The sequence below is a fragment of the Helianthus annuus genome, chromosome 2 (assembly GCF_002127325.2).
Source record: "Helianthus annuus cultivar XRQ/B chromosome 2, HanXRQr2.0-SUNRISE, whole genome shotgun sequence".
Taxonomy (NCBI): Eukaryota; Viridiplantae; Streptophyta; class Magnoliopsida; order Asterales; family Asteraceae; genus Helianthus; species Helianthus annuus.
The window spans coordinates 26,418,989-26,491,077 of NC_035434.2; the positions used below are offsets into that span (position 1 = coordinate 26,418,989).

General features: G+C 37.7%; 1 protein-coding gene, 3 long non-coding RNA genes and 1 pseudogene across 6 annotated transcripts; 1 reads left to right on the forward strand and 4 right to left on the reverse strand.

Moving 5' to 3' along the window:
• Window positions 1-17,316: 17,316 nt before the first annotated feature.
• LOC110912659 (CASP-like protein 4A4) lies at window positions 17,317-18,062 on the forward strand. The gene is made up of 3 exons (XM_035980477.1): window positions 17,317-17,348; window positions 17,510-17,639; window positions 17,672-18,062. The coding sequence occupies exons 1-3, from the start codon at window positions 17,317-17,319 to the stop codon at window positions 17,924-17,926; spliced, it is 417 nt and encodes a 138-aa protein (XP_035836370.1). The 3' UTR covers window positions 17,927-18,062.
• A 444-nt stretch (window positions 18,063-18,506) lies between these two features.
• LOC118484035 lies at window positions 18,507-19,691 on the reverse strand. The gene is made up of 3 exons (XR_004872595.1): window positions 19,290-19,691; window positions 18,939-19,041; window positions 18,507-18,785 (listed from the first exon to the last, which is right to left on the reverse strand). It is a non-coding gene; the product is annotated as an uncharacterized LOC118484035 (long non-coding RNA).
• A 282-nt stretch (window positions 19,692-19,973) lies between these two features.
• On the reverse strand, window positions 19,974-25,683 carry LOC110912631. The gene is made up of 4 exons (XR_002578077.2): window positions 25,288-25,683; window positions 24,995-25,090; window positions 24,808-24,843; window positions 19,974-21,668 (listed from the first exon to the last, which is right to left on the reverse strand). It is a non-coding gene; the product is annotated as an uncharacterized LOC110912631 (long non-coding RNA).
• A 1,901-nt stretch (window positions 25,684-27,584) lies between these two features.
• Window positions 27,585-30,837, reverse strand: LOC110912621 (annotated as a pseudogene).
• A 1,797-nt stretch (window positions 30,838-32,634) lies between these two features.
• Window positions 32,635-37,227, reverse strand: LOC110912607. 3 transcript variants are annotated; one of them, XR_002578075.2, is made up of 9 exons: window positions 37,030-37,227; window positions 36,523-36,825; window positions 36,363-36,446; window positions 36,174-36,274; window positions 36,047-36,101; window positions 35,881-35,968; window positions 35,544-35,658; window positions 35,077-35,475; window positions 32,635-33,827 (listed from the first exon to the last, which is right to left on the reverse strand). It is a non-coding gene; the product is annotated as an uncharacterized LOC110912607 (long non-coding RNA). The 3 variants fall into 3 exon arrangements; XR_004872597.1 differs by having other exon boundaries at window positions 32,635-32,809; window positions 33,530-35,475; XR_004872596.1 differs by having other exon boundaries at window positions 32,635-35,475.
• Window positions 37,228-72,089: the final 34,862 nt, after the last annotated feature.

Genomic DNA, 72,089 nt, shown 5'->3' on the forward strand with positions numbered 1-72,089 from the left:
CCCACAAGGATCCAGAAACATGTAAGGGGCATGCAAGCATGCAATGGCTGAGCAAGAAGGGCCCACAACTGAAAAAAATGGCATAGCATTCGGACTTGTAAAGTTGCATGGTCAAGATTTGGAAGTTTGTAAAATTTTTGGCTTCTGGCCATCGGTTACGGACCGTATGGCTTTAAGCTTACGGTCCGTAAGGTGCACACCTGGGCGATTTCAGCAAAGGTCGGTTACGGACCGCAACCAATTCAGCATACGGTCCGCAAGAGGAGCATACGGACCGCAAGAGCTTAGGGTTACAGTCCGTAAGCCTGTCGCTGGCAGCAGAAAATGGACAGCTGCTTGTTCAGCCTGTTGCACCGCCTTATTGAGATGGTTTTCGAAACAAGGGACTTGCTAGGCAGTATTTAGCCACATAGGGACATCTGGGATGATCTTGTAACTATCCTAGACTTCCTTGGCATGATCTTGAGCTCCTTTGTTCACTATAAAAGGACTTGAGTTGTGACCATTTTTCCTTGCTTATTCACATTACACTTAAGGCACTCTCTGGAGCTTCTCTGGACAGCAAACAAGTTCCTCTTAAGTCTCTAATCCTATTTAGGATCTTTGTAAGTAATCCTAACCATTCATAATTAAGTTTAGCTTAGTTAATTAGCTAAAAGTCAAACCGTCGTAATTAAGGTTTGACTTCGAGATTAGTCCATAATTACTCAGTCAAATCTCGAATTAAAAATACCTATAAGTAGGTAATTATGTGGGTAATAAACCCTTAAAAGGGTGTTTCCGGATTCCCACTCTAACCATGTTAATTGCCGAGTCAACGTATATTTTAAAAAGTCAACAGAATGGTTAAATGCAAATTAACTCATAATTAGCAATGTAGGATACATGCAACCTGTTTGATCATTAAATAGGATGAACATGTCCCAACATGTTCAACTCGACAATTTTCTGTTTAGACCCGGTTTGGAACTGAAAGTCGCATAGTTTGACTTTCGCTTTGACTTTCAGTTCTGACCCATTTTAGTCAAGTTTAGGATTGCCTTAGAGCTTCTTTTGAACCTAGTAAAATGTTAGTATAACCCTTTGTGATTATACGGCTTGGTTCACTAGTTGTCTAATTATTATGCAAGTTTCCGTTAAATGCCCTTATGTTGACCATTATGCCAAATGTCCATAAAATATGATTTTTGAAAATATAAAAGGGTAGACATCTTAGTTACTGAATTGTAAACTTGTACCTAAAATTTGACATCAGTTTGAGGTCTAGATTAAGAGATATGCTCATTAGCGTAATTAGAAGTTTTCTTAGTAATTAATAAGCATATTTTGCATATAGCCTATCTAAACCCAAATTTTTATACAAAACTTTATACCCACTGATATATAATAATATTGTGAGATTTTTAGAGATTTTTATTTATTTTTAGGCTAAGCATAACTTAGAGTTTTAAGCTTAATTCGGTTATTGCCGGTTATGCCCTTTTAGGCTATAAAATGAGTTTTATAAATCCTTTTAACCTCAAACCTTTTTCTACTGATTTATTATGTTAAATAAGTTATTTTGAGCCTTCTGGAATTATAAAAACATCAGCTTTTCTTTCAAAACCCGAAAATGGCTCCAAATCGCCTTTTTAGGCATTTTTATGACATTGTATGTATCAAAACTAGTTTATATATATAAGAATTGATACCTACTTAAATATTAGTAAAATTTTATATTATAACAGTAAACTAAGGTTTCAAACTCAGGTTTCCAGTTTTGACCTTTTAGGCTTATGTGAAATTACCAAAATGCCCTTTCGGTGCATAAGATGGTTATAATTAATAAAATTCACATATATTTGATACTATACTGTTATAAAATAGTTAACTAAGTATATTTACTGAGTTATTCAGCTATATAACTTAGATTGCTAGTTTAACTCTTTTATACCCTTTTAAATGACTAGAATGCCCTTATAAGGCGTAGTTTGAGTTTAAAATTTATTTTGGGCATAATAGGACATATCTTACTGATATCACAACATATTTGGTGCATATAATCTCAGGAAACTTGTATACGATTTATATGGTTACCCGTTACGCACTTCCGCGTTCGGATCGGTTTATGTAACTAGTTTACACATATTAGCCGAAACGGGTCAAACCGTATCATCTTTGTCTCAAAATCCAGAATGTGTTTAATTTACCCATATTATACAAGTCTCCAAACTTGTTGGGTCCAAATCACATTCCTTTCCGGTTTTCGCCTTCCATGCGATTAAACCGTATTTATTCCTTGAAACTAACCGGTCTAAGCTTAGGCTATATTAAAGACCCGTTAGAATTCTAATAGGTTATTATAAACCTTCATTCCAGAATAGGAGACCAGTAAAAGACACTTGCATTGCTTATTGTGGTTTATTCTTGCTCAGGTAAATACTTTTAACTTATTTTCCATTATACGGGCTTTGGGTACGGTATATAAAATACCGATTGGTCGGGCAATTGACCCTAACTCATTAGTAGTTGGGTATTATCAATGTGACCCGTTTAAAAATTGGTTTTGTTTGTTTTACGCCTTTGGGAGTTTAGTGACCATGTCCCGGATATCCTTGGCATCATTCATGAAATGGCCACCACCTTGACACGCGGGTGTAGGCGTACACCCGACAATGTGTCCATATTTATTAAGGTATAACCGTTGGCTTCCCGCCGCGGATTTATACTATGTGGTGTGTCTATTAACCTTAAACCCGACACGAATCGGGCGACTAAACGCATAATGAACATGTAATTCTTTTACAAGTTTAAATTTGATTAATTATCCCAAGTTATAAAAAGTTTTGTGCCATGTGCATTCAAATCAATTTTTAAAAGATTTTCAAAAATGAGTCAGTTAAATTGTATTTACCAGTGTAAACTGACGTATTTTCCCCAAAAAGATTAAGTGCAGGTTCTACACGTAATAGGCTGGCCACTCCTTAGCATCGTTAGAGTCTCGCAAGCTTGGATGCCATTATCTGTTGAACAGTTTCTCCTTTTTATTTTGATCCGCCTGTGGATCTATTTCAGCTACATTGTGATACTTGGATATTACAGTTTGTTTGGTTGAAATAAATCTATCTTTATGCTTCCGCTGTGCATTTATAATTTGTGTTGTTTGACTATGATGATATCAACTACGTCACGATACTCCCCACCGGGCCCACCGGTGACACGTGGAAATTAGGGGTGTGACAGGTTGGTATCAGAGCCAACGCTGAGTGAATTAAACACTAACCTTTTGTGTTTAATCTCAGTGCATGAATTGCACATTCTTCGAGTTCCGAGTCTAGACAACGAACATAGGACAAACTCTGTTTTGTTTTTGATTTATTCGGCCTTTTATTTTATATATATTGGTCGTTATCTTAACCATGTTTGCAGGTCAAAATGCCACCAAAATTTTTGAGAGGACAAGGCAAGGGCCCAGTTACGGGCCATAATCATGAGGCCGGACCATCGCACTGGCGAACGCCTTCAATCACCATGAGTACTAGCCCGCAGGAGCCATGGAGGCTCTACGTTGAACGCCTTCTCTCTCAGTTCCTCACCTTCGTATTTGCATTCTTTTGGGCCCCACTCGGAGAACGAGCCTAACAACCAACCACCTTCTTTTATACCTTTGCAAAGATCGAACTCACACCATTCCTTTGACGACCCTACCCCTGTCTTCCAGAGCCGGTTCAACCCGGCTAATATCTTTCAAGAACCCGTGGGTTTTAACCCACTAGGTCCTGAGGACCACTTCTCAGGGGATCATGCGGACGACATGGATGAAGACACGGATCCTGTGGAACCTGCGTCCGGAACACCGAACCACCCCATCGAAATCTCCGATGGGTCATCTTTCCATGGATCACCTTACCATGGTCCTGACAGCTACGAGGCGAGGTTCAGGCAGATTGACTGGTATTTCACGCCCTCTGAACACTCGTCCCCATACCAGCAGCAGCAGTAGGATCATTCCGAGGATTCTCGGTTTGTGGCAGTCACTCCACCATCACCACCACCAGTGGAATAGCAACCGCCTCCGGAGGTACCAAGGCGGAGAAGGTCAAACGCACGGATGTCCGTGCGAGGAGGGATTCGCATTAGCACCCCTCAGCCCTCGATTGGCAGTCACTATCCGCCACTCCAGGAAGAAGAAGAACCACAGATGGGGGGTCCATCAAACCCCATCCCAGAGATCAACTCTGCGCCTATGGCACCAGCAGTGGGTTTTGACAACCCAATCCCTGCCTACGCCGGTTCAGCGGCGTATAACCCTTTTGAGCAGCCGGCGCATACCCATTACAACTATGCTGATGTAGAACCATACCAGGAGGCATGGGACTACAATGCTAGTCACCCAGAGGGACCCTATGGTGGTCTTTAGACCACTGGTTACCCAACTTATGGGTATCAGCGTCCGCCACCTCCTCAACCTCTGTACCAGCCGCCGCAGCCGCAGTTGATCCCGCCTGAGCGCCAGCAAGAGGTCCTTGAGAGATTGGACCGATGTGAACGGGAAATCCGAACAGAGCGTAGTAACACACAAGGCTTCTTCAAGGGATTATCAGACTTGATCAAACGGAAGTCCAAAAGAAGAGGTCATTGAAGACCTTTTGTTTTATTTATTTTAGTTGTAATCAAGTCCCTGCGTGGACTTTTTGCTTCAGTACTCAGCCCCTGCGTGGGCTTGTCTTTTGTATTCTGCCCCTGCGTGGGCATGTCTTTTAGTTGACCCCTGCGTGGGTTTGTTTTGGTTTTTCCGCCCCTGCGTGGGCATTTATTTTCGTAGAAGTCCCGTTTAGGGCAAAAGATGCATTTGTTAAAACAATTTATGAGATGTTCTAGTTTAAATTTTCATTTTATTTATTTATTATTAATTATGTGCATAAAACATGAAATAAATGAAAATAATTAAAAGATCTGCCATCATATTAAAATGGTAAAATCTAAAAAGGGACAAAGACCTAGCCAAATGTTATCATAAAACAAGGCCAAGATGGTAGTTCCATAATTAGATTAAGATCCATATTAACATCTCAAATTAGGACTATTCTGCGTTAATTATTAAAGGAATCTTAGAGGTAAAACCTAGCCTTATGTTGTTGCAGACATGGCTAAGATGGTAGAACCCACATAATAGATTCCAATTATTGTTAACATCTGTTAGTATGCTAACATTCTTGGCAAACTGTGAATCGGTAAAGTCACACAGGCCATCCTTTAAAAAGGGTTAATTTAAATTCCCTTAATTATATAACCGCTTCTTAAGGGCGAAGTGCCTATGGGCAATAATTAAATGTCCTCTGGGACTAAGAACAGTGGTAGCTTATGACTCCCTGTAAATAACAGGTAACGAACTATGGTTCAAACCTGAATACCAGGACTCTGTAAATTTCTGGTTCATAATTAAATTTAATTGTCCTTGTGACTAGGCCTTATGTGCTATTATTTCATAATTTAGGGTAATAATAAAGATCCTAAAATTTTAACAAATTAACCTAAAATGGCAATTTAAAACCATGGTTAATAGAATAAGAAATACTGTAAAAACCTTTATATAAAACCTTGCCCATTATTTTATATGTAGCAATTAAAGCTACATGGCTGGGTCGGATAAAGTAAATAGCCATCCGGTGGAGAACCACGATAACGCCAGAATACAGTTGACCGGTGCGGAGCTGCAAGCACTAGTGGACAACGCTGTTACAAAAGCTTTGGAGAGGCAGAACAGTGAGTCCTCTGGGACCCAAAGTAGAACTCTGTCTACACCTCATTCCAAGCCAAAGGCCCATTCCGAGGCTCATAGCAAACCACCCTCGTCCAGCCTAAGTCCAAGAAGGATGTGTCTAAGAAAGATGATGATCGACACTCATCAAATGAGAACAGTGTTCACCCTAAGAAGATAGTGTTCGATGATGCACCCCGCGCCAAGGGTTGCACGTACAAGTACTTTGTTTCATGCAAGCCCCGAGATTTTACTGGGGAGAAGGGCGCTGTGGATTGCATGACCTGGTTGGATGAAATGGACACTGTTGTGGAAATTAGTGGTTGTGCTGAAAGGAACATGGTAAAGTTTGCATCCCAATCATTTAAGGGTGAAGCCCTAGCATGGTGGAGGTCATTGATCCAAGCCTCTGGAAAAGTTGCTTTGTACAACATGTCTTGGGAGCAATTTGTTGCTCTTATCAAAGAAAACTACTGCCCTCAGCATGAGGTTGAAAAGATAGAATCTGATTTCCTATCGCTGGTCATGAAGAACCTGGATTGCCAGGCTTATCTCACAAGTTTCAACACCCTGTCAAGATTGGTTCCGTACCTTGTGACTCTGGAACCCAAAAGGATCACACGTTTCATTGGGGGTTTGGCCCCAGAAATCAAAGCTAGCGTGAAGGCCTCTCGGCCCGCTACTTTCAGATCCGTAGCTGATATATCTCTGTCTCTCACTCTGGATGCAGTGAGACAGAGATCATTGAGAAATGCTGACACAGAGAAGAGAAAGCGTGAAGATGATGGTTCATGACGCTCAGATAAGAAGCGTAAAGGAAACAACGATCACAAGCAAGGGTCGGGATCTAAGAAGGGTGATAATCAATCGGGTGATAGGCCCAAGTGCAAGACTTGCAAGAAGCACCATTTCGGGAGGTGCAGGTTTGAGCAGAAATCCCAATCCCAGCCGAAGGCATGTGGGATTTGCAAGTCCTCTGAGCACAGGACCCTTGAATGCAAGAAGCTAAAGGATGCAACTTGTTATAGTTGCAACGAAAAAGGGCATATTAAAACCAACTGCCCAAAACTAGCGAAGAAAGTTGAGGAAGGGAAGAAGACCAACGCTAGGGTCTTTCAGATGAGTGTTCAGGAGGCCATCCAGAACGACAACGTCATAACCGGTACGTTCCTCATTAATGATGTTTTCGCAAGAGTATTGTTTGATTCTGGGGCAGATAAATCCTTTGTAGATAATAAGTTTTGTGAGTTATTAAGATTGCCTGTTAAAGCCTTAAGTGTGAAATATGAGGTGGAATTAGCTGATGGAACCATGGAAACAGTTTCGACTGTGTTAGATGGATGTGTCATATCCATTAGGAACCACTCTTTTCCTTTATCCCTGTTACCCTTTAAGCTAGCCGGATTCGACATAGTAATAGGCATGGATTCATTATCGCGTAACCAAGCTCAGATAGTGTGCAATAAGAAACAAGTGGTGATCAAGACTCCGTCTGGTGAACCACTTACCATTCAGGGAGATACTCATCATGGATTGCCTGAGCATGTGGCTATGCTAAAGGCATCCAGATGTTTGAAGAAAGGCTGTGTCATTTATATGGCACAGGTGACCATTGATGAGCAGAAGCCCAAGATTGAAGACATCCCTGTTATTTCTGAGTACCCTGAGGTTTTCCCTGAAGAACTACCTGGTTTACCACCAGATAGACAAGTGGAGTTCAGAATCGACATCATTCCAGGAGCAGCTCCTATTGCAAGAGCACCATATAGATTGGCACCAACAGAAATGAAGGAATTGAGGACACAGCTAGATGATCTGCTAGCCAAAGGTTTTATTAGACCTAGTTCATCTCCATGGGGAGCGCCAATTTTGTTCATCAAGAAGAAAGATGGTTCGATGCGTTTGTGCATCGATTACCGTGAGCTTAATAAGGTCACTATAAAGAATAGGTATCCTCTGCCCAGGATCGACGACCTGTTCGATCAGCTTCAAGGAGCAAGCTACTTTTCCAAGATTGATCTAAGGTCAGGCTATCATCAATTAAAGGTTAAGGGTGAAGATGTTCACAAGACTGCATTTAGGACTCGTTATGGTTACTACGAGTTCCTAGTAATGCCTTTTGGGCTCACTAATGCACCTGCCGCATTCATGGATCTCATGAATCGCGTCTACAAGCCCTATTTGGACAAATTTGTCATTGTCTTCATCGATGACATTCTTATCTACTAAAAAACTCAAGCTGACCACGAGAAGCATCTTCGATGTATCCTTAAGTTACTTCATCAAGAAAAACTCTATGCAAAATTTTCTAAATGTGAATTTTGGCTACGAGAAGTCCAATTCCTTGGACATGTGGTCAGTGAGCATGGTATCCAAGTAGATCCCGCTAAGGTTGAAGTTGTCATGAATTGGCAGGAGCCAAAGACGCCTACGGAGATTCGCAGTTTCCTAGGATTGGCAGGATACTACAGACGCTTTATCGAGAACTTTTCAAGAATTGCAGCACCCCTGACTCTTCTAACTCGCAAGAATAGCAAGTTTAATTGGGGGCCTAAGCAGCAAGAATCCTTCGATATTTTGAAGCAGAAGTTGAGCAACGCTCCAGTGCTGACGTTACCTGAAGGAATTGAAGAGTTTGTAGTTTACTATGATGCATCACACACCAGGATGGGTTGTGTGTTAATGCAAAAAGGCAAGGTCATTGCCCACGCTTCGAGACAGTTAAAGTGCACAAAAAGAATTACACCACTCATGATTTGGAGTTGGGTGCCGTTGTATTTGCACTAAAACTATGGAGGCACTACTTGTATGGAACTAAGTGTGTGATCTATTCTGATCACAAGAGCCTTCAGCATCTGTTCAATCAGAAGGATTTGAACATGAGGCAGCGATGCTGGATGGAAATTCTAAACGACTATGATTGTCAAATAAGATACCATCCAGGCAAGGCCAACGTAGTCGCAGATGCCTTGAGCAGAAAAGAAAGGGTGAAACCAATAAGAATCAATGCCAAGAGCATTGAGATCAAGAACGGTTTGAATGAAAGGTTGTTAGCTGCACAGAAGGAGGCTGTGTTGGAAGCTAACTATCCTAATGAAAAGCTGAGAGTAACTGAAGAGCAGTTATCCTATGGCAAAGACGGAATCCTGTATTAAATGGAAGAATATGGGTTCCTGTTTATGGAGGACTTCGAGACATTATCCTTTAGGAAGCCCACAGTTCCAAATATTCCGTCCATCCTGGAGCGGATAAGATGTACCAGGATGTGAAGGCAAATTATTGGTCGATAGGCTTGAAGAAGTCTATAGCTACCCATGTGGCTAAATGTCTGACATGTGCTCAAGTCAAGGCTGAGCATCAGAAGCCGTCAAGTTTGCTACAACAGCCTGAAATTCCAACTTGGAAATGGGAAATGGTGACGATGGATTTCATCACCAAGTTGCCTAAGACACAGAAGGGAAATGACACTATTTGGGTGATAGTTGATAGGCTGACTAAGTCAGCACATTTCCTACCCATTAAGGAAACTTACAGTTTGGACATGTTGGCCCAACTGTATGTTGATAAAATCGTATCCCTACATGGGGTACCAGTGTCTATCATCTCTGATAGGGATACTAGATACACTTTGCATTTCCGGAAAATTTTCCAACAGTCTCTAGGCACGCAATTGAATTTTAGTACAGCTTACCATCCTCAGACGGATGGGCAAAGTGAGCGTACCATCCAGACCTTGGAAGACATGCTGTGTGCATGTGTGATTGATTTAGGAGGTAGCTGGGATAGGCACCTACCTTTGGTCGAGTTCTCCTACACAAAAGCTAACATACCAGCATTCAGGTTGCGCCTTTTGAGGCACTATATGGTAGAAAATGCAAAACACCCATTTGTTGGGCAGAAATAGGAGACACTTAATTGTCCAGTCCCGATCTAGTCTTTGAAATGACGGACAAGATTGTCCAAATTCGTGACCGCCTGAAAGCTACCCGGGATAGGCAGAAGAGCTATGCTGATAAAAGGCGAAAACCCCTCAAGTTTGAGGTTGGTGATAAAGTTTTGCTCAAGGTATCACCCTGGAAGTGGGTGATGCGATTTGGTAAGAAAGGTAAGTTAAGCCCGAGGTATATAGGACCATTCGAGATCATCGAATGTGTTGGGTCAGTGGCTTATAAGTTGAACTTACCTAAAGAGCTCAGTGGTATTCACAATGTGTTCCACATCTGCAATCTGAAGAAATGTCTAGCTGATGAATCACTTGTCATACCACATGCAGATGTGCATATTGATGAGAGCGTGAAGTTTGTGGAAAAACCTGTGTCGATTGAGGATCGACAGGTAAAGAAGCTTCGAAGGAAGCACGTGCCTATTGTCAAGGTCAAGTGGGATGCCCGCAGAGGTCCCGATTATACATGGGAGTTAGAGTCCACAATGAAAGAAAAATACCCTCAATTATTTCAGTAAATCTCGAGGTCGAGATTTCTTTTAAGGGGGTGAGGATGTAGCACCTCGAAAAATTCATGCCCAATAAAATAAAGACACGTGTCATGAGAGACAAACGTGTCAGGAACCCAGATCAAATAAAAAGATGTATGGTAGGATTTTAAAGAGGGCGTCATGTTATTAAAAATACCTCTGAACGACCCAAGGGCGACATATTATTAAAACACCTCTGAGCGACCCGAATTTATAAATCCGAAGATCCTTAAATCATTTGATAAACATCTGATATATTAACCGGTTGCTTTCTAAATAAATAAAATTCCATCTTTATATGGAAATTGGGTTATTAGGAATGTTACTACAAGAAAATTCTGATTTAAATCCTAGTACAATGGGAGTTGGAGATAGTTAAAGCAAGCATGATTAACCATTGTGGAATCCAAGACTTGTTCTTGAAATTTCCGTCACTTTAACCTCCCACAAGGATCCAGAAACATGTAAGGGGCATGCAAGCATGCAATGGCTGAGCAACAAGGGCCCACAACTAAAAAAGATGGATAGCATTCGGACTTGTAAAGTTGCATGGTCAAGATTTGGAAGTTTGTAAAATTTTTGGCTTCTGGCCATCGGTTACGGACCGTATGGCTTTAAGCTTACGGTCCGTAAGGTGCACACCTGGGAGATTTCAGCAAAGGTCGGTTACGGACCGCAACCAATTCAGCATACGGTCCGCAAGAGGAGCATACGGACCGCAAGAGCTTAGGCTTACGGTCCGTAAACCTGTCGCTGGCAGCAGAAAATGGACAGCTGCCTGTTCAGCCTGTTGCACCGCCTTATTGAGATGGTTTTCGAAACAAGGGACTTGCTAGGCAGTATTTAGCCATATAGGGACATCTGGGCTGATCTTGTAACTATCCTAGACTTCCTTGGCATGATCTTGAGCTCCTTTGTTCACTATAAAAGGACTTGAGTTGTGACCATTTATCCTTGCTTATTCACATTACACTTAAGGCACTCTCTGGAGCTTCTCTGGACAGCAAACAAGTTCCTCTTAAGTCCCTAATCCTATTTAGGATCTTTGTAAGTAATCCTAACCATTCATAATTAAGTTTAGCTTAGTTAATTAGCTAAAAGTCAAACCGTCGTAATTAAGGTTTGACTTCGAGATTAGTCCACAATTACTCAGTCAAATCTCGAATTAAAAATACCTATAAGTAGGTAATTATGTGGGTAACAAACCCTTAAAAGGGTGTTTCCAGATTCCGACTCTAACCATGTTAATTGCCGAGTCAAAGTATATTTTAAAAAGTCAACAGAATGCTTAAATCCAAATTAACTCATAATTAGCAATGTAGGATACATGCAACCTGTTTGATCATTAATATAACTTGGTAACTAACGTAAGAACATGTCCCAACATGTTCAACTCGACAATTTTCTGTTTAGACCCGGTTTGGAACCGAAAGTCGCATAGTTTGACTTTCGCTTTGACTTTCAGTTCTGACCCATTTTAGTCAAGTTTAGGATTGCCTTAGAGCTTCTTTTGAACCTAGTAACATGTTAGTATAACCCTCTGTGATTATACGGCTTGGTTCACTAGTTGTCTAATTATTATGCAAGTTTCCGTTAAATGCCCTTATGTTGACCATTATGCCAAATGTCCATAAAATATGATTTTTGAAAATATAAAAGGGTAGACATCTTAGTTACTGAATTATAAACTTGTACCTAAAATTTGACATCAGTTTGAGGTCTAAATTAAGAGATATGCTCATTAGCGTAATTAGAAGCTTTCTTAGTAATTAATTAGCATATTTTGCTTTTAGCCTATCTAAACCTAAATTTTTATACAAAACTTTATACCCACTGATATATAATAATATTGTGGGATTTTTAGAGATTTTTATTTATTTTTAGGCTAAGCATAACTTAGAGTTTTAAGCTTAATTCGGTTATTGTCGGTTATGCCCTTTTAGGCTATAAAATGAGTTTTATAAATCCTTTTAACCTCAAACCTTTTTCTACTGATTTATTATGTTAAATAAGTTATTTTGAGCCTTCTGGAATTATAAAAACATCAGCTTTTCTTTCAAAACCCAAAAATGGCTCCAAATCGCCTTTTTAGGCATTTTTATGACATAGTATGTATCAAAACTAGTTTATATATATAAGAATTGATACCTACTGAAATATTAGTAAAATTTTATATTATAACAGTAAACTAAGGTTTCAAACTCAGGTTTCCAGTTTTGACCTTTTAGGCTTATGTGAAATTACCAAAATGCCCTTTCGGTGCATAAGATGGTTATAATTAATAAAATTCACATATATTTGATAATATACTGGTATAACATAGTTAAATAAGTATATTTACTGATTTATTCAGATATATAACTCAGATTGCTTGTTTAACTCTTTTATACCCTTTTAGATGACCAAAATGCCCTTATGAGGCGTAGTTTGAGTTTAAAATTTATTTTGGGCATAATAGGACATATTTTACTGATATCACAACATATTTGGTGCATATAATCTCAGGAAACTTGTATAGGATTTATATGGTTACCCGTTACGCACTTCCGCGTTAGATCGGTTTATGTAACTAGTTTACACATATTAGCCGAAACGGGTCAAACCGTATCATCTTTGTCTCAAAATCCAGAATGTGTTTAATTTACCCATATTATACAAGTCTCCAAACTTGTTGGGTCTAAATCACATTCCTTTCTAGTTTTCGCCTTCCATGCGATTAAACCGTATTTATTCCTTGAAACTAACCGGTCTAAGCTTAGGCTATATTAAAGACCCGTTAGGATTCTAATAGGTTATTATAAACCTTCATTCCAGAATAGGAGACCAGTAAAAGACACTTGCATTGCTTATTGTGGTTTATACTTGCTCAAGTAAATACTTTTAACTTATTTTCCCTTATACGGGCTTGGGGTACGGTATATAAAATACCGCTTGATCGGGTAATTGACCCTAACTCATTAGTAGTTGGGTATTATCAATGTGACCGGTTTAAAAATTGGTTTTGTTTGTTTTACGCCTTTGGGAGTTTAATGACCATGTCCCGGATATCCTTGGCATCATTCATGAAATGGCCACGACCTTGACACGCGGGTGTAGGCGTACACCCGACAATGTGTCCATATTTATTAAGGTATAACCGTTGGCTTCCCGTCGTGGATTTATACTATATGGTGTGTCTATTAACCTTAAACCCGGCACGAACCGGGCGACTAAACGCATAACGAACATGTAATTCTTTTACAAGTTTAAATTTGATTAATTATCCCAAGTTATAAAAAGTTTTGTGCCATGTGCATTCAAATCAATTTTTAAAAGATTTTCAAAAATGAGTCAGTTAAATTGTATTTACCAGTGTAAACTAACGTATTTTCTCCAAAAAGATTAAGTGCAGGTTCTACACGTAATAGGCTGGCCACTCCTTAGCATCGTTAGAGTCTCGCAAGCTTGGATGCCATTATCTGTTGAACAGCTTCTTCTTTTTATTTTGATCCGCCTGTGGATCTATTTCAGCTACATTGTGATACTTGGATATTACAGTTTGTTTGGTTGAAATAAATCTATCTTTATGCTTCCGCTGTGCATTTATAATTTGTGTTGTTTGACTATGATGATATCAACTACGTCACGATACTCCCCACCGGGCCCACCGGTGACACGTGGAAATTAGGGGTGTGACATCTCTTTTGTTGATCTGGCTCAATGTCTGTTACTTCTGAAGTGTTTGGTGATGCAGGTTTGGTTAATACCTTTTTGAAAAGGTTTTGAAGTTTTACTGAGCTCTCTTCTTTTAGACCCATTTTCTTGATGGTTTCTGTGAAGTACTCAACTTCTTTTTTCTTTACTTCTTCACTAGACAACTGTTTTCCTTCTTCTTGGTTTGACACAAGAATAGGATTATCAGCTGATGTGAGCAGTGTTTTGAGATTTTCAATCTGTTGTTCAAGCTTTTTGTAGTCAGGCGCTTTTTGAAGTGTCTGAGACAGTTATCCTTCTTTTCTTAAGCCTTTCATAAGCTTCATCAGTATGCTGCTTTGACCATTTTGCTATGGCAGTAGAAGTGTCCACCTTTGCATCCACCAGCTCCTGTTTCTTTCTCTTGTACTCAGATGTTAGGTCAGCTATGAGCTTTTTGTATTTGCTCCAATTTGGAGCAGTCTTCTTCTTTCTAGGATCGTTTTTGATTCTATCAATCATATCCGCCTCATGCTTTAAAGAAACTATTGGCCATTCTTCAAGCTGTTTTTCTTCAGCAGGATAGAATTTTTCTTTCATAATATAAGCAAGATATTCTTTTCTTAATTTATTTCATTGATCAACTTTTTCTTTGCTTAATTCATGTGCAAAATCTTCCATTTGCTTAACTTTTGTGAGCAAGAATTCCAGTTTTTCTGAGATGGCTTCATCACTTTGACCTTCACATTCAATCTTGGCTCTTATCTTAGCCTGCCTTGCTTTGAGCTCAAGATATTCATCTATATCTTCTGGGACTATGAAGCCTATGGGTGAGGGGAATCTTCTGTTTGAAGGATCATCTTCAGTGTAAAATTGTCTCATCTCACTTTTCACAGCTTCCAGTTCCATCGGATATTTTGCAGCATTTGGATCATATTTGTCCTCAGTTGCCTGAGTAACTTTTCTCTTTCTGGTGTAAAGCTTTGTGGATGAAAGGGATTTTGGTTGTGATGTAGGGATAGTGAGAGCAGTGGTGGATGGTTGACTAACAGTGCTTGAAACAACTGGTGTTCCAACCGCTGTTGTCATTACAACTACTGATATGTCAGCAGATGTCTTCTGCTTTTGAGCAGGGGTTGTAATGGCAGTGGTTTGAGTGGTGATGAGTGATTGACTAACAGCAGTTGAAACAACTGGTGTTTCAACCACTGTTGTTATTACAGCAGATGTTGTAACATCTGCTGTCTTCTGCTTTTTGGCAGGAGGTGATGGTGGGGTGGCTGTTTTTGATGGTGAATTTGGTTTTGGTGCTGTAATCACAGATGATGATGATGATGATGGTGTAGCAGTGGTTGTGGTGGTGTGTGGTGGTGTAGTGTGTGTTAATACTGCAGCTTTAGTTTGGCTATTCTTTTCTGGCTCAATGTAAATGCCATCATTAATTCCTTTCTTCTTCCACTTGATCTTCTTCCCCTTTTTGGCATTATCTGGGAAGGGTTCATTCATGAAGAGGACAGTGGGAGGAATTTTTCCAGAGGCACTTTGGATATGAGCTTTGATAGCTTTGATGTCTGCCTGAGTACCTTTGAACCTTGATTCCACCATGTTTGTCAGCTTTTGTACATGTATATCATGCTGCTGATCAGCCATCTGTTTTTGTCTTTCCAGCAGTGGTTGTAACATGTTCCATAGCTCATTTGCAGCAGGTGCAGGTTGTGCAGGTGCTTGAGCTGGAGCAGCAGTGGATTGTGCTTTTTGAGCTTTTAATAGCTGCTGCACCATATCCTTTATCTCAGCAACTGAGTTTTCCAGATTTTCAACTCTTCTCGTCAATTCCTGATATTTTGAATCATCACCCGAGTTACTGGGATCATCTGAATCCCCACCAGCAGTGGTTGTACCAATGCATGATTTAGGAACTGAATCCCAAAATTCATTCATTGATGCCCCTTGTTCTTGGTACTGGGGACTTCTTTCTTCAACACTTGATAACCTTTTGAGGGTACCAGTGGGCAGAACAACCTCACTAGTGGTTCTCATAGGTGCTATTGAAGAAATTTCCTTCAACGGAGTCTTATGAATGAAACCACTATCCAAATGTAAACCAGTGGGTTCAACATTTGTAGTGGCTGCTCCACTTGAACTACTGATAGGAATTACTTGTAATTCCTGCAGTGTAACCTCCTCAGTTGTTGCTGGGATAGCAGAGATATCAGCATCAGACCCAGTCACTTGTAGGAGTATACTCTCAGTGATAGGTGATTGAGAGGAACTGGTTTGTGTCTGAGTAACATCAACTGCATGCAACAAGGGTATTATGGATGGTAGTAATGTGGGGGTGAAGGTAAGGGAGTTGAAAGAGACATGTCCTTGGGATCAGGACTGTGGAAGATGGATCCGAGTGGGTCCAGAGCTTCATATTATGGGGTCCCTGTGCTTACAACCTGATCCTTTTGTGAGGATGCAGGAGGAGTTTGAGGCAAGGGTGGAGATCTTTCATCCAACTGCTGTGAGGAAGTAGCAGCAGTGGTTATTGGTGACATTTATGTTGTCACAGGCATTTGCTCTGGGATCTCATCTTCCAGAGGTGCCTTTGTTTTGGGTTTGGGGGGCTTTCTGGATGTTTTCTTTTTGGTCTTTTTGGTGGTAGCAGGTGTGGGTTTCAGAACAGTTGGTGTGCTGCTCTGATCACCTGGAGCAGTGCGCTCAGCAGCCGATACCTGAGGAGCAGTTGTAACTGCTAAATTCTGCTCAGGCACCTCTGCTTTTTTTTCGAAGGGGTTAACATCCTTGAGAAAGTCTCAGGTGTCAAACCATTTATTTGAAAATAGTTTCCTTGTTTAAGCAAATTTTTATGTTTTTCTTCAAATTTTTGTTCTAAAACTTAGCTTAAAAACCTTGAAAAAAGCAAAAATGATTTGCTATCAACATGTTTCACCATGTCATTAAAAATCTCCTGGGAATAATTATAATTTTCATTGTTTAAAATAGCATATCCCAGACGTTGGATTTTTAATGGTATTTCATTGAAAGATGTTTTATTTGAGGCACACATCAAAAGAGTGTGAAATAAAAACCTAGGTGCAGAAGGGAAATAGCCTTTTTGTAAGGTATCTCTTTTTGGTTGTTCTGCATACCCCCTATTCAAGAAATCATTTTTCAACTCGGTTTTAGAAAAAGAAGTTTTACCTTTCTGATCATCGAGTTTAAAGACTTCTGAGATGGATTAAGGTGTGATTTGAATGGCTTTACCCTGTATAGAGGAGTTAATGGCTTTGACAACGTCTCTTTGTTTTTCAAGGATAGCATTTTTCCAGAACTCTCTCTGAGTTTCTTGGTAAATGGGAGCATCTGCTGTTATCAAAGTTTTGTACTTTTACTCATTTTTGATAGTAAAAGTTTTCTCTGGTAGGAAAACTTTGAAATACCCCATGACAGCCTTTATTAACGCACCCTTGGCATTGTATGCAATGGATCCATATTATATCGGATCCTGTATCCACTTGCACATGGTATTCCTTTGGCGGTGTTCCTATTCCGATTTGATATAGTAAATCCTGTGACCACAAAAGTCAAAATGGTACATCTAGTGATACAATTACGACTCTTTGTCTACTGTTACAGCTACAACGTGATAATTACTACTGACGTTTTCATCTACTCTTTATATCAACTCTTCAAAGGCATTTTTGACATTGCCAATAAAGGCATCCTTATATCAGATAAGAGATCAATAAATTCCAAAAATTATATCGTATTTTTTGTTTGAATGATACATGTTGCTAGCTTCTCTATTTACCGGTACTATCATCACGTATATTAAAATTAAAACATATATTAAAAAACCAGTTGGCAGGCTACCTCCTTGTGTCATGCTCTGCGGTGACAACTGTAATGATCAATCAAGTGTTGTTATCAGGAAATACATCACTCAAGAGAGCTGCAACAGCTTCTATTTGCATGTCGGTTGCTGCATTCTTGACGACTGCAGTTTGTGCGATTCTATCGGGATACAAGCTGAGCAAAAGAGTCATGTGGTGATGCATTGAAGTTTATTGTATTTTCTATCTTTTTTTCTTGGTTCTGTCTATTACTTCATGTTCATAACCTCGGCAGACTCAAATGTGTGTACATGAAGGCTTGAACTCAAATGTAGTAACCAATGACCTGTATGAACTTGGTCAAAAACACTTATCACTCAAATGCGTGTACATGAAGCCCAAAAAGGTTTCGTGAAAAATTGGAATTCAATAACAACAACAACAACAACAGTTAACTATGTTGATAGTAAAGCCTGTGACGGTTCACTAACTCTCCTGAGATAATAACATTCAATAATCAGTTAACTATATTCAATAGTTCCCAAACCCCAAAAACACACTCAAAACTAATCTAACCTTAAACATCATCATATACAAACAATTTTAATCAAACACAAACAACTGTCATTAAAAAAATCTGAATTCAAACCTTCATGTACTCCATAGACAGTCCATATGAAGACAAAACAATCTCCGTTGACACTTGCACATGGTATTCCTTTGGCGGTGTTCCTATTCCGATTTGGTATAGTAAAGCCTGGTATAGTAAAGCCTGTGATGGTTCACTAACTCTCCTGAGGTAATAGCATTCAATAATCAGTTAACTATATTCAATAGTTCCCAAACCCCAAAAACACACTAAAAACTAATCTAACCCTAAACATCATCATATACAAACAATTTTAATCAAACACAAACAACTATCATTAAAAAAATCTGAATTCAAACCTTCACGTGACTCCGTAGACAGTCCATCCGAAGACGAAACAATCTCCGTTGACACTTGCACATGGTATTCCTTTGGCGGTGTTCCTATTCCAGTTTGGTATAGTAAAGCCTGTGATGGTTCACTAACTCTCCTGAGATAATAGCATTCAATAATCAGTTAGCTATATTCAATAGTTCCCAAACCCCAAAAACACACTCAAAACTAATTTAACCATAAACATCATCATATACAAACAATTTTAATCAAACACAAACAGCTATCATTAAAAAATCTAAATTCAAACCTTCACGTGACTCCGTAGACAGTCCATCTGAAGACGAAACAATCTCCGTTGACACTTGCACATGGTATTCCTTTGGCGGTGTTCCTATTCCGATTTGTAAACCCTAGATGAGATGGAACACAACAGGTTACATAATTTCTCTGTTTTTAGTTCTGATTAATGAACGAAGTTACATAATTTGACCGACTTACGATTAACCTCAATTGACCTCCGATCAACTGTCATTTAGCTCTCATTAATGAACAAAGTTACATAATTTCTCTATTTTCAGTTCGTGAAATCTAGGTATGCAAGATTATTATATTTTTTATGCAAATAACGAAACCCTAAAACGTAAGAATGTAGAAATACCTTGACCAGCATCTTTCTCATCATCATCGGAATCAGCGTCAACATCATCATCGTTGGATGAATAGGAACTGATACAAGTGTTGTTGTTGTTGTTGTTGTTGTTGTTGTCGTTGTTGTTGTTGTTGTTGATAGAGTGAGGAAGATGAAGATGAAAGTATCCGAGGGAAACAGACGCCATTGTTGTGGTGAAACTGAAGATACAGACGTCAAATTTCACAAATTTTGTTCTAATTTAGGGTATGAGGAGAACAATGAATTAGGAGCTCTGGATTTGAAAGAGATGTGGATTGACTTTATAGTTTGAATTTTGAACGTGGAGCCAGAATAATGTAGGTTATATATGTATACGGTTTGAATTTTGAAACTGGAGCCAAAATTTTGAATGGGCAGTGGTTTTGATTGCAGAGGTTTGAATTTATAACATAGGTTGAATTTTGGAGATGGGCAGTGGTTTGATGGCAGACCTTTAGAATTTGAATGTAGGTCACCTTTGAATTTTAAAGTCTTTTAATATTAAGGTTTATGATGTAAAAATGACATAAGAAAAGGCTTGTTAGATAGCAAGCCTTGTTGGACAGCCTCTATGGCTGCCAACTAAAATTTTCTTATGTTATTGAGTTTTCTCCTTTTATAGTAAAGATAGATAGTATAGATTTCGTTAATAAACGATATATTTTGCAGTACGGTCTAAGGAACAAAAATTCCATAACATGTTGTAACTTCTACATTGATATTATATTTTGTGAGAATATAATGTCCCTTGAATATCTAGAGGTAAAAAAATACAAATGTAGCAACCTTAACTAGTGATGAAGAAATATATGAATTCCTCATAGAAGACAAACGATAATAACTAGTGATGAAGAAATATATGAATTCATCACAGACGACAAACGATAATGAATATTGTGGACCACTAATACGGAAAGTGATGAAGAAATATATGAATTCATCATAGAAGACAAACGATAATAAACATTGTGGACCACTAATATGGAAAGCAAAAGAAAAGAATGTGTTATATTGTGTCGAATGATCTCTAGATCAAGTGGAAGACTTGCATTTCTTTTGAGAGATGTAAGTTTAACTTCCATTTGGTGTAGAGTAAGTCACTGGTGGGCAAGGATAGAAGAATCAGAGAAACCTGGGTTGTATTCTTGAGCCAAACGGGTTTTACTAGTAATTCCATCGTCGTGTCTACGGGCGGGTGAGTTACTAGGTTTTCCTCGGAATTGGTGGTGGACCCGGGTTACTCTCGGAGTACTCCATTTGTATTTGTCTGGTGGGTGCCCCAAGAGTGCTTGGGATTGATCCTGTTGGCCAATCTGCTGACCCAAATCCAACCTGCTAACGAGCAACCGACTTGAGCCATACTTGACCCAAACTGACCGAAACATCAAGATTATACCCAACCATATTTTGAGTCATCTCCGATAATGAACTTAGGTGCATACTTAGAAAATTCATATTCTTGTGCTGGTGATGTTTCTGTTAGATCATCTCTGCTTTTCCTTTTGACCAGTCTAACTCCAAATCCACTACACATGAGTCACCTAAATGTGTCGAAAACAAAACATCTTTGTATATCTAATTCCACCATGCATGCAGTGTGTCTTAAAGAAGCAAATGAAATATACCAAAAACATGTAATTGCATCATTTTGACCTTCCTCCCAAACCACATTATCTTCGTAATCCATACCCTTACTCATAATGTTATCCAATATCCATGCTCATCAATTCAGAAGCATAGTAATCAGAAAAGTAAGTTACAACAGCGCATATTAAGAATCCACAAAATTTGTTTCTCTGGAAGTTTCAATCTATATCTTTCCCCTCTAACAAGAGGAGTTGCAAACTCCTTCGCAATCCCAAGGTCTTCAACACATAGAAGCATACAATGATTTTCAATAGTCTTTCCCTGTTTAATGAACACAAATTCCTTATATCCTAATTAATACTGTATGCACATATAAAGCTCAATTAGTTGACTTTCAAAACATAGAGAGCCATATATACCTAAAGCATGAAGTCTAGTAAGCTCTCCCCTTCAACTAGAACACCCTTCATAATTATACATGACATAACCATTTTACAAATTGTATAAAAATCTCCAATTGTTGCAAGTGACTTGCAACAGTCTGCTCAAGAATTACAATACCCGAAGGGAGCTTGGGCAATTCTACAAGTTGATTACATTCATTCAAGCGGAACCATTTGAGTTGTGTAAGTCGCGAGAGGCTGAAATGTAATCGTGTAAAATCATTACAACTTAGATCCAAATCTTGTAAGTTGTATAACTCCCCAATATCACATGGGATTTCTCCATCCTCAAACCGCAACCACGTTGATTCAACTTTAGTAATTGGGGGAAAACAAACTGCAACCAAATAGAAAGATGACTTCCATACCAATGTCTTAAGGATATTCGAAAACGGTCTGGCATGTTCATATAATCTAATCCATTAAATGTGAACTCTTCCAAATGTTTCAATCCGTTAAAGTTGACTTCTATGTTCTTTAAATAAAAACAACGCCGCGCCACAAGCGTAGTGAAATAAGGTTGGCAGATCGTTCTCCAATTAATGAGAGAAGAATGTCTATCCCCATGCAACTAAAAAACAACTTTACAAAGCTTTTCATGTTTGATTCGATCTTTGGGAACTCCAAAAGTTCGTGCATGTTTTTTTTTTTTTTTTTTTTATCGGCAAATTTCTTTTATTTCTGTTGTCGGTGGGACTTGAACCCATAATCTCCCCATCCTAAGGTGTTTAAAAGTTTTGTCTTTGCCAATAGACCACCACCCCATTGATCGTGGCATGTGTTGATCTCACGACTTTTGAGTTTTCCCATTTGGACAATTCAGGGGTGAAGGTTTTTGGTGCCCGGGGGTGCACCCGCCTACCCCAATATTTCGGTTAGAAGTGTATAAATTCCGATTTTTCGTCCGGAAATTTTAAAAATTATATAGGATCGTCTCCCCCCAATTATTTTTCCTAAATATTTATACAATATATAAATTAAAGTAAATTTGTTACGACTTTGTATATAAGTGATGGTAAGTTTTGTAAATATATTTTAACTCTTATTTGTTTAACCCTAGGTTACCCACCACACAATAAACTTAATCACAAATTTTTATGTCTAAGAACGGGTCCTTTGAATGAATGAAATTTTTTAGCTTTATTTGGAACTATTATTATTTGACTTGACCCGAATCGATAGCCGACCCGAAACATAACGATAGGAAAAAATTTTTGGGTCCCATCACTTTACGCCCCCTCGAAACTTTTGATCAAGCTCCGCCACTGGGACAATTGTTGGAAACATTCTAAGGCTACTCGTCGAGCCCCGGCGCCGCCCCGGAACACCATTTCCGCTGCCCCGTCCCCGTCGAGATCGTCATCTGCTCAGCGTTCAAGCCGGGCCTCCCCCTTCTCTCTCTCACACACACACACACACATATATATATATATATATATAGAAAAAGTATATCGTACATTACGGCTTAACGTACTTCACGTACAACAACGTGCGTGATTTGTTATATAACATGCGTGATTAATGTTTTCAATATGCGTGATTATTGTGTTTCAACATGCGTGATTTTGGATTTTTGAGTTATAACGTGCGTGATTTTAAAATGAACGTGCGTAATTACCTGTCGTACGTGATGTACGTTAAGCCGTAATGTACGTTAACCTTCCTCTCTCTCTCTCTCTATCTATATATATATATATATATATATATATAGGACAAAGATCCGTTAGGAACCACCCTTTATTGCGAGAACCGCGAGAACCAATGTGAACACAAACAGTAATACCTAAAAAAATCTAAAAAACACCCAAAAATTTTTTTTTTATTTTTTTACTATTTTTTATATAAAAATCGCTACTTTTAGTAATCAAAAAAAATATATTTTTTTTTAAATTTTTTTTTTTTTGAAAAAAAAAAATTTTTTTTGGCTACTAAAAGTAGCGATTTGAACATAAAAAATAGTAAAAAAATAAAAAAAAAATTAGATTTTTTTTTTATTTTTTTTTATTTTTTTTTTATTTTTTTTGATTTTTTTAGGTTTTTTGGGGGTTTAGTTTTTAGCATTTTAGCTTGGGGGGGGGGGGGGGGGGTTTAGGTTTTTGGGGGGTGGGGGAGGGGGGTTTAGGTTTTGGGGGGGGGGGGGGGTGGGGTGGGGGGGGTTAGGTTTTTTTTAGGTTTTTTGAGGGTTTTAGTTTTTAGCATTTAGCTTTGGAGGGGGGGGGGGGGGGGGTTAGGTTTTTTTTTTTTGGGGGGGGGTGGGGGGGTTTAGGTTTTTGGGGGGTGGGGGTTAGGTTTTTTTTAGGGTTTTTTTAGGTTTTTTTAGCTATTTTAGCTTGTGTTCACATTGGTTCTCGCGGTTCTCGCAATAAAGGTGGTTCTCGCATGAACCTTACCCTATATATATATATATATATATATAGGAAAAAGATCCGTTAGAAACCACCCTTTATTGCGAGAACCGCGAGAACCAATGTGAACACAACCAAAATTGCCTAAAACTAACTAAAAAACACAAAAAAAAATTAATATTTTTTTATAAAAAATCGCTACTTTTAGTAGCAAAAAAAAAACTTTTTTTTTTAATTTTTTTAAAAAAAAATTTTTGGCTACTAAAAGTAGCGATTTTAACATAAAAAATATTAAAAAAAAAATTTAGATTTTTTTAGATTTTTTTAGGTTTTTTGAGGGTTTAATTTTTAGCATTTTAGCTTAGGGGGGGGGGGGGGTGGGGGAGGCGGGTTTAGGTTTTTTTTAGGTTTTTTGGGGGTTTTAGTTTTTAGCATTTAGCTTGGGGGTGGGGGGGGTTAGGTTTTTGGAGGGGGGGGGGTTGATTTTTTTAGGTTGTTTTAGCTATTTTAGATTATGTTCACATTGGTTCTCGCGGTTTTCGCAATAAAGGTGGTTCTTGCATGAACCTTATCTTATATATATATATGTATATATATATATATATATATATATATATATATAGGAGTCCGCTAAAATGAGAACCATCTCGAGTTGTAAGAACCGTGAGAACTACACCGTACGGGGCGAGGTGGACCAAATTTTTTTTTCACAAACGTAGATGCGTGTATTATAAACACATTTGTAAAAAAAATTCAAAAAAAATAAGTTTTTGAGCACCACAAGTGTATGTTTACGGGTACCGTAAATTTTCCGGTAGGATTTACGGTACCCGAAACACAAACTTGTGGTGCTCAAAACTACACACACGACATTTTTTTTTGAAATTTTTTTTTTACAAATGTTGGGTTAACCGAGTTTGTTCACGGGTCACACAGGTTGTAGGTTACATGTTTCAGTTCTGGTCAGCGGGTCCGATCTGAACTGGGTCATATATATCTATAAGTCACAGGTAAAAAAAAATCAAGCCTACTATTCTTACCTGTTATCAATTTCAACAAGATCTGAAGATTATAAAAACAAAAGTAGTGATAATTATACACATATAAAAATAAAATAAACAAGAACCATACCCTTGACGTTAGATGAGCCACATCCCAGCCCAACCTCTGTTAAATGTTAAAGAAACAACAGATCATGAACCAAACCTTAATTACACGTCAATAAAATATCAAGATTTGTTTTGAATCACCAGCTAATTAGTCTATTATTATATAAAGAGCAAAAAAAGCTAATAAAATAAAGCACTGATTTACAAACCTGAGACCCCGTCAAATAACCCCAATCGAAGATGAAAAGGAATCGTAGAACATCAAAATATGTGATTTCAATCGGGTCAAGTTCCTCTTCTATTTTCTAAATTTGCGTGTACAATATCAGAATATGCAATTACAGTCAAATTTATAAAACAAATTGATCCTTGAAACATGAAACTTAGGATAAAAGGGTATCAAAACAGATACCAGAAACCCTAAATCTTCAAAGTATTACATTACAATCGATATAAAAAAATCTAACATAATCAAAAATAATATTAATTTTCAAGGACGAACCTGATCGAGTTATCAAAAACCTCCAGGGCCGTAAATGATCGGCGACAATACTTCGGTACACCAGTACCACCACCGCCGCTACAATAAGTCTCGACTGAACCCTAGTCGTCGCTTAGATTGGCTTCAACCCTGCATCGTCATCATCGCGTGATTTGCAAATCCATCTGACCAGCGTGAAGGTGGTTGTTGACGACTACCACCACGAGCCGCAGACACAACCATCTATATCGTTTGATTGTGGTAAAGGGGTGGGTGGTGGTGGTGGTTGTTTGATAGGTGAGAAAGAATGAGAGAAGGATTTAGAGAGAATGAGAGATTTTTTTGTGTCTGAGGAAGGAAGAAGTGAGAAATATGGTTTAGTAAGATTAGGGAAAGATTGTGCGGGGATTCAAAATATTGAAGGTTTGAAATTCAAAATTTTTGAACAACATTGGGATTTCAAAAGGCAGATGATGTATGGGATTCAAATTCAATTCAAATTTTGAACAAAAAGCATTGGCCGCCCAAATACAGCATGTGTTGAAAAAAAAGGTTTTCAACACTTTGTGCTTAAATGCTTGTACAATGGGCTTCAAATGGTTGTACAATGGTAAATGACCATTCTTGCCCTTCCTATATGCTTATTAAAGTAGTACTAGCCATTTACCCGCGCGATGCAGCGGGTGGCGATTTACAATAGAATATTCGTTTACCGTTAGTTTATTAGTCGTCTTGTGATATATATTGTATAGTACTCAAGTTAGTTTTCGTATTCGTGATATATTGGCACGCGTTTTTCTGTTAGTTTATCGATTCTTTGATGATATACTTTTGTGAATTTTTTAGTTGTAGCTTCGGCGTTATCTATCTACAAGAAGAGTACAAAACATGAAAGTAGATGTAATTAAAACCAAGAAGAGTACAAAACAAGCAAGTAGTTGGACAAAACACCAAAAACAAAATACGGGAAGTCTCTTGTATCTCCTCATGTTTTACCAATACATCCGTTTGCTCATGAATTTCTTGTATCTTCTACTATACTAGATTTCGACACATCAAAAAACCAATGTTAGACGCTTACAGGTGTTTTAAAAAAGTAATTAAAAATAATGCATGAGTAATCGAGTTAGGTATATTTTATATGCTACAAAGAATTGTTACGTTTTACAAAATCTTTTTGGTTGAAATAATATTTTTTATATAAATAACAAAGGTTACCAAACCGTAGTTTTTGAAGCTTGAGATTTGAAGGTGGGATTTTTAACATCATATCACATTACTATTCTTTTCACAAAATGATCATATTATTAAAAATTGGTGTTAAGTTTTTTAAAGTACCTAGAAATTGTTTGAAAAGTGGAATCAAAGCATGATGATTATCGGTTGTTCTAAATTTTTGAGAGAGATGGTCAATACTCAATCTTGGTATAGCTGGTTGTTCAAGTGACATTTTGTTATTTTCCCTTAAAAGAAATTAGGTGTTGAAAAGAAAAAAATTAACAAGGTCATCTCCTTCAAGGGAGAGTGTTAGATTAAATATTGCACGCATACAATAGCATGTTTGTACACCACAGGGTTCTGACCCTCTGTGATAATCAGTTGACGCTTGCACAAGTTAATTACCTATGAACACTAAAGATGGTTCAAATTTATCAACAAATCTAAAAATGGATTGCAACTTTTAAACACTAAAGAATGCAATGTCACCAGTAATGAGGCGAAAAGCACCGATCACGCCTTTGTATAATGAAAAAAATCCTCCGGTTTCAATCATGTGGCGAAAAGCACCGATCACGCCTCCCAATGCGCGCCTGGAGGAGAAGCATTGGGAGGCGTGATCGGTGCTTTTCGCCATATGATTGAAACCGGAGGATTTTTTTCGCCACACTAAACAACACTTCAAATCAACGATAGAATACAACCATGTAGCATCCAACATCTTGCTAAGATCAAACAAATAGCTTTGGTTCACCGGCTCAATTATTTCGCGGAACAAATGTAGTAATAGATCCACAACTTTATATATAGCTAAGATTGAGCATATCTATATAATAATTAACAATTCTTGGACCAAATTGAGTCCGGGTCAAAACAGGTCGTTTCTTTTATTTAAAAAATAAATAAAAAAAACATATCAAATTGGTTCAGGTCAAAACGGCTCTACAATACGGGTTTGGGGCAAAATGAGTACTGATCGTCGCTAAGAGTATTCAAATCAGTACTTCAAGTTGTTATTCAATCCAACATCCATACTTGACTGCACTAATCTCTAACAATGAATGGGTTTTGATCCACTTGTTAGCTTTAACCAAAACAAATTGTGTTCACACAGATTCATGTATTCGCAAAACAATTATTCAATAGAGCACTCGACAACTTCAGAGGGAAAGTTAAACCTTACAAGGGCAAAGTTTGTTCGATCACCAAATCACTTACCAAAAAGTTCATTACAAGGTGTATAACGTTTGAAAAAAGAAACAAAAACTTGCTCTGGTTCAACTTTGAGGACTATCTTCATGAGTTCATAAACAAAGTAACTTATTGAAGAAGATGGCAGCACCTGCGTAAAGCACAAATTATATTATCAAATCATATTGGAGAAATGCGGAAATTTAAAACAGTATTTTATAGGTATGAAGGTACCATCAGTAAACTTGGAATCAAACCTGCATACAAGGCAGGTATGCCACCTTGGTCAACTATCTTTTTAAAAGTGGCGGCTGCACTCATTTTCGTAGTGTGGACTTGCATTTGAAGTTGTCTTCTAACAACTTCAAGCGGATACGTAGCTGCTTTTGAACAACATCCAGCAATCGCCCAGTACATTAGCGTTCTAAGCGTACCTAATCCCATTTACACCAAAGCGATTAAACCGTGCCCTGCTTCTTTCATGTGTTGAAGTCTTTTTCTTCGTTTGGTGAATGCAAATAAGTTAATTTTAATATATCGTAAACTCCGTAAAACACTGCACCTGAAGGTGCCATGCTTATTATTGAAGACACCAAGCCTTTGTATAATGAAAAAAATCCTCCGGTTTCAATCATGTGGCGAAAAGCACCAATCACGCCTCCCAATGCTTCTCCTCCAGGCGCCACCATTTTCGTTCGTATCTACACGAATCATACAAATTTCAGTTTCAAAACAATGGAATAGCCAATTACGCATAACGCAAACTACATAAGGAACTACGGTTTATGCCTCAGGCCTAGACGCGCCTCAGACACACTTTTTTAAACGAAGACTGCAGCTACCCGACACATAAGATAATAATTCATCACCAAAGGTCAAGAATCATTAAAAGCATCCTTACAATAAGAGAACCTCATTTAATTACCAAAATACACATCCAAAATCAAGAATCACAAAGTGCATCCTTACATCTAGTTACATGGATTGCGAACACATAACTGGCAACATCAAACACTTGTAAAAAACTGCCGTATATATAAATATAACATCATTTACACTGCCAGCATATGATAGTGCAGAATTTTCACTAATAAAAGTGCAAAGTTTAGCCCAAACACTGCAGAATAATTTAACCCATAAAAATGCAGAACTTTAACCCCAAACATTGCAGGATTTTGACCCATAAAAACTCATTTAAAAGGACTTGTGTTTAATGTAAACTTGCTTGTTCACCAACAACATTTAGAACTGACACAAGGCTACAGGTACAAAGTAAAAGTTTCCAGCACCTAAATGATACATCATCATATATTGACTTGACAACACAAACATGAGAATTGTTTAAAAAAAATCCAGGCACTAAGCAAAAAAAAAAAACATCTCTTGTTCGAGCTGAAAATGTGCCAAATTAACCTTGTTAGAGCTGAAAATGAAAATGTGACAAATTAACCACCAAACTTTACCATGTTATCAATAACTTAAAACACACACACTACATTTTCAATAATACAATATCAATATCTTACTCATTTCTTCATTCAGTAGTCAAGAATGGAGCCGAAAAGCAAAAACACCAAGATCTGAACAAAATCAACAAGTATAGGTTAAAAAAAGAACCCAACTGTTGTAATTCTAACTTCCGCACACTAATAACAGACTTAGATCTAGATAAGCATCACTGAAAATCAAGTTCTAAATCAAAAAAGGGTATTAGTGAAAAACAGAAACACATACCTTTCCATCAGATTCATGTCTTATTGTCAACAACTCATTCCTTTTATGAGATCCAGCCACCAATCATGGGTTTCTTCTTCACATAGAAACCCTAATTCCCAAAATGTAGATAGATGAAGACGTACAACAATGGATTCGTATTAGTTGTGTTAAACTAAGTTGGAACACATTACCTGGAATAACATCTGAGCGAATCGACTCAAACTGAAGATTTCGAGAGGTGCATTAACTCACAGATTCACGGTGCCCTTGTGAACTGTCTTCATCATCGCCAGCTTATTCAACCATTCTCCTCCAAGAAAGTTCTCCGGCTGTAACTAAGAAAACTTCTAGACGTTTGATTACGGTAAAGGCCAGTTAGGTCTTCTCTAACATTTTCAGCAAATAAAGTTAACAAACAAAAATCCACATCAAAACTAAAGAAACTGATCATTTAACAACAAAATACAAACTTTACTGACTTCTAATGTGTCTTTCTTTGGGTGGGCACTCAATATGATTAGTAGCTTTAACAATCGCAACATCAACTTCCTACAAAACCCAACAAAACCCTAACTCTAATTAACAAAATTCGTCTAAATTAGAAAGAATTAAAGAGGGGAAACACCTTGAAATCACTGTTGACGTGTGCTAATCCAACGGCGGTTTGATCTTTGAGGGCGCCGTAAGCTTTCCGCCATGTTTGCATAGTACCCATGATGGATCAGTGAGTTTACAGATGTTTCTTGTGAAAAGAGGAAATATGAAGTTTAGAAAGAAACTAACAGGTAGTCTAATGAAATATGATGTTTAGAAAGAAACTATTTCGTAAGAAAAAATGATCGTAAAAAGTTGTAAGGAAAAGCTTGGTGCCTTCTATGTCAGAAAAAAAAAAGTCAAACACCATACCTCACCATATTGAAGCCATATATTCATGAAATCAGAAAAAAAGCAGGTGTAGGTTCTTACCAAGTTGCCAGAGAAAGCCTGACTAAGCCCTAGATCGCCGGAATCTCCCCTTACCATACCCTAGTTTGCCTGAAATCGAGCATGCAGTCATGAATACGAACCAAAACCTCATCAATCTAGACATTGCTTTTGAACAAATCCACCATCATACCACGTCTACCATAGCCGCCACTGGATCTGTATGATATCCGATGGTTACATCTCTGCCTGAGATAGTACTACTGCAGACGACTGAACTCACGACACCCTTCACTGATGATCGTTGCTCAACATTTTGGAATCAAGAGAATTTACAAGAATAGCAATGGATGAATTTGGTGGATCTGGTGTTGATGCTTACCGAGAAAGAGGTGAGAGAAGACATCGGGTATGGTTATGATTGTTACAGTTTTCTTCTTGACTAATGTGGGAGAGACAAAGAGAGAGAAACCAATGAGGTGCAGACTAATTATGGTGAAAAGACTTTGGTGTCTCGTTTCAATCAAGAAAGTTGGCTCCAGGTGAAAGTAATTCAAAATTCAAAATCAAAGTACAGCCCATTTACACAAAAGAGGTGTATATGGGTGTTGAAAAGTTTAATGCATTGAATCATTGTACAATATGCTTTAAAAGTTTGTAAAGTGGCAAATGACCATTCTTACCCTTCCTATATGCTTATTAAAGTAGTATAGATATACATATATATATATACTAGTCATTTACCCGCGCGATGCGGCGGGAGTGACGATTTACAATTGGATACTCGTTTACCGTTAGTTTGTCGTCTCGTGATATATTGTATAGTACTTAAATTAGTTTTCTTATTCGTGATATGTTGGCACTGGTTTTTCTGTTAGTTTATTGATTCTTTAGTGATATACTTTTGTTAATTTTTTTAGCTGTAGCTTGGGTGTGATCTATCTACAAGAAGAGTACAAAACAAGGAAGTAGATGTAATTAAGAACAAGAGTACAAAACAAGTAAGTAGCTGGACAAAACACCAAAAACAAAATGCGAGAGTCTCGTGTATCTCTTCCTGTTTTACCAATACACCCATTCGCTCGTGACTTTCTTGTATCTTCTCCTCTACTGTACCAAATTTCGACACATAAAAAAACAATGTTAGACGCTTACAGGTGTTTTTAAAAGGTAATTAAAAAAGTAATTTATGAAAGCAATTAAGGCACAAAATCTATTTTATGAGAAAATAAATACACTATTAGGAAAGTGCAAAAACAAAGTTTATAACTCTATTTTTGGTTGCAAATTTATAATTTTGAAGCATTAACATGAAGTGCATTAAAAAATGGTTACACGAATCATGTTATTGTCTACTCAATACATATGTGGTGTTTGGATTTATGTCTATGACACGATTTTTAGGATTTTTGTGGTGCTTGGGTTCATATATATAACACGATTTTTAGGACTTATGTCGTTACAGGTTTGTGTAAAATTTTCGGATTCTTGTTGGGTTTGACTCATGAGAACGTAGCCCGGCTAAAACTATGTGAAACCATGAGATATATTGGATTGATAATGAAAGTTTGGTGGTTCCTTATACAAAAAAGTACTTGATGGACTTTAATTATTTAAACACTTTCAAGAAAACTTAATTACCATTGAACATGAAAACTAATAATTTTAATATACTTTGGATATAGAAAACTTTACAACTTTTTATAAAACTTTATATATATCTAGTATTCTTTTAACTTGAATCAATTTTTTTATGATATATATCAAGATTGGTCTTATAACTCGAATCAAATTTTTTATGATATCAAACCAAGATTAGCACCTGTAGCGTATTCGTGTCAAGATTGTTCTATAGTCACTGTAGCAGTACCAGTGAGGGAGAAGGTGTGTAGAGATTAAAAGACCAAGCTCGACTTTATAGGTGAGAGACCTATGATTATTCAGAAACAGAGAAAGAAAATAGGAGGTATGACTGTTCTACCCAATGTTTTCTCACGAAAACACAAAAAAAGGAAGTGATTTCATCAAAATAGTGATGGTTCACCAAAAAGGGCAATGAAATATGACAGATGTTGCGAAAAATGCAATGGGCCCCATAATAATTCCCAAAGTGTTGAAACAAAAAAAAAAAAAAAACCCATAAGAATTCCCAAAATGTTAAACAAAAAAAACCCTGATTTTCTTGTAAGAATCCAAGCACTCAACTACACAAACAGGTTATGGTTGACACTAAACAAGTTTTGGTTGTAAACAGGTCAGCACCTCTAGTCCCTTATAGTTGCAGCTAACAAACAATACACAAAGTTTCGTCAAACAAAGTACTATGAACAACCAAAAGTCCCATTAGAAAAATATACAAACGTCGCCATTAGAAAAATATACAAAGGCCACCACTAAAAAAATATAGAATGCATGTTACATTTACATGGCTTGGAGGGATATGTTTCTCGCTAAAGATCTAGCAACACAGTTCCGTATCTATAAACCACACTCTCTGCATGTTACACATTTAGCATGTGAGCACAAATAAAATAGCAACACAACTATAAATAAAAACAAGAAAAACATGACTTGGAGTTCATACGGTAAAATAGATGCTTTGAGAGTGTATCATTGAGCATACAATCAACCACTAAAAGCATGCAAGATTCAAATATTTAGATTATGAGAACATGTTTCTAAAGCCACATGCCATTTATATTGTTATATGTGCTTTTGTAGCATTTGTTTAATAGCTTAATCGTTCATGTATGGACTTATTTGCAAACCAGAGATATAGAGATTTGAGCTGCAAATAAAGTCTCTTATAAAATGGTTCAGATTTCACCAAAACAGCAAAATGGTTCAGAATGGTTCTCTTCTTTTTGCAGTCTGATTTCGCCAAAAAAAGGGTGTACCTTTTTTAGGGTGAAGGTGAGGTTATGGGTGTACTTTTGCAGTCTATGTTGAGTAAAGTCTTTTTTCCAGGTAACACGGATTGTTTTAATAAATATCCAAAAGTGGATACCGATACCGAATATACCCGGTATGGTACGGTTCGGTACCAGTATTATAGGGTAAAAACCGGTACCGAACCGGTACCGAAAATGTCAAAAGTCGGTACAAAATATGTATCGAAAATGTACCTAGATTTGGTCTGGTAGTGGGGCCATTTGCTCATCACTGGATAGAAATACATCAGAAAAACATACAAAATAAAGGTAAAACTAAATACCTGCCAACATGAATTTTTTTCTTTTCTCTTTTGCCTCCAGCCACTTTATCCTCTCTTTTGCTAGTGCCACTTGAACTCAAGGAAGCTGCTGAACATTTTCTTCTTCGTCTTGTCAATAATTAGAGCACATAATAATATGGTATACAACCAATCACCGTTTGCTGACCGAAATGTTAGCTGATCAGTCAAAACCATCACTATTGTCACGAGGTTAATACTGCACCACCCCCTTGTCCCCTTGAAGGTTAACATAACCCATTTTGGCCAACAGATGACGCAAAGCCAACATGTTACCCAACTATAAACCGTTCCATACAAGATCATTTAAAATTAGATTATTAAAAATAATAATTTGATTTCAGTGAACTATCCTTACAAAACACACAGACCAATATTGGCTAGGTCTTTCAGTCCACTAAATAGATAATTACAATAATTCTTAATGGTCTTGAATGCAACTATCTAGAGGTTGTATACTTTTCGACCATATTCCTCTTTAGCAAACTCTTTTTTATTTTTTGCTCCATACATTTGACATATTAGGCCGTTAGAGATGAAGGCTAAACCCGAATCAAGCCATTAATTAGTAAATGGGTCAAAATGGCCACATCAACCATGCATCCTTTTGAATATTTAATGGTGTCGAGTATTGTTTTTATTTGGAACATCAAAAAGCATTTTATTAAATCTAATCTTATGCAAGACAAACAATGGCAGTAGAATAAAAAGACATTTTAGACACTAAAATGTACTCTCACATCACTCAAGCAGACATGACAATCAAGAGCAATATAGAATCCTATTTTTATTCATTGTGAAAAAGATTATTTCTAAACACCACCCGAGAGAACAAAGAGTTCCAAAATTATTTGCTTAAATAAGCAGGTAAGGTACAAAGAGGCTCCTTCAATGACAAAAAATTGAACGTTTGATTTAAAAAGTATCAATTCGGGTCCATTTTGGCCATTTGGGACCTTTCGAGTCATTGCTTTATTTTTTCTAAAACGACTTACTTTAACCAACTTTATTTTTGTCCAGAACCATTTGATGCCGAGCCAAATTCATAGTTTTTAAAGCGGAAATTTTTGACCCAAAGTCATTTTGCTTATATCCCGCATTTACCCAAACCTGTCACCAGAACCCGCTTCATATAGCCAGTTTTTCATCCTTAAGCATGCTAATGAGGTTTAAAACAGTACGAAACTATCTCAAAGAGAACAGATACAACCATAACCTGAATGCATCATGCACAGGATCCAATAGTCCATATCAAACAAAATGTTGCTAGTATCTCAGCAATTTAACATGAATATGAATCTTGAAATAGTTATTATAAAATGTGCGAATCAAGCAAAGACATCAATCAAACAATAACAAGGCAAAACTTTTAACAGATCATGAACACATCTTCACATTTTCATATCAAATCAAACAATAACAAGAAAACTATATCATACGAGTTTGTTTAACCAAAACGCAAAAGCTATATCTAACTGAACAAACAACATAACAATGAAAAATCAAGTAGACAATATAATAATAGTTACCCCGAGAATCGGATCTTCTGGAGCACGAACGACGTTGGAGAAGACGGAATCGGCAACAGAAGTAAGGGAAGAAAAGATGCTGCTGCCTTCTTTATTGATTGTTCTGGGGCCAGATGACCAGAAAGGATGTATGGGGAAGTGGGGATGAGCGGGGACTGCGAATTGGACTGTAGAGAATTGGGCATAGGATTTGCACATCTGTTCTCAATGCCCAGCAGCTTGAGAGATATTCTCTGCGTATAATCAGTTGCAAAACCCCACTGAAATATTCTTTTAACGTCGATTCGACTGCGGAAATCTGGGATGATATTGCGGAAACGAATTGTTCGTGTCGGGTTGTTCTAACGTCGTTGACGCTGTTTTTTAGCTCAGTCTAACGGCACTTTGAAACTCGTCCAACTGAATTCAACAATTAGGGTTTAAACATATATTAATCACAAATTAGCTGATCTTTAAGATAAACCAACCTGCCACTTTGCTGTGCCTAAAGTAGTTTGAAGCTCCCTACAAAATTCATCCAAATCAACAGATTTAACCCCTTCTTTCTTCTGTCTGACCCATGTCCTGTAAGCTGACTCCATTCTGTATATCAATAACTTCTAAATTAGATTGAAATAACAAAAACCCACATAAAAAAACTGATAAATATCATAGTTAAAAGACAGATTAACTGGTCTTGCTCAAAACCGACTATGTCACTTGTTTCTTCTATTTGACTAAACCACTTTACAACAGATCAACTGATTTTGCTAAAAACCGAGTTTGCTATAAAGATAACATAATAACCAAGCATGTTGTTTAAACCTTCCAGTTTTGTGGAGCAACTTTGTCCATGACCAGAACATGATTATCCCACTTGTCTGCTATAACCACCAATAGCTTTCTAGTGAAGCTGCATTTAGATAAACAAAAAAACAAAATCATTACTATTAGGTCAGCGAACTTTTAGAGCTAGAATCAAATTCCTCACCGCAAGATTAATTTACTGTAAACTAACTTTGGAGGGGCTGAAAGAACTTCTACCTCTGAAATAACAAAATCAAACTTGTCATCGAAGTAATAAAAACAGGTAATGTGAAGTGTATCAGTTAAATTACCAATTTCAGATGCCTTTTCATCTACTCCCATAAGTTCATCAGCTTCTTCAGCTGTCTCAGTTTTCACGGGAGGTCCACCAAAGCTCATGTGATTGGCCATCCTTTAAAGTATATTGTTACTGAATGAGTATAACTCATATATAAAACTACTAATTTCTTACAAAAAAACAATCTGACCCAACCCATTACCAGCTGAGCCTACTGTAAGCTGTTATTTTTTGAATTCTTTATATCATTTTCCTCTCTGATCACAGGTTTAGCATCACACCGGGGCTGGAAGAAAAGATTCATAGAGTCAAATCTAAAGCAAGAGACTGAGGAAGAAAATGTGATGCAAATGTATACGTACGATTCAGGGAAGTTAGTGCTACGATAAAGAATATGTTGAAGATAATCAAAAACCCAAGGAGTGCTCCAACAGATATCCACAACCAGAGCTTTCCCAACTGTTGATGCATTAATTTGCGGACCAATATTGGGTTGCATAAAGCCAAACATATAAAACCAAAGATGAATATAAGCTAATCACAAAAAAATAACACTGAAACTAAAAATAAACCAACCGTAACAGAAAAAAAATGCTAAATCTAGCCTTGGTAAATAGATTATCACAAAGGATCTACCAATCGATCAAAACCCTATCTATTCAAACCTGAAAAAAACTTCAAACAATGCAAAAAATAGTGTCAGAAACATAACTTTGAAAACTTAGGGCAAAAACAATCCATAATTCAGTCAACACCTTCACAAGCTCTTACGATATGTAACATTAACAAAAAGATAAAGTCCGGTTCAGCATTCTTGATGAATTTGAGAGAGAGAGAGAGAGAGAGAGAGAGAGAGAACAGGAGGTTACCTTCATCGATCTGGTGAAATCCTCACAGATCTGGTGAGAGATCTGGCGAGATCCGAGAGAGAGGCCTGATGAAGTCGCCAGGAATCGCCATATAGAGAGAGAGAGAGAGAGAGAGAGAGAGAGAGAGAGAGAGCAGAGGATGAGAGGATGAGTGGCGGAACAAATGAGAGACGAGAGAAACCCTAGTTTTTTTTGTGTTCGTGTGTTTAGTTTAGGGGGAAAGGGTATAAATGGAAAGTGAAATTTTCTGGTGCTTAAAAGACTTGTACATCATGTTTTAGGAGTGTTTTAAGGAAATTTCAATGACCTTAAGAAGTCCTTTGGATATGTATATTATATATAGTATAGATATATAGGGGATCGCTAGAATGAAAACCACCTCGAGTTGTAAGAACCGCGAGAACTACACCCCACGGAGGGGCGTTCGCCGCGATTTTTTTTTACAAGTAGATGTGTGCATTATAAACACGGCCGTAAAAAATCACGGCGAACGCCCCTCCGTGGGGTGTAGTTTTTTACACCTCAAGTTTGGTGTTTTTTAATTTTTTTTCTTTTTTCTTTTTTTTCCACCAAACTTGAGGTGTAAAAAACTACACCCCACGGAGGGGTGTTCGCCGTGATTTTTTACGGCCGTGTTTATAATGCACACATCTACTTGTAAAAAAAAAATCGCGGCGAACGCCCCTCCGTGGGGTGTAGTTCTCGCGGTTCTTACAACTCGAGGTGGTTTTCATTTTAGCGGCCCCTATATATATATATATATATATATATATATATATATATATATATATATATATATATATATACGTCCATCCTCTGTTTCCCTTATTCCATTCTTAGAGGGGCATCCTCCTTAGATGTTGATGTGGCATTGACGTGAAAGGGCATTCTCCAAGGACTTGCCTCCTCTACACCGAGTAGGCTAAGATGGTTACAATTTCTTACACTTACGTATTCAATACTTGAGTGTTTTCCAAGGGATGAGTGAATCTCTTTTAACTCATCGCAATTAAGGAGTGTCAACTTTTGAAGACACAGGAGCCCGTCAAAATCTGGTGTGCTGAATAGATTCGTCATGCTTGAACTTTCAAATGCGATAGATGCTAATTAATATCAAGTTTATGAAAATTAGAATGTTACCAATAAAATTGCATAACTTAAAGGTAGAAAACATACACAAAAATAGGGGTGAGCATTTGTGAAAACCCGAACCAACCCGTGGTAGAACCGTCCCGAGAACCGAACACCATGAATATAGCTACCCGAAATAATACCCTACTTAATGGGTCGGTTCCAGTTTTTTTTACATACGGGTCCAGTTGATTCTCGGGTAATTACCCGAACCTGATATAAATCTCAAATTAACCCACTACACAGTCAACTACATTCTGAGTTACAACTTCCAGCAAAGTTTTTCATTTTCAATCTCTAGTTCCATGTACCAAATTACAGTAGGACATCTCCATTTCATTTCTATCTACCAAAGACGAGAGAGTTGAAGCTCGCAGATCGGTGTAGGTGGTTGCGGAGAAGAATGATAATGACTAATGAGTTGTCCACTCGTTGTTTGAACTCTCCGGTAGAACACTTTGAACTTTTTTTAAAATAAAATATGAATAAACAATGAGGATGAAAGAATGTAGCGAGTTTTAATAAAAAATCCTAGATAGTGCTCCTATATTTTTTATTACAAGTAAAAAATATGACTTGATAATAAAAATAAATAATCTGATTAATGATTAGAAGTATAATAAGAAGGTATGATACTACAAATATAATCACTAAATTAGCATGTAAGTCTACAAAGTGTATAAATTTTTATATATATGAAAGTATTTTAAAATAGTTTTATATAGTAGCGGGTTGAAATGAGAATAAATTTTTTGTAAAAATAAAAAATAAGAAATTTCAACAAATAAGAGTCATTCATTTTACTTCGTTTAATTTTTCTATTTAATATTATTATAAGGGTATATGATAAATTTAGATAGATCATTAATTGGTAGTCTTACTTTTTAATAGCTAACTACATTAAATTTCTAACTTATTTAAAAAAAAAATATTTTTTCAAAGAAGAAAAAAAAATTTAAGTATAGGATAAATTACGAGGTGTCTACGATTTATTACGAGCTGTGTAGGGTAAATTTCAATATGTGTAGTATAAATTTCAAAACATGCAGAATAAATTCTGTTGTTTGTAAACAAAATTTTTAGTATAGAGGATGATAGTCTTTATGACTAATTATTAGTCCAAGATAATAATAAATGAGATGAGAGAAAACTGTTTAATGTTTTACAATTATACCGTTTGTTTTTTTTTTCTTCTTCAATGAATCTCCCCCGTTTTTATATTGATAAGTAAAAGATAAAATATAAACTTTTTTTGAACGGCGAAAACTTCTATCTATACTACATTAATAAGCATATCCAAAGGACTTCTTAAGGTCATATAAATTCCCTTAAAACATCTCTAAAGCATGTTGTACAACCCTCTAAAACACAATATAATTTACAATCCCAATTATACCCTCACTCACAAATAGAAGAAAACACGGATACCACATTAGGGTTTCAGGGTATCTCATTTCATGTCCGCCTCCATCTACTCTCTCCTCTGGCAGAAGACCAGATCTGCAGCCAGCTTCGCATCCACAGGCAGGATTTCAAATTTCAAAAGCTCCTGGCATTTTTACATCTGAGCATAACCATCTCCTCTCCCTCATTTTTTAAGCCCTAAAAACCCATTGCAATGGAGCCAACAGATCCAGTATGTGGAAGTTTCTCTTTGATCCGGTGAACCTTTCCAAACACAAAACTGGGAAGCCTGCCCAAATCCATGTATGAAGTAGGGTTTCTCAGAATCCCCTTCCCATTACTCCGTCTCTATACAGATGAAGACACTCTAGAGCTAGAGAGAGAAAATATGAGCGACAAGAGGATAGAGAGAGATCAGTGATGGTGGAACCTTTGAACATCAATGGTGACGGCGGCGGTTAAGGTTACGGCTGTAAAACCAGCTTTTTGGCGATCAAGATCTGATGACAATGTTTCAGGTTCGATGAATCAGGTTAAAATTTATACCTTCATTTGATTTTCTCAGTAAATCAATACCTATTAAGACCCGATTCTAACTTTGTGTTACTTAGCGGCCAAGCTAGGGTTTAGGTCACCTTCAACAATTTTTATTGTCATAGTAAGGTTAAAGACTCGCCATTCTCTGTGTTTTTTAGCAAACTTTGTTATTTTGTTAATGTTTGTTTTTGGTTGTTATTAAAATTTTGATGAATTTATGATGTAGGTGTGTTAGGAGGTGATTTTAGCATCCCAACAGGATTAAGAGCAGCAAATGCTCCTCTCTTGAAACAGCAGGTACACTTTTATGTTACTAAATATAGGAATAGGATATACTCTGTTGGTGCATGTTTGTGACAACAGCTTAGATTTGGTCTTTGGATATCTTGTAATTAGTTAAACGATAAACGGTTAGCGGGTTTAGCTTTGTAATAGTTAGTTGTATTGTTTGGGCTAACTAAACCCAAAGGATTGGGTGATGGGGGGCGAATTGGGCCTGTCCAATTCGCAGCCTAGGAGTCTTTAACCTAGCCCAGTTGTGAACCTTGTGTTATATAAACAAGGTTAGACATTAGGGTTAAGGTTAATCAGCCAAAACAGTTGTTAGAGAGCAATTTCGTGAGAACATTAGGGTTTGGACAAAATTAGGGTTTGGTTAGGGATCTTGGATTGATTGTAATCAGATTGATAGATAATCAATAAAGATCCGGTTTGTTTGGAATTGCTGTTTCTGTTTCCTACACGTTTTCTCCTACAATCTGATCTAGAGGATTCCGCACTCTAGGTTAGATAGACGATTCTGTTACGATCCATAAGACTCAAGGGGACCTACAATTGGTATCAGAGCGTTAGGCTCTTGGTTGCTCGGTTCAGAATTGTTTGCTGCAGAAACAGGGAGTATTTTCGGAATTTTTGATAAACCTGAAAATTAGGGTTTATAAATTTTCGAAATTTTTCTTGGTTTGATACAGATTTTCGAAATTTTTTGGCTGTTTGATCTTTTGGTTTGTTTGTTTGCTGATTTGCAGGTTTTCAGGATAGTTTCTGATTGACTGTTTGAAGGATTTTGGCTGAAAAGGCTTGAAGATTCGAAGACTGTTCTTCGTGTGTTCTTAAGTTTATTCAATCTGTTATTGAAAAATTTTCGAAATTTTTTGCTGATTTGCTGCTTTGATTGTGCAGGAAGTTGTTAGAAAATCAGAAAAATCTTCAAAATTTTCGAACAGATCAAGTTTCCAGATTTAACTGGCGATTTTGATCAATTTCGCTGACTGACCAGCAAAATTAATTCTCCGGCGATTTTGTGACTAAGTACCTCGGTGATCGGCGAAGTTAAATCCAAAGGCGACTTTGGTAACCGTATAGTTTTCACAGCGAAATTATTACGGTTTTCGGCGACTTTACCAGTCGTTGTTATAGCGAATTTACCAGCGAATTTGACTTGACCAGCGAAATTAACTGATCAGCGAACTTGAACATCTCAGCGAACTAGACCAGCATATTTAACAGTTTGGCCAGCAAAATTAGCAAAATTAACTGAGAACCAGCGAAATTAAGTTAGAACTAGCGAAATTAGTAGAGGAGTTAAGGGGTGGAATTTCCATTGGCAAGCGTCGGAAAATTTTCAGTGTTTTGCAAATAAAAATTGATCCGTAGCTCATTGGACAGAACCGTTTGCACCGTTGAACTCGTGTGATTTTTAGGACAAAAACAAAAAAAAAATTGGATTCGTCTTTTCGAAACGATTCTAACGGTGTAATTTGGTAACCACTGTTTTCGGACAAATTTTGTACGGTTTTCTCAGTCTGTTAACGTTAAAATGTCAAACATGTCTACTTTGAACGAGCTGTTGAAGATGGAGCATGAGGTTGGTACTACCAACAAACCACCTAAGATGATGAAGGTGGAAAACTATCTGACATGGAAGGATCGTTTTCAGTCCTTCATTGAATATCAGGATACGCGCATGTGGATATGCATCGAAGATGGTTACGTGAATCCAACACACGACTTTGAGGGCAGACCACGTCGAACAGAATATGTGAACATGCAAGATAATGATAAAAAGATGTATGAGGCTGAAAAGAGAGCCTTGGCTGCAATCAAAATGTCGTTTCCTGATAGCATCAAACATACCTTCAAAAAGTACACTAACTCAAAGGATATGTGGGATGCTTTGGAGAAAAGATACGCTGGTAATGCTGATGTCAAGAAGAACAAGATTGATCTACTGAAGAAGCAGTTTGCTGTTTTCAAGTACATGAAGCACGAGTCACTTGAAGACGTCATCACTCGTTACTACCATCTGATGTCAGAAATGGACAATTATGAGATCGATTGCTATTCTGACGTAGAGAAGAATGACAAGCTGCTAGATGCTTTGCCTACTTAGTGGGATATCTACACTTTAATGATCAAGGGTGAAGCAGATTATGAAACAAAAGATCTTGAAGAGGTAGTAGGAAAGTTAAGAGCTTATGAGCTCAGCATGAAGAAGAAAGATACTGGATATGATCAGGTTCAAGATCCGGCTGTTTACAATGGGCTTACATCTTCTTCATCTAACAACGCTTCTAGCGACTCTGCTACTGCGTTTTTATCATGTGAGAATGAGCAGGTTATGGTGAATCAGGATGGTGATGTGTGTTTTGTTGCTGCTTCAGGAGGATCATCAGGAGTAAAGAAATCGTCAGCTTCTAAGCAGAGTACTAGTGCTAAGTCAATGCCAATGAGTGTGAAGTCTGCTGAAGAGCATCTGGCTCTACTTGCTTCGTTTGTTGCTTCCTATGAAAACTATATTCAGGGAAAGATTTCTGATCATGCTACTTTAGATGAAGACTATGATCAGATTGACCCTGATGATCTTGAAGAGATGGATTTGCAATGGCAAATGGCCATGATTTCTAGGCGTGTGAAGAGGTTTATGAATAGAACTGGAAGGAAGTTTGTTGGGAGGTCTGTTGGTTTCGACAAGGCCAAAGTGAGGTGCTTTAACTGTCAAAGTTATGGGCATTTTGCTAGGGAGTGTCAGAAACAAAAACAAGACAACTCGAGTCAGAGTTCAAACAACAGGAATGCATCAAGCAACTCTAGCTCAAAGGCGTTGATCTCTACTGCAAGAGAGGGTTCATACGATTGGAGCATTCACTTAGAAAATGATGGGAATGTCACTCAAGCATTCATGGCAGAGATTACTCCAGTCGATGATGGTGAAGCTAAAGTAGATGATGCAGAAGTGAAAGTGGATGCTGAGGTGAAGGTAGAAAATAGAGCTGAAGAAAAGAAAGTTGATCAGACAACAGGTGCTGAAGATGAAAAACAAAAGTCAGAATATGAAAGAGAAGCTGAGGAAAAGGATGCTAAGTATAAACAATTGGAAGCTCAGCTTGCTGCTCTAATGGCCAACCTTGACAAACAAACAGGAGAGGTAAAATCTAATTCTGTGTGCTTAAAATGTCATGAACTACAGGGTGAGGTTGACAAGTTGTCAGCACAAAACAAAAGTTTGGTAAGCGAGATGTCTAAAATTAAAGAATCAAACTTTTTTGCTAAAAGAAATGAAACGTCATACTTGAAGAAAATAAAAGGTTATGAAAGTGAAATTGAAGCCGTAACCTGCAAATTAAATGAAAAACTTCAAGTCATTGACTTAGCTCATGACATGATGGCTGAAAAAACAAAAGAGATTTCTGATAAAAACAAAGAGTTGTCAGATGCTCAACTCAGAATTGTTGAACTTGAAAAGAAATTGGGTCAATTCAGGGATTCTGCTTTTGTTATGAAACATATGATGGGTGGGTTAAAGAAGAGTAATGACAAGACTAGTGTGGGATTCCAAGGATTTAATGAAGTCCCACCTCCTCTTAGTCATGATTATTCATTCCTACCTGATGAAGATGAGCTAACAAATTTCATGTCAACAGCACCAAGTAGTTCCACAGCAAGTCGAGGTGATGAGTCTGAGAGAGGTGATGCTAAGAAGGATAATAACAGCAAACCAGCTTTGAAAAAGAACACTTCACAACCTAAGAATAAAAATTCAACTTTTGCTAAAAAGATAAATTTTGTTCAAGGAAGTGACATGAAAAATGAGACAGCTGTTATTGAAATGAATCGAACGTAGAGTTTGCTAAAAATAAAAACAAAGAAAATTCTGAAATTAAGCAAACTGAACCAGATTCTTCTAAAGCATCATCATCAAAGCCTGAATCTAGTTCAAAGGCTTCAGATAAGAAGTCTTCGAAAAGGATGTCATGCTTCAAATGTCACACCAGAGGACATGTAGCTAGCTGCTGTCCTAACAAAAAGAATGAAGCATAGGTGGATGAGAGGAAGAGAGAGAAGTCACCAGAGAAGAATGGTGATAAGCAGGAGAGAGAGTCCAACTCTCCAAAGCAATATGCTCCTAAGCAACCAGAGAAAGTTGCTGTTGGTGTGGATAAGGCTAAAAAAGGAACTCCACAAGTTCCTCGTTTTCAAAGAAATCAACCTAGATTTCAGCCTAGATCTCCACCAGGCAGATTCGAGAGACCTAGAAGCAGTTCACCAAGAATGAACAATCAAAATACAAATAATTTCAGAAGTCAAGGTCAATATCAAAATCGATACCAAAATAATGGTAGTCGAAATTTTTATAACAATGGCTTTAGAAATTATAATAATAATGCTTCTTGGAATCAAAATCAAAATTTTCAAAGGTCAAATAGTCCAAACACACATAGGAACCCTCATGACCAAAGACCTAGTGGAAGTCAAAATCAAATTCCAACAGGTCTAAGATCCAAGACTCCAGTTAGGAGTAATGGATATTGGATGGATGTTCCGGTGGTTGGTGAATTTGGACGACCCAAGACCATTAAGGCTTGGGTCCCCCAATCTAACTAATTTCTTGGTTGGTGTGTGCAGGAGCTGCTAAGGAGGATTATCAACTTGTGGTATGTTGATAGTGGCTGCTCTAGGCACATGACGGAGGATGCGAGGTTGTTGACTGAATTTGAAGAATATGATGGAGGACAAGTAAATTTTGCGGGTGCGAAAGGTGGTAGAATTACTGGACGAGGAAAGGTGACCAATGGGAAGATCACGCTGGACAAAGTGAACTATGTGGAGCAGCTTAAACACAATCTTATGAGCGTGTCACAAGTCTGTGACAAGGGTCACTCGGTTCATTTTACCAAGACTGAAGCACTGGTGTTGAAACCAGGTTTGGAGATACCGGACGATTGGATAGTGATGCGAGCGCCAAGGAGAAATGACACTTATGTCATGGACATGGGTGCTAAGGATCCAACTGCAGTGGTGGCGTGTTTACTATCAAAAGCATCTGAAGCTGAATCAATGTTGTGGCACAGACGCATGGCCCATATTCACTATCGCAAAATGAACTATCTTGTTAAAAATGAGCTAGTGAAAGGGGTTCCATTGCGGAGGTTTCAAGTGGAAGACAAATGTCTTCCATGTCAAAAGGGAAAACAACATAAGAAACCTCATAAATCAAAAACAGTAAATTCCATAGATGCCCCTTACGAATTACTTCACATGGATTTATTCGGTCCAGTGAACGTGAGGAGCATAGGTGGAAAGTACTATTGTTTAGTTGTCACTGATGATTACTCACGTTATTCATGGGTTTTCTTTTTAGGTACAAAAGATGAGACAGCAGAGATGTTGATAGATCTTTTTACAAAATTGGAAAACGTCCATGATGCAAAGATCAAGAGGATAAGGAGTGATAATGGCACGGAGTTCAAGAATCGTATTCTGGATCTCTACTGTCTTCGCAAGGGAATTGAACATCAATATTCTGCTCCTTATACGCCTCAACAGAATGGAGTTGCTGAGAGGAAAAACAGGACGTTGATTGAAGCCGCTAGGACAATGCTTTCAGATTCTAAGCTACCAGTTCTTTTCTGGGGAGAAGCTGTGAATACAGCTTGCTATGTCCTAAACAAAGTTTTGGCTGTTAAACGTTTTAACAAAACTTGTCATGAATTAATGTTTAACAAGAAACCAAACTTAGAAGGCTTTGAACCATTTGGATTACCCTGCACCATTGTGCGAAATAAAGATAAACAAAAATTCGGTGAGGTGGCTGACGAGGGCTACTTTCTAGGTTACGTACCTGGCGCACCGAATAAAAGGGTTTTTAATATAAAAACTGGTAAAATTGAGGTTGTATTTAATGTTGAAATCACTTCTTACAAACCTCAACAGTCAACGAGTGGACCAGCTATATTATATGATTATGAAAGTGTTTTTAAATCATTTAATATTCCTGAGTTTTCCAATGCAGACGAGTCTCAGCTAATTCAAACAGTGATTGGTGACGATGAAGGCGAGTTCATGCCTAGATCGAATGTTGATATGACAGATGCTCCGGAACCTTCCCAAGATGCTGCTGATACTGATTCAAGTGACGATGAACCCGAACCCAATCAGGGGGAGGATTTCATTAATCCGTTTGCGGATCAGCATATTCAGGGGGCGGTTGGCTCAAACCTGGGTGACAATTTGGAAGTCGATGCTGTGGCTACTACACGAGCAAATAGAGATCATCCAGTTGACATGATACTTGGAGATCCTGCTGCAGGTGTTCAGACAAGAAGAAGCATAGCAGCGAATACTGGTTTATTTGTGTCGATTGAGAAGACTGGGATAGTGAACGAGTGCTTGTATAGTTGCTTTATTTCCCAAGAGGAGCTGAAGAACATTCATATGGCTCTTAAAGATAATTCATGGGTTGAAGCTATGCAAGAGGAATTGGCTCAGTTTGCGAAGTTGAAGGTTTGGGAGTTGGTTGATCTTCCTAAAGGTGAAAGAGAAATTGGCACTAAATGGGTGTTTAGGTGCAAGAAGGATGAAAGAGGTATAGTCACGCGAAACAAGGCTCGATTGGTGGTCAAAGGTTTCAATCAGCAAGAAGGAATTGATTACAATGAAGTGTTTGCACCAGTGGCGAGGTTGGAGGCAATTCGTTTGTTTCTAGCTTTTGCTTCTTTCAAGGGCTTCAAAGTTTTCCAACTAGACGTGAAGAGTGCGTTTCTTTACGGGAAAGTCCAAGAAGTGGTGTATGTCTCACAAGCAGATGGGTTCGTTGATCCAGATTATCCAGATCGAGTGTACAAACTTGATAAGGCTTTGTATGGGTTACATCAAGCTCCCAGGGCGTGGTACGAGACACTGTCTACACATCTGATCAAGCATGGTTTTGAAAGAGGTCAGATTGACAGTACACTGTTCATCAAGAGGAAGAAGGAAGATTTTCTGCTGGTACAGGTGTACGTGGATGACATCATCTTTGGGTCATCTGATGAAAGCATGTGTAAAGAGTTCGAGCGGGTGATGAAGAGCAAGTTCGAAATGAGTGCTATGGGTGAGCTGTCTTACTTTCTGGGATTACAAGTTGAACAGAAGGCGGATGGGATGTTTATTCATCAAACAAAGTATGTGTATGACATTTTGAGTCGGTTCAAAATGAATGATTGCACTACTTCCAACACACCCATATGTGAAAATCACAATCTTGGCCCAGATCATGAAAGCACTGAAGATGTTGATCCTACTCAATACAGGGCAATGATTGGTTCTCTAATGTACTTGACTGCTTCAAGACCCGACATCATGTTTGCCGTATGCTTGTGTGCCAGATATCAGGCGAATCCTAAAGAGTCACACATGAAAGCAGTGAAGCGAATTATTCGTTACTTGAAGGGGAAACCTAAACTTGGGTTATGGTATCCAGCTGATAGTGATTTGACATTTGTTGCTTACACTGACTCAGACTTTGGAGGATGCAAGTCGAACAGAAAGTCTACAACAGGTGGTTGTCAGTTCTTAGGAGGCAGGATCGTGTCTTGGCAATGCAAGAAGCAATCCTGTGTGTCTACATCTACGTGTGAAGCTGAATATATTGCTGCTGGAAGCTGCTGCTCTCAGGTTCTCTGGATTCAACAGCAGATGCGCGATTACGGTTTGGATTTCACTCGTACTCCCATTATGATAGACAATAATGCCACTATTTCAATAACTAATAATCCCGTGAACCACAGTCGCACAAAACATATTGACATACGTCATCATTTTATACGGGATTGTGCTGAAAAAAAGACTAATTGAATTACATCGAGTTGACACAGAAGATAACCTGGCAGATCTTTATACTAAAGCATTTGACAGGGCTCGCTTTGAACACTTAGTCGAACTCAACGGGATGAGGAATCCTGAATAACTGGTTTTTCATAAGAATTTTTGTAAATAGTTTACTGTTTTCTTAAAAAAATCAAAAACACAAAAAAATTGAAAAATCAAAAACATAAAAAAAAAAGAAAATCAAAAATGAGATTTCACTGTGTGAAAAAGAAGAAATGATAGTACATCAGCAAGTTAGACTGTCACACTGAAATTGAACATAAATTGCTTAAGTGTGATAGCAGCTTCATTATATGATGTACCAGTAGGCAAAAAGCATGAAATAATCAACTTACCAATGTGATATAAACTTAAATGAACTGAATATGAGTGGGGAACACATCAGTGGTGTATGGTTTAATGACCTTAATTCTTGCGTTGATAGATTGCCAAAATCTAAAGTTTTGGGTCTTTATACTGTTGTTTCAACTAGGGATATCTTGGCTGTCTGTCTGTTAGAACTAAAATTGTACATGACCCCAGGAAAGATAGTCACTTGGAATTAGCTCATTTCTATTTGAATGTCTGTATATTTCCCGATACAGACAATTTTGATCTGATTCTGAAATCTTCTCTGAAAAAAGTCGTGTACCTCCTCTGCTGCATCCAGATATATGCTGACCTGGAGGTGCTAGGCAACGACAGCTTCTGCTGCATCCAGATACATGCTGACCTAGCTGTACGTTGTCGCGCTATAGATCTAATACACCCGAAAGAGGCCCTCAAGTGCCCAAAAGAAACCCAACAAACCTATATCAAATTGAGAAAATCTCATTTGATTTGTATATTATACCATCTCTACTAAAGATCTATTATGTTCTCTTCTCAATCTATTCCCAGTTAAGATTTCAGAACTCTGGATTGGACTTGTGAAATATGTGGTAGGGAAGATACTTGCATGATAGAGTGTGCTGTTTATATTTCCAGGATTTGATTAGTATTTATTTGGGTGTTCATGGTTACGAAATCAAAACATGATAAAACAGGTTAAATGCAGAACTAGACACAGACAGGATATCTTAAAGGATGACATCAGTATACTCACCTACTACGATGAATCCTTGTGCATACCTTGATCGCGGGGGTACATCCTGAAGTGGGACACGCTAGTATATCAGTAAATAAAATTACCTTAACGTATCATATGGTAATGGTACTTGAAATGTTCATGCATTTTGTTTAAGTGGACAAACATACTGGTAATCGTCTTGAACTGCTTTTCATGAAAAATTAAATAACGAATTATCTAATTGTGTGAAACAGTCTGATTGTGCTGATATGATCTTCTTACCGATGATTCTCACAAAAATAGAGTGTTTATTGCTTTTGTATTTACTTGCTTTCAGAAAATATAAAAAATCCAAAAATAGTGTCTTTTTCTGTTTAAAATTCTTAATGTACGGAAAACTGTTATTCTTGGAGGAATTGTTGCTGATAGGGGGAGACGGTGTTAGTAAGTGAGTTCAAAATTTTAAATCAGACAGGTTGTTCTTGTGTGTTGAACAAAATGTTTTTGCGTGTTGGTGATAAGTTGAAAAAGCTTAATCTGTTATACGGTTTAACTAATCTCTTGAAAAATAATAATTAATTTAACTTTGTTGAAAAATTCTTATGGTTTCTCGAGATGTTTGTTTTATAGTATACAGATTGAAGCGAGTTGTTGCTGAGAAGTTGCTGTGAAGTGTGAAGATGAGAGTTTGATTGGATGCATGGTAGAACCTCCTTTCTATATTGCAGACAAGTTTGAAGAGTTGACGATTGCTGTGCAAATGCTGAACTGGAGTTTACTCAAACGCTAACGTGTTGAAGTTTGGTGATTGGATGCATCAGCTTAGGGGGAGTCTGTTGCTGACAGTCTGTTGCTGACAGAAGCCGTTGAAGCTGAAGCTATCCAAAGACCAAAGACAGTGCAAGACTGCATGAAGATTGCAAGAAGACCGAAGACAAAGTTTTGACTCAAGACAAAGTTTTTATGAAGCTATTGTCAAGGGGGAGTTTGTTGGTGCATGTTTGTGACAACAGCTTAGATTTGGTCTTTGGATATCTTGTAATTAGTTAAACGATAAACGGTTAGCGGGTTTAGCTTTGTAATAGTTAGTTGTATTGTTTGGGCTAACTAAACCCAAAGGATTGGGTGATGGGGGGCGAATTGGGCCTGTCCAATTCGCAGCCCAGGAGTCTTTAACCTAGCCCAGTTGTGAACCTTGTGTTATATAAACAAGGTTAGACATTAGGGTTAAGGTTAATCAGCCAAAACAGTTGTTAGAGAGCAATTTCGTGAGAACATTAGGGTTTGGACGAAATTAGGGTTTGGTTAGGGATCTTGGATTGATTGTAATCAGATTGATAGATAATCAATAAAGATCCGGTTTGTTTGGAATTGTTGTTTCTGTTTCCTACACGTTTTCTGCTACAATCCGATCTAGAGGATTCCGCACTCTAGGTTAGATAGACGATTCTGTTACGATCCATAAGACTCAAGGGGACCTACATACTCTTTTTTTTGTTTCTGATTGTTCTTTGTTCAATTTAGGATACATATTAATGTGATTGTAGGCAGAATTTATTCCCGAGTCCCGGGCTTTGGTTTTCCCGATGGTGAAGCACCCGTTTGTTGTCGGTTTTTTGGTTGCTGAAACTCCGAAACTAGAAATACATAAAGAAGAAGATGATATAAAACAAGGCGCATCACCTAAGGAAAGTTATATGGTGTACCCGTATGCAATCTCAAAATCATGGGAAATTCAAAATTTTGTAGATAGAACACCGGAATTGCACAATTTTGCCACTGAAGTCTGAACAGAGATTAAACGCGATAAACATCTCCCGCTCCGTCGCTATGGCATATGTTACGGACCAGGTAAATTACCAATTTAGTTTATTAATAAAGACTGTTGATTAATGCATAATATATTAATATTATTGACCAAAGGTTTTGAGACGACTCTATTAGTTTAGTTCAAAACGATCATTAGATTAGTACTCATTTGTGTATGTTTGATGCGTGCAAGTGTGTATATGTTTTAGATGTATATTTTAAGCCATTTTTACACTTTTAGCCAAGTTTTAAATTTATAAAACATGATATTTACTAACACTAAACACACATATGGGCAAGTGCACCCATCGTGGACGTAGTATAGTGTTGGTAAGATACCGAGGTCGTCCAAGGACACAAGAGCTTTTAGTACTGGTTTATCCTCAACGTCTAACCAAATCAAAATGTTAGAAAATATTTTTAAACTAAGAAAATAAAACTAACTAAATGCTGAAAAATAAAAATAAAAATAAAAACAGATAGACAAGATGAATCACTTGGATCTGACTCGTGTATTAGTATAACCTTTGATTATTTTCGCACTTTTGCACTTGTTTAAGAGACTATCTTAGTTATTGTAGTAGGCCCTTCTTTTGAAGGTGACGTTACCCTCAACCCAGTAGTTTGAGTCAGCAAGGATACATTCCTAAAGGGTCGGATTATTGAAAGATAATGAATTAAGTTATTAATGCAAATTATGGTAGGCCCCTCTTTTGGAGGTGACGTTACCCTCGACTAAGTAGTCTGAGTCAGCAGGGATACAGTCCTAAATAGCCGGGTTATAGTATTAATAGTAGTTAACTTATGAGGGGGTCAAAGAGTTTGGATCCCTGCCATCCAATACCTTTGGGTATTGAAGGAGATCCTACTAAATTTGACCCAGGTCCCTTGCAGGACCTCTAAACGCTGAACAAGGGCAAGACCCTTACCAAACCGTTCCCTTAACCCCCGACCAGGTAGCCAACATACCTCCATATAGACCGTGAAGATATGAATGGTGAAAATCTTTTATTTTATATAGATAGTAAAATAATGCCAAGACACCACGGACAAACGATAAGGAAGAATCACCTACAACATAAGCAACTAGTTATTAAAGTCATTAATACAAAACCAAATAAAAAGTGCAAAAGATTAAAAATAAAAAGTATTATACTAAACACTTGTCTTCACCAAGTGATGTAAGAGACTTAGGCAAACATGGCCTTGATTGTCAAGAACTCTTACGATCAATCTTGGATCCCAAGACGACTCACACACTCTATGATGGACAATGGATGATGGTGGTGGATGATGGTGTTGTGATGGTGGTGGGTGGTGGATGAAGTGTGAGAGAGGTGGTGTGCCAAGGGATGAGTTGCAATGAAACCAAGCACTCCTATTTATAGGCTGAACAGAAGCCTGGGCACGGCCCCGTGTCCGCTGGACACGGCCCTGTGCCCGTCTGACAATCTCTCTCCTCATTAATTGTAATTCTCAATTACAATTAATGCGCCTGTAGTACTTTTGCCACGCCCCCGTGTTCACTGGGCACGGCCCCGTGGTGGGCAATAGAAGCTTCTATAGGTTTGTCTTATCTGCTGCTTCTTGGGCACGGCCCCGTGCTGGCTGAGCACGGGGCGTGTTCAGTCTTCTGCCTTCTCTGTTTTGCTTGGGAGGATGCTGTCGAGGGGTCGGGCAATCCACTTATGTTCCTTTTCTTGTATTTATGTCAGATTTAGCTGCCTTTTTGCTTCTTTTGTTTATTTGAGCTCATTTAATCCTGAAAATACAAAAGGAAGACAAAAACACTCTTTTTCCAACATTAGTACTTAAAAAGGGTTAGTTTTATGCCTTATTTGATGTAATTTATATGTTGCATTTTAGACACATCAATGTTCCTCCACTGATGGTTAATCCGTTTTACCTGCAGATTCTTAGCATACAACAGCTCTACAGAATCAGTACCATGTATTGGGATGACAAACACGGCACACATAGTCTTTCTCCAGATGTATTTATCTTTTATGTATATATATTTTTTAAAATAAAAGCACACCCATTTCTATATCTCATTTCTGACAGGTAATTTCCAACATGAGGGTGCTGATGACTGAAGATTCAAACAATGCTGTCAGCAGCTCATTTTTGCTGGATGATGATTCAAGGTTGAACATATATCATATATACATAGCTACATAAGTCAAATCGAGATGTTTATAAGTGAATGGATCTAATTTGTGACGTTTGAAATCCTACAGAGCATGAATATCTCCAAGATGACGTCTGGGGATGCATCGTTTACAGCGCCTTTCAAGCTTGTGGCCGAGCGTGATAATTACATTCATGCTCTTGTAGCTTACTTTGATGTCGCTTTTACCGTTTGTCACAAAATGACAGGATTCTCTATAGGTTAGTTATATTTTTTCGTATTTTTCTAAAGGGCGCATTGGGGTACAGGTCCAAACGGGTACACTTTAATTCTGAATCCAAGCGGGTCAACCAAGTTTTAACTCAAAACCTGTTTTGGCCCGTTAGCCAATCCACACATGGTGTCACATATATTTTTTTCTGTACACATGAGATGCTAATATTATGCTCTTGACAGGCTGGGGAGTTGCGTGATCGGGAAATGGATACAAAAACAAATGAAAACCTACATCACTCCATATGCCACTCACTGGAAACCTTCCCCACAAAATTTCTTGAAGCTATAGGGGGTGTTTGTTTTTGCTTAAAACATCTGCAAGGGGCCAATGTCTTCAGGTGGGCAGACAAAAGACATTGAAGACTGTTTGTTTTTTTTGTAAAAGAAGATCTGAAAAGTGCTTTAATTGGCTTAAAAAAAGCATATGTCTTACTTCTTCACACGCAATCAGATCTTCAAAACATCTTCCTCCTCTTTCTCATTTCTTTACACAATCAGATCTTTAAAACCCAGCACCACCTCCACCTCCACCTTCAACCCACCTCCACCGTCACCTTCAACCTCTCCGGCTTCTCTCTCTCTCGTCGACTCATCCGATTACACAGATCGAAGGAAGGGGGTGGTCGGCCGTTTCGTCACGTCACCTGTGAGAGAGAGAGAGAGACCTGTGAGAGAGAGACCTGTGAGAGAGAGAGAGAGACCTGTGTGATGGCGGAGGTGGTACGGTGGTGGTGGCGGACGTGGTGCGGTGATGGTGGTGGTTGTAGAGAGAGAGAGAGAGAGTTCTGTGGGAGAGAGTGACCGTAGAGAGAGAGAGAGAGGCGGTGGTGTGATGGCGGTGGTGTGATGGCGGAGGTGGTGCGGTGGTGGTGGCAGAGGTGGTGCGGTAGTGGTGGTGGTGGTTGTAGAGAGAGAAAGAGTTTGTAGAGAGAGAGAGAGCAGAGAGAGAGAGAGCAGAGAGAGAGAGAGAGCTTGTGTGTATTGTGTGTGTGAAGTTGTTTTTGAAGGAAAAAAACAAACCCTCTTCTCCTTGCAGACTGCAGACATTTGGACCACATCTTCTCTTGCAGATGCCTGCAGATGTGGTTCGCAGACTACAGACATTTTACATCTGAAAAAACAAACAGCACCGTAGTATGACAATCTGCTGCATCTTCAAAAGAACGACCCCCAAAAGTTGTACACATAACAAAGATGAAATCTTAAGCAAAACCCAAATCAAAACCCTATGCCTGTTGCCTTTTCAAATCAAGAAAAGCTTTACCGATTTGACTTTTACATGTCGAATGAACTTCGGAATCCAAAGATTCAAGAAACTGTGTCAATAGTTTATAGGTGGTTAAATAAGTAAAAATCTTACCACAGAACTTTCGCACTTCGGCCCGTTTCGCTTGCTTTTCAGGCACATTCGTCACCAGTTCCTTTCCTTGATCAAATTACCGAGTCGAGAAAAATGAACACTTATCATCTCTTTCCCTTCATCATTTCTACCTTGTTGGCCAAAATATACAGCTTCAATATTTCCAATATCAAGTCGAGTGCTTCAACTTGCCTAAACTTCGACTTTGCACCGTCACAGTTGTCAACAAGAAACCCGAAGAAATGTTGACCAACCCACGGCCACCTCCTGAATATTTCTTTCAAGAATTGGGGTTTCAGTTGAGAGTTTTTATCATCAAAATAACGCACCATAGCATTTTTTAATATATCATGCACCCTTTCCAATTCATCTTCAGAGAAACTTCTTGAATCAATTAGAATCCAATAAGTCGAGTTCGAGCAAGATTAACAATCTTTCAGTATCGCTCTGGAAGGAAGCAGCTTGTTTCTTCTTAGATGGGGTGACTGTAGACTTCTTATTTTTTAAGTTAACCTCGAAAGGTTCCAAAACTTGAAGAAACAAATTAGTATATCCATCAATATTTGACATTAAAAGTCAGTAAGTTGGTTAACTGTTTTCCCCTTAACTTAATTACACTATCCTACATCAACTTTAAACTCATAGTTTATCAAATTAACAACCTCAAATTTTTTTCGTACTCACTTCAAAATTTCCAAAAACATTCAAGGCATAGATAGATCACGCCGAACCTACAGCTAAAAAAATTAACAAAGATATATCGCCAAAGAATTGATAAACTAACAGAAAAACGAGTGTCAACATATCACAAATAAGAAAACTAACTTAAGTACTATACAATATATCACGAGACGAATGATAACTAACGCTAAACGAGTATCCTATTGTAAATCGCCACTCCCGCTGCATCGCGCGGGTAAATGGCTAGTATATATATATATATATATATATATATATATATATATATATATATATATATATATATATATATATATATTAAATGAAGTAAAATAAAGCAGCCTTATTGGTTGAAATTTGTTCTTTTTTATTCTTACAAAAAATTTCTTCTCATTTGAACTCTCCACTATATATATATATAGAAATCAGCAAGAAGCTGGGAACCAAACAAGAAGGAACAAAACAAGAAGGAACAACAGAACATAAAAAAGAAAACGAAACAAAGCGAGGCAGGAGTGCCACATTACAGTAATCCTACCACATTAAAACTAAGCTAGTCGTCCCAGGTTGGAGTTGGAATGCTCGATCGGTGTGACACCCAAGAGAAGGTGTCCTCCTTTATCAAATCAACGGTCTTCTGTATACTCATTGTCATCCCTTCGAAAACTTTTTTGTTTCGCGCGTCCCGGATTCTCCATATAGTGGCCATTGCAGGTAAAAGAACGAGCCTTTTCCATCTCTTTGCACCCGGGCTCGAAGTTAAAACTTCAATGATCTCCTTTGTGGTGTTAAGATTAGGAGGCATGGGGACCCTAACCCAAACAAACACATGCCACCAGACACTTTTGGCAAGCATACATGTTGCAAAAAGGTGATCTGGGGACTCGATCCCGTAGCCGCACCTCGCACACATCAGGTCCTGGAGGGCAATTCCTCTGTTGTGTAACTCCCTTTATAAGTTTTAACTTTTAGTTACTTGAATTAAATAATACTTGATTAGATTTTGTCGGATTTTCACAAACCCATAATAAATGATTTAGTTTGCTGTGAGTTTCAACGTCGGGTTGAAAATGCAAGATAAGAAATTGTGGATAGAAAATTGTTAGAAGATGAGTTGTAGCTTTTGAGTTTCTCTGGCCATTAACTTATGCAAAAGATCACATCCAAGAATCCTCTTTTATTTTATGTTTTATTTATCTAGTTTTCCAATAAATTCATTATGTACTTTATAGTTTCACTCATCTTTCAGGCAATAAGAGGTTTTGAAGAAACCGAGATTAGTGATTTGATAAAAAAAATTATTTGTTGAAGGTATAGCTTTTTTCTTGATGTCTTGTTTTCTTTTGAGTTTACTAGTTCATATTTTTTTTTACATTTCAGAAACTGCACATTGTTGAAGGTATAACTTTTTTCTTGATGTCTTGTTTTCTTTTGAGTTTACTAGTTCATATATTTTCTTTTGGAAACATAGGATAACATATCAAGTGAAAAATATTGTAACTCATTTGAAAGGAAATCAGGCCCTTTAATATTCTCATCATGAACAATTTCTATACGTGCACTTAGCCACCTTAATTTCTTCATGTTTGATAAAATCTTAAAGAAGAACGATGGATGACCTAGAGGAGAATCAAGATTTATAGCTACAATCTTTTCATTTTCCTGTAATAAAGGAGAAAACAATGTACAAATGTAGTTAGAGAATCTAAATGTTATAGGCATGCATGTGTGAACAATGCACATATATCATGTTTTTCAAAAAATTAGATAACTTATAAGTACCATTATTGTATCTCCAAAACACATGGTTCTGATTTCTTCAGCTTTCCAAAGTCTGCTATGTTTTTTCAGGATTGTTAGGATGTTTTCCTCTAACAATGTAATGCTCCATTTCTTGAACCAGGCCATGCATATCAAACCAGACCCCATGACAGTTATCCACAACAGTGATGAGAGCTTTTTGTCTCAACACCTTTATTCCTACATGAGGGTAATAACCACAAGCTTCAAATATGTCCATAGCATCATTAACAAATCCTTTGATGTTTTTCCTCCTAAAGGAACACGCAATATTTGAATATAATTCTTTCTCCATAGTCCTAAGCCCATCATAACTAATTTTGAGTTGTTTCAAAATTTCAGTTTCTAGAATATCTTTTAGTCTAGCTAAGGTACTCGTTCTCATCTTTGTCATATAGAAAAGAACCAAGAAGTTTGAGTGCCACTGGGAGCCCAACAACATAAGACACCAGAAGTAATGAAAGTTTCTCATAATCGTTTACAAGGTTAAATTTGTTGTATGTATGTTTGGTAAAAAGCAAAATAGCCTCTTCATGTGATAATAATGTGACAGGAAACCCATGGTCTACCTTGTAGGTTTTAGCAAATGTTCATCTCTGGTGGTAATAATTATTTTGCTCCCACTACCAAACCAATAATGTGATCCGACTAAAGCATCTAGTTGTTTAATATCATCGACATCATCAAGAAGAATTAGGACTTTGCGACGACTTAACTTACTTCTCAAGCGCTTTCCTATTTCAACACTCTCTGATTTTATTTGTGTGTTCAAAAGACTTGATAAAATCGTATCTTAGAGAACTTTTAAGCCATGTTTGGTTGATTCTTCTCGAATATTGTCAACAATACAATGACCTTGAAAATTACTAGAGATTTTCATATATAGTGAAGATGCAAGAGTAGTTTTAGTTGTGCTTCTAGTTGTTGATACACTTTGTGGATGCGTCTCGCTCGGTTTGACAACATTATAAGTTGAAAACCAAGGCTTGATTTTGTGACAACCGTCAAATTTGCATGCATCCGTACATTTAATTAATATTGATTATGCTTAATGACTGTGCTTGATTACAACTGTACATTTAAACTGCTTTCTGATTTCTGTTATATACATACATGTGCATCACATTTTATACTGTCACTCCATTTATTACACAAACTTTAGTGACAAACTTGATGCACAAAGCACAGTTAGCACAGTTAGCGGATAACCCAGTAAACATGCTGACAATGTCAGCACCGAGACAGACAATATTTTTGTGGCCAGTGTGAGCCAGGAGTAGAATACTACACTAGTAGGGAGTGTAGGGAGGTGAGGACCATAAAACTGCGTCACTAGGTGATAGTTATAGTGACCGGAAGTGCCTAAAACATATTTAAAGTGCAGAATTCTGCACTAAATACAAAAATTCAGCTTTTAACAAAGCTGGTAAAGTGCAAAAACTTGGCAAAATAATTCTAGACACTTTCCAAAGTGATGGTAATTTATTGTATCACTAAAAACAATATAAAAGACGCTTTAAAGCTACATTTAGCACTTTAACGGATCAATAACCAACCGAACAACCGGACTTTACCCGGAACATAAAAATATTGCCAAAAACATTGATTTTACTTTTCTGAGCTAGTTAGGGTCCCCGAACACCCTAACACCCTTTATATTACATAACACACTTAATATACTAACTAAACTCATTAATTCCTAACCAAATTAGTTACCATTCCATTACACGCCAACCATACCCCCCCCCTCACTTTGACGGTCACAAGGGGTGACCCACCCCTTGCCTTTCTTTGATTATTTTATTCACTAATGTTGGGAGTTTAGAAACATATTGCATGTTGGACAAAGAAGATAATTGGTTTATAAATAAACACTTGGGTCTTGAACTTTATTTTACAAAACCAACACCAAACAACTCCTCTCTCTCCCTCCATCACTACCTAAGGCCGCCACCACCTCCCCATACTACCACCATCATCCACCTTTGTTCAATCATTTCCCATACACTCAAAGGTGCAAGGAGTCCTACAACCAAGCTCGGTGCACTCGGAAGTTCAAGAACCACTCTCGTTTCCTTTTATCCACCACTTTTACGCCTTGTTTCTTCCCTAGCCTTGTGATAGTAGTAAGTGCTTCTAATCTTCATCTTGATCTTGTTTTTGGTGGTTAATAGTTGATTGAATGGTTAAAACTTAAGAAACTCTAAAGAACTTACAATAATCTTGAACATAAAGTGATAAAGGGTGGATAAAGAGAAGATATGTGTGTAAATCATGTAAATCTTGTGTAGTTGTGATTATTTGATGTTGTTGGTTAGTAGAAACAAGATGGATCATCATCTATACATACTAGTTCATGTTTAAGAACATAAACTAGTAGGATGTAAAAGTTAGAAGATTGAAAGATGATGGATCCCTCCATTCATAAACCTTGAACTTGTATAAGCATAAGTTTTCTTGCAAAATGAAGTTGTAAACTTGTGGATCTAAAAATCTACAAGTGTTTTTTCGGAAGAACCAAGCGAAAAATATTAGTTTTACTAAAACCCGGATCTTGTATGAACTAAAAGCATTTTTGGTAACTAAACAAGTGTATAAACACTTGTGTAAAAAGAAAATTTAACAAGGAAATTTTTTGTAAATCATGACTAGAAGTTGTGAAACTTCAAATTCTTTAAAAATAAAGTTTTCAAGAAACTAAACTTATTTTTAAAGATAACAAGACCTACTAAACATATTAGTAATTTACTACATATTTTTACAAAACTTTCAAGTTCATGAGTTTATGATTTAGTCTTATTTTGTCAAGATTAGTGATTAAATAATGTTGATTGATGATTGTTGATTGATTTTTCAAAAGAAAATGATATGCTAAAAGCATGGACACCTCCATTTACAGAGGAAACTCTGGCGAAATGTTTCTAGAAATATAACGCTTAGAAATATTTTTCTAACAAATATTTACAAATAACTTGTTTTCAAAAATAAACTTCGTCATGATTTTTGTTACAAAAACACAAAGTCTCGGAGGTTGACTTTTGTAAATAAAACTTAATAAATATATATTTAGAATATATATTTTATACTAAAACTCTTGTGTGAATATTTGCTTGTTTTGTAAACTAGTTATATTATTTTTTAGGGTAAAAATAATATAACTTATGGTATCACGAGATTACGACTCCAAAATAATACCGAAGCTTTGGAAAAATAAATAATATAAGTTACACAAGTATTGTTATAATACGAAACACTAAAACATAACTTACGTAGTTTTTCGGAAGAATACTCTTATACGTATATTTTTGGTAGAATATTATTTTGGAAAATTGATGAAGTAAAATATAACATTTTTGGGAAAAATATATATATATTTTTGATAATTAAGATATTTTAAACAAATGATTTAAATATATTTAAGTGAGACTTGAAATACATGGTTTTGGGAAAAATATATTGGGAATATATTAACATATTTTATTTAGAACAATATATTGAAATACGACGCCGTCACTTGACAAGATATACAAATACAAATACGAAAATACATGTATAAGATACCCCCATCCTTGGGAAGGAAATACGAGTACGAATACTTGAAAAGTATTAATTCAGAAATTCTGTATAAACAATTATTCCAAAACCAAATAGAATCATTATAACTTGGAATAATATCAGAAACATAACTCAAAAACATAAATACTAAGACAAGACACGACCCGTTCGTCTAATAGACGTCAGACCATTGTAGGTAGTCGTGTTTGCTGAGGAGATTTGGGTTACAAGTATCGAAGACGCAATACAGTGAGTTCATGTCCCCCTTTTCTCTTAACTGTTTCCAGTTTTATAACTTCGGGGGTGAAATACATGTTACAATTATTTTGGACATTTTTACACATGGTATGGTTAGCTAAAGGAGGGTTGGGACGTTCAGATCATGTGAGTGGGTAGGTAGAACTTAAGGCCATTAATCCTCGTTGTAGGACCGAGGGACATTAGTGATAGATCTATTTGGGTGTAGCGAGCCCCACTCCTGAGTCCACCGAGTGGACCATGTGGTGACTAAGTGCCCGACGCACAAATCCGCTAGGTTTGAGTCTTCATGCATCACTTCACACATATCATTGGCTTTGCAACCCAATGGTGATCTCTTTTTCCTTATTTCTACATACCAGAGACTTTGTACATACAGACATACTTTAAAGGTTTATACATACTCACATACACATGAACTCGCTCAACTTTTGTTGATTTTTCAAATTACATGTATTTCAGGAAACTAAGGGATCTGGCAAGTGTCTGCATTTGTGGCAAGCTGCGTACTAAATAAAGATGTCATCCATGGTCTTTGAGTTTGGTTAGTGTGTCTTACTCCTGGATGAGACACGTCTTTCAAAACCTTGGTGTTATTCACTATCTTTTAATGAGTCTTTTATGAACTCGTAAGTAATTTGTACGATTTGTAAAACTTGAAGTTGAAGTCTACACTTTTAAAACAATGTTGTTATGTATTAAAGTTATTTATTAGATGACAAACTTATGCTTTTATCATATAGCATTGTTATGATTGATTGCTATGGTATTAAGAAGTCACACCAATAAACCCACGCTTCCGCAAAAGTCAGGGTGTGACAGCTTGGTATCAAAACTTCGATCGTAGCGAACTAGGATTCTCTCTTGAGTCTATACTACGATCATTAGGGCTCTCACGAAAATTTTTTCAAAATGTTTTACATTGCATACACTAAACGTCCAGATCCAGGGTACAAAACATTTTTACAAACAAAAGGCACGAATACACATTACAAAGTTCATGTTTATAATTCAGTCTTAGTGACTGGGATGTTGGTCATGGAGACCAGGGATTCAGTCTTAGTGACTGGGAGGTTGGTCATGGAGACCAGGGAATCGGTCCTAGAGACTGGGAGGTTGGTCATTGAGACCAGGGAATTAGTCTTAGAGACTGGGAAGGTTTGGTCTTAGAGGCCAGGGAGTTAGTCTTAGAGACTAGAGAGTTCAGTCTTAAAGACTGGGGAGGTTTAGTCTGAGAGACGAGATGTGTTAGTCTGAGAGACTTGGAGATTGTCTGAAAGACTAGGACGAATATGTGGATACAAGATTACATTATGAATTGTCTTTGTTTGCAATATGCAAAGCGTTAAAAATTACTGTAAATATGCATGCTGTGACTATTATGTACCGGCACACACGTCACTTTCCTTAAGAAACGAGTAGTCAGATGATGATGACCCTACGACTACCGCCACAGATGATGAGACTATACCTGCGCTGGAGAGAATCTACAACAGACACTGAGAGTGACCCTGACATGTTGACAAAGGACGAGGACAACTTCCAACCGTCCACGCTGCCAGACTTTAGTGATAAATTACCCTTGCTGATGGTTTCCTTGACAAAAGTCTTCCTATCCTTCTTACCGCCCCACCATTTGGACACTTCGGTGGAGAGCACCTCTTGATTCCAAACCTTGACAATGCGCCTCCTATGGACATTCTTTCCGAAGGTTGGCTACTCAACGAATAATTGGTGATGACGTTGACTTGTTATTGATGGCCCTTTTGATAACACCCATGATGATGGAAGAATAGACGAGAACGTTGCTACTAATTTCACTTTTGAAGACCCCTGTTAACGAGCTATCCTCTGATTCTAGCATACATTCGATTTCAGACTCCTTTGAGTCTATGACATCTGCAGCTTTACAGACAGCCAGATTACAGCTTTCGACTACTGAGGCAGACAACGACATCGTTATAACCGTTGCAACTAACACTTCCTCGAGACGCCACACCTTTACATAACCCAGAGCCTGCTCCTGAGCCAGCTCCTGTTCCTTTTGGGGTCAGCCTGATGTTGTACCTGCTGATCCTGCACCCTTACTTGCTCATGACCCTGTTTCATTTTGGCTTACCAGACATTGCACCCCCTTATACCTGACACAGTACCTGCACCTAGTGATTCTCCTTTTGTTGAGACATTTACTGCTGCACTTTCAACCACTGATGTTGCTCTTGTGAAGACCGACGTCCATTGCGCCAACGTGCCTATCGCTTCCTTTCAAGACATACCCTCACCCCGGGAAGGTACTCCAGGTCAGCACCCGCGTAACGATTCCTCATGCTACAGTATCATTTTCTACGACCTCACAGACCGCACCGTCTGATGCACTCAACTCTACCGCGCTGAACGAGCCATTTCGATGGTTCCTATAATACACTAAGCTGATTTTAGACCCTTACCATCCCTCACTTTATGAAGACTACACACGGGACAAGTACACCTGTAACGTTAGCTGCAGTTTGAGGATATAAGTCGCAGAATGTTGGAGCTAGAGCCGACACCACGTCCTCCACCCTGTCTATTGCCAGTATACTTTCATCAACATCCCTTTGCGCTCTCACCTGCTGCTATTACACCTTTCCTAGGTTTTGATGCTCGTTTCTCTACTGCCAAGCAGCAGAGCAGTTACCACTTCGACATATATACAAGCTCAAGAAGGAATTCACGCATGTCGACAGTTTACTTTTCTTTCTTTCTCCACCTCAGTCACCAGTATAGTTGGTTTCGAGATTATGCGGATTGCATTACATCTGGGTAGGACATTGATGATAAGCCGAGATTGTGGAGACTTTTGAAGACTACATCTGACTACGTAATTATGGTGCACTAACATATTTAATAGGCAAGGGTAGGGTGACCCTGTGTCCCTGTTGATATGATACATTTTGGAAGACAACACAATTGTGGCCAGGGAACAATGAGAAGTCAGTCATCATTAGGCATGTGACAATACTTTGTGACCAATGACCAACGAAAGCTCAGTCGCTATGTCTTCATTAAGTGCGTTATCAACCTATATGTGTGTGCTATAATCATAATACTACGTGCTTACTTGCTATTGCTCTCATTAAACATAATTACCAAATTACTTGGTTATACTATGATTATACCATTGCGTGATTGGTTGGTATGATAACCTAATATGTGTATGTGCGTACGATCTCTAAACAACTATATGCACTCCCCGAGCGAATAAAACCTGACCTAACCAATCTTCTTCTTAGAAGATGTCGATACAAGGGAAGCAACAGCAAAGTCGGGACTGCAAGGACGCATCTCGCAAGTCATCGCACAAGTCGAGGTCCTCCGCTCAGAGCACGACGGAGGTACCTCAGGAAATAACCCCACCCAGCGGCTGCACTTACGAGCAGTTCTTGAACCACAAACGTCGAGAATTCGACGGCATTGGGGGTGCCTTAGCTTTTGTGCGTTGGGTAGAGAAGACGAATTTTGTCTTACGGTTGAGCAAATGTGCCCCAGAACAACAGGTCACGTACGTAGCTGGACTATTTGTAGATGGGGCTCTATCTTGGTGGAACCTTCAAGTTCAAACAATGGGCGACACAACTGCATACGCTTTGTCGTGGGACGAACTGAAGGAACTAATGCACAAGAGATATTGCTCTAGGGCAGAAACCCAGAAGTTGGAAACTGAATTGTGGAACCTAAAAATGGAAGGTCCAAAGATAGCCGAATATGTGCAGAGATTTGGTGAATTATCACAAGTTGCATCGCGTTTGGTGGAACTAGAATCTAGGAAGATCGAACGTTTCATCGGGGGATTGGCACCTCAGATTCTAAGCCTGGCAACATCTAAACCTTCAACTATCAGCATAAGCGTGGCACTCACTGAAGAAGCAATTAGACAAGGAAAATTTTCCAGTATGGAAGAGAAAGAGGAGACTCCCGTAGAGTCAACTGGAGATAACAAGAGAAAGCTCGCAAATTTCAGAATGATTACCCGGGCGAGTCACACGAAGAAGGCCAAAAAGGGAAAAGACTACATGGGTATCCTACCTAAGTGCGGCAATTGTCTACGTTATCATGTCGGGCGATGTAAGTATGGAAAATGTGATAGCTGTGGTAAGAGGGGGCATCCCAAGGAGACTTGTAGGCAAGGTATTGAAAGTGGAAATAAAGGTCAAGATGATAGCAAGAATCTCGGAGGAAGCAACGACAACGACGAATGCAGGGCAAGTGACAAACAAAAACGTGCTGAAGGTTGTCTTAACTGTGGGAGCAAGAAGCATTTCAGAAAATACTGTCCTAAGAGGAATCAGGCACAAGGATAAAAGCTCAGTAGCAGAGCTAGGGGAGCACGCCATGAATTCCAGCATGGATATCGGTACGTCCCATATTACTCAACGCTATGCATATGCACTACTAGACACTGTTGAAAATTTTAGCTTCGCATCCCTAGGGTTTGAGAGAATACCTGGTTAGTAGTAAGTAAGTTAGATAACCCACACTCGATAGAACTAGCTAATGGGAACCTAGTAGAGGCCAACGAAGTAAATGGGACATGGCAAGGCAGGACCCGGAGAGTGTAAATTCACGCCTGATCTACTGTCAATGAATTGGGAAACTTCAACAAGGTAGTTGGATGGATTGGTTGACAAATGATCAATAGGATATTGATATCCGCATCGCGATGACAAACGAAGAAACAATCTTGACTCATGAAGCGGGATATGCCTCTGCAAATTTCTAATTGCTTGAAGGCACGAAGGATGTTGCATAAAGAATGTGTTGTTCTCTTGGCCCATGTCGTGGGCAAGGGGGGCCGAAGGACCAAAAATCGAAGATATCCCGGAGGTAATGGAACATCCCGAAGTCTTCCCCGAAGACTTGCCAGAATTATTTCCTCAACGACAAGTCAGATTTCGTATCGATTTAATTCCAGACGCCGCGTCTGTGGCAAATGCACTCTAGAGACTTGCACCTTCGGAAATGCAAGGATTGACAGTATAGTTCCAGTAGTGGATAGAGAAGGAAGATAACAGACCAAAATTGCCGTTTTGGGTTACCCCAGTCTGCTTGTCAGAAGAAAGGACGATGACTTTCAAACGGACGTCAACTACCAGGAGTCGGGCGAGCTAGCCAACGAGAGCCAACTACCCTCGCTAAGGATTGACGTACTACTTACAAGACTAACTACAAGGATCCAACCCGTATGTTCCGACTGATCGATGATCGAGTAGCTGTAAATTCAGGAAGAAAGTATACCAGAGGGAAAATTTGTGGGACAATAGCTTGTTTTAGACGTGCACAGGAATGGTGTTTCCTACACCATGCACACAATCGTTTTACACAGAGTACGAAACCTTGAGGATCTAGAAGATGTATACCTAGGACCTTGGGAACCCAAGTCCCAACTTGTAGAGGTCGTTACTTAGAAACCACGTCCGCTAACTCAAGCATAACCCATTAACCTAACACATATGCCAGTTCCGTTGACCAAACAGAAAGTACTCGAATTTCTTTTATTTCTAGCAAGTAGAGGTTTGCATCTCTACTCCCCTTTAATGGTAGTTGCATCACGTTAATTTTCTTCGCTGAGAGCGAACACGCATTTGCTTCGATATCTGGTTATTTCTTCATTTTAGTAGATACTCATTATTCCTTTTTCTTGGAAGCTTATTTGTCACATGCATCATTTGCTACGCAAGCGACTTCATTTCGTTTCAAACGCTTCATTTAAGTTCAAATATTATGACGCTAAATCCAATTACCGATTTGTAAATTCAAGTGACCTACACTATGGTGACTGTTGACTCTTTTGCTATTAAGCCAACACACCCTCTTGGAACTTCCTTCATTTCAAGTTACATTCATGGTTTATCTTTGCGACCATGCCGAGATTCCTTTATTTATACATACGTTTATTTACGGGTTACGCTAAAACCAATTTCAATTGCTTGAACTTATCCATTTCGTATATTCAGTTGAGACGTCATATGATGTATTGAGGGCATCATATTCAAATCATTGGCAAAGTTTCTTTTGTTTCGAGTCGTAGTAGACTTGTTTGGTCTACGACTTCACTAAATCGTTTGTTGGTTATGACACCTTGTGGGGATACTCTCACAAAATTGAAGCTTGCGCTTATTTGATCACTCACTTCATACACGGATTTAATTGATTATTTGATAATTTGCTCTAAATCCGTCTTGTTTGTCACGATGAAATCAGTCTCAACACAGTTGCGTGTTGAGGCAAAGGTACATAAATTCATTTCATATCACAGTGTACCTCCTAAAGATTCTTTTTGATCGGTCGAATATCTTGCGGTACTTATTGCTTTCTCACCATCAATCAAAAACCACGACTCTTTGATGTTCCATATTCAATCGAAAATTCCATGACATTGTGTAATCATGGCCGTGAAATTGTTCAGTCACCATCATACTTAAGTTATGTCATCGCGACACCTTGTGGTGTCATTTCAAACCTGTAGCTTGTGCTAATCATGGCCAACCGTTTCACACAAACTGCATATACTTTTGTTTGGCTCGTCATTTAACATTTCCGATGCAATTATAATGAGACACCAAATTCACTTGAATTTCATTGGGCGTACTTTCGCAATTCAAGAATGTCAACTCACTAAACCTTGCCAGTCATTTATTCAGGAGTTCACAGATCATTTTACTAGTACATTTGAGTTATTGATTTTGAACCCATACAGCGGACGCTATGTTTGGTGAAAAGTCGTTGCATATTACGATCGATCGTTCGAGAATCTTATTAGTCAGAACTTCCCTTTTTTGTGGACCCCCTATTAGCCGGATTACACTAAATTATACGTCAAATACGTCTTGTACCTTTGACAACAAATGCTAAAAGCACATACCTTTTAACCATAGGATTTGGGTAGTAATATATATTCTTGGACTCACCTGATGTGAGTAAGGATTGATTCGGCTTAGTGATTATCTACCTCGGTATTATCCATATACATGCACGTGTGACGTAACCATAAGGAATTAAGGTAGTACAAATTTCGAGGACGAAATTTTCTTAACAGGGGGAGAATGTGACAACCGTCAAATTTGCATGCATCCGTACATTTAATTAATATTGATTATGCTTAATGACTGTGCTTGATTACAACTGTACATTTAAACTGCTTTCTGATTTCTGTTATATAATACCTGTGCATCACATTTTATACTGTCACTCCATTTATTACACACAAACTTTAATGACAAACTTGGTGCACAAAGCACAGTTAGCACAGTTAGCGGATAACCCAGTAAACATGATGACTATGCCAGCACCGAGACAGACAATATTTTTGTGGCCAGTGTGAGCCAAGAGTAGAATACTACACTAGTAGGGAGTGTAGGGAGGTAAGGACCATAAAACTGCGTCACTAGGTGATAGTTATAGTGACCGGATGTGCCTAAAACATACTTAAAGTGCAGAATTCTGCACTAAATAAAAAAATTCAGCTTTTAACAAAGCTAGTAAAGTGCAAAAACTTGGCAAAATAATTCTAGACACTTTCCAAAGTGTTGGTAATTTATTGTATCAGTAAAAACAATATAAAAGACGCTTTAAAGCTTCATTTAGCACTTAAACGGAAAAATAACCAACCGAAGAACCGGACTTTACCCGGAATATAAAAATATTGCCAAAAACATTGTTTTTACTTTTCTGAGCTAGTTAGGGTCCCCGAACACCCTAACACCCTTTATATTACATAACACACTTAATATACTAACCAAACTCATTAAATCCTGACCAAATTAGTTATCATTCCATTACACCCCAACCATACCCCCCACCTCACTTTGACGGTCACAAGGGGTGACCCACCCCTTGCCTTTCTTTGATTATTTTATTCACTAATGTTGGGAGTTTAGAAACATATTGCAAGTTGGACAAAGAAGACAATTGGTTTATAAATAAACACTTGGGTCTTGAACTTTCATTTTACAAAACCAACACCAAACAACTCCTCTCTCTCCCTCCATCACTACCTAAGGCCGCCACCACCTCCCCATACTACCACCATCATCCACCTTTGTTCAATTATTTCTCATACACTCAAAGGTGCAAGGAGTCCTACAACCAAGCTCGGTGCATTCGGAAGTTCAAGAACCACTCTCGTTTCCTTTTATCCACCACTTTTACGCCTTGTTTCTTCCCTAGCCTTGTGCTAGTAGTAAGTGCTTCTAATCTTCATCTTGAGCTTATTTTTGGTGGTTAATAGTTGATTGAATGGTTAAAAGTTAAGAAACTCTAAAGAACTTACAATAATCTTGAACATAAAGTGATAAAGGGTGGATAAAGAGAAGATATGTGTGTAAATCATGTAAATCTTGTGTAGTTGTGATTATTTGATGTTGTTGGTTAGTAGAAACAAGATGGATCATCATCTATACATACTAGTTCATGTTTAAGAACATAAACTAGTAGGATGTAAAAGTTAGAAGATTGAAAGACGATGGATCCCTCCATTCATAAACCTTGAACTTGTATAAGCATAAGTTTTCTTGCAAAATGAAGTTGTAAACTTGTGGATCTAAAGACCTATAAGTGGTTTTTCGGAAGTACCAAGCGAAGAATATCAGTTTTACTAAAACCCGGATCTTGTATGAACTAAAAGCATTTTTGGTAACTAAACAAGGGTATAAACACTTGTGTAACAAGAAAATTTAACAAGGAATCATGACTAGAAGTTGTGAAACTTCAAATTCCTTAAAAATAAAGTTTTCAAGAAACTAAACTTATTTTTTAAGATAACAAGACCTACTAAACATATTAGTAATTTACTACATATTTTTACAAAACTTTCAAGTTCATGAGTTTATGATTTAGTCTTATTTTGTCAAGATTAGTGATTAAATAATGTTGATTGATGATTGTTGATTGATTTTTCAAAAGAAAATGATATGCTAAAAGCATGGACACCTCCATTTACAGAGGAAACTCTGGCGAAATTTTTCTAGAAATATAACACTTAGAAATATTTTTCTAACAAATATTTACAAATATATTTTTAACTTGTTTTCAAAAATAAACTTCGACATGATTTTTATTACAAAAACACAAAGTCTCGGAGGTTGACTTTCTTAAATAAAACTTAATAAATATATATTTAGAATATATATTTTATACTAAAACTCTTGTGTGAATATTTGCTTGTTTTGTAAACTAGTTATATTATTTTTTAGGGTAAAAATAATATAACTTATGGTATCACGAGATTGCGACTCCAAAATAATACCAAAGCTTTCACAGAATAAATAATATAAGTTACACAAGTATTGTTATAATACGAAACACTAAAACGTAACTTACGTAGTTTTTCGGAAGAATACTCTTATACGTATATTTTTGGTAGAATATTATTTTGGAAAATTGATGATGTAAAATATAATATTTTTGGGAAAAATATATATACTTTTGAAAATTAAGATATTTTAGACAAATGATTTAAATATATTTAAGTGAGACTTGAAATACATGGTTTTGGGAAAATATATTGGGAATATATTAACATATTTTATTTAGAACAATATACCAAAATACGACGCTGTCACTTGACAAGATATACAAATACAAATACGAAAATACATGTATAAGATACCCCCATCCTTGGGAAGGAAATACGAGTACGAATAGTTGAAAAGTATTAATTCAGAATTTCTGTATAAACAATTATTCCAAAACCAAATAGAATCATTATAACTTGGAATAATATCGGAAACATAACTCAAAAACATAAATACTAAGACAAGGCACGACCCGTTCGTCTAATAGACGTTAGACCATTGTAGGTAGTCGTGTTTGCTGAGGAGATTTGGGTTACAAGTACCGAAGACGCAATACAGTGAGTTCATGTCCCCCTTTTCTCTTAACTGTTTTCAGTTTTATAACTTCGGGGGTGAAATACATGTTACAATTATTTTGGACATTTTTATACATGGTATGGTTAGCTTAAGGAGGGTTGGGACGTTCAGATCATGTGAGTGGGTATGTAGAACTTAAGGCCATTAATACTCGTTGTAGGACCGAGGGACATTAGTGATAGATCTATTTGGGTGTAGCGAGCCCCACTCCTGAGTCAGCCGAGTGGACCATGTGGTGACTAAGTGCCCGACGCACAAATCCGCTAGGTTTGAGTCTTCCTGCATCACTTCACACATATCATTGGCTTTGCAACCCAATGTTGATCTCTTTTTCCTTATTGCTACATACCAGGGACTTTTTACATACAGACATACTTTAAAGGTTTACACATACTCACATACACATGAACTCGCTCAACTTTTGTTGATTTTTCAAATTACATGTATTTCAGGAAACTAAGGGATCTGGCAAGTGTCTGCATTTGTGGCAAGCTGCGTGCTAAATAAAGATGTCATCCATGGTCTTTGAGTTTGGTTAGTGTGTCTTACTCCTGGACGAGACACGTCTTTCAAAACCTTGGTGTTATTCACTATCTTTTAATGAGTCTTTTATGAACTCATAAGTAATTTGTAAGATTTGTAAAACTTGAAGTTGAAGTCTGCACTTTTAAAACAATGTTGTTATGTATTAAAGTTATTTATTGGATGACAAACCTATGCTTTTATCATATAGCATTGTTATGATTGATTGCTATGGTATTAAGAAGTCACACCAATAAAACCACGCTTCCGCAAAAGTCAGGGTGTGACAGCTTGGTATCAGAGCTTCGATCGTAGCGAACTAGGATTCTCTCTTGAGTCTATACTACGATCATTAGGGCTCTCACGAAAATATTTTCAAAATGTTTTTACATTGCATACACTAAATGTCCAGATCCAGGGTACAAAACATTTTTACAAACAAAAGGCACGAATACACATTACAAAGTTCATGTTTATAATTCAGTCTTAGTGACT

Bases quoted from the DNA above. Each gene is read 5' to 3' on its own strand.
- LOC110912659 (XM_035980477.1), top strand. From the start codon at position 17,317: ATGACAGCCTTTATTAACGCACCCTTGGCATT. The intron at 17,349-17,509 runs GTATGCAATGGA...CTACTGTTACAG, and splicing joins ATTAACGCACCCTTGGCATT to CTACAACGTGATAATTACTA. The intron at 17,640-17,671 runs GTATTTTTTGTT...ACATGTTGCTAG, and splicing joins TAAATTCCAAAAATTATATC to CTTCTCTATTTACCGGTACT.